The following is a 72,089-nucleotide window of genomic DNA, read 5'->3' on the forward strand; positions in this document are numbered from 1 at the left end:
ACCATTGACAGGCATATTGTCGACCTTTTGGTTAGAGTAAGTAACAAGCCTCTGATGGTTTCCTATAAAAAATCTATCCAAGGGATATTACATCAGCAGGATGTTGTTGATCTCTTGCTTAGAGTAAGGAACAAACCTACGGTGGTTTCCTAAAAATACATAACAAAAAAACAAAAAATAAAAATAAAAATCTATCCAAGGGATAGTACATCCGTAAGAATAGTGCCAATCTCTTGCTTAAATAAGAAAACGATTTTACCACGATACAACAACATTCAGATAGATAGAGGATAGAAAAGCAAAGGAATTCACATTAAAGAAAAAAAAATCCATATCATTTGTACAAAAACCAATTCTCAAAATTTCACACTAAAAACAAAATGGAAGAGAAAAAGCTAATTTCTTTAGTTGGTAGTAAGGGGATCATCTCTGCCAGTGTCAGCACTTTTTGGGTTCTCCAAGGCCTCAGGACGGGGTTAGGGAATGGTATTCATCCGCTCGGGTCCCTCTGGAAACTTAGCAGCCCAAAGAGCAGTCATCTATCCATCCTAAAAAAGAATGTTCTCCAACTTGACAAACTACTGCCCATAACTGGTTGTGGCCTTACTATACCCTTTTCATTTGCAGCTTTAATAGCTGCCTTATGACTGGCCTTGAATGTGTCAAAAACAGTGGAAAGCTACTGTCTTTCTTCTTTTAAGGCGGCAATCTCTTCGGCAGAGGACTTCAACACGGTATCCATCGTTTGAAGTTTTTTCTCTGCCTCCACTACCCTATCTTCAGAAGCTGATAGCCTTAGCTCTATCTCCTTTACCTTTTTTTCCTGTCTTTATTTGGAGGATTTGAGCTTATTAGCAACTCGGATGAGTTGACGGCGCATGGCCTTATGAGAAAAATAAAAACCCTGTAAAAATAAAGTATTAGCAATGCAACAAGTTAAAAAAAAAAAGAATGAAAAAAAAAAACAAAGAACAAAACACTTACCAACAAAGAAAAGTACAAGGCATGAGAGAAGATGGCCACATCGGACTGATCACGTAGTTGACCATCGTCTATTGGGAGGATGAGATTGCGGACCACGACATCAGCTAGTTCGGCATCGCTTATCGCAGAGTCGGTGCTGACTAGCGATCGATCCTTCAAAGCAGGCGTTAGAATAACAGGGGAACTGACAAAAGCTATCTCTTGAGAAGATACAACAACATGAGCGAGAGAAAGGTCAGCTCTGTACTTCTTATGTCCCTCAGTCAATTGTTTGGCTGGATGTTTACTAGAGCTTATTTGGGAGGAGGAAGGTCGGGACTGGCAGGGCAAGAGGGGCATCCTCAACAACTATTATTGGTGATTGTTTAGAAGTAGTCGATGTTGACACCCTCTTTTTGACGCTTCCAATGAGCAAGGATGTCCAGAAAATTCTTTGGTGGCATAACTTCAGAGATGGTAGCTTTAGAATCTGATGGATCGTCTCGGATTTGTTCTTCCTCCACAGCAGGGACCTCTTCAACCTTTAGCTCCTTTTCAAGATGAGGAAGCAGGTAGAAATCAATCCCACCATTGGCTTTAAGGGAGATGCCTTCAATGGCAACAATCGTGCCGTAATAAGGCATGTAACAGAGGAGGATATGAGCCATCTGACCTTGGCCTTTTTGCTCAAGAGGGCCTTTGTAATCCTAGGCTTGCTGAAGGAGTAAGATGTTAACCTGGCCTTCCCACTCACTGTGATAAGCAAAAACTGTAGGATCTGCAGAACAAAAAATGAATAACAAGTTATTATGGAAAATCCACAAGGAAAGATATTATCACTGTCGAAATCTGCCAAACAAAAACAAAAGAAAAACAGATTGTAACCTAGTCGGTCGAAGACCTTGGGTATGTGCCATACCCTATCAGCACCAAGGGGAAACTTCCAGTTTCCCTCAACGATCACAATAATGTTATGTTTATCCTTGCCAGAGTTAAGAAGTATCTAAACTAACTAGTGTTTCTTGTTTCTGGTCTTGATATAAAACTTTAACCTTTCCTTGGAGGTTGGGACAAAGTTATAGCAATATCTAATCTCCGAGAGCCCTAGGTGTATCTCCAGAATTTCATTCAAAGTGACTACCCCTATCACTTCCTAAAAAAATTGGGGACAAGCTGAGTAGAGGCAACACCATAAAAGCAAAGCACCTCCCTCAAAATGGGGGTGGAGGGGAAAATAAACATCCCATTCAACAATGTCAATAAGTGGTAAAGGTATCCGTACCTTAGACCCCTCAACAACGTTGTTGTCATCATCAGTAAGCAAACGAACGACGACGTCATCTGGAATACGATAGAGAGTTCTAAACTCATGGAGGTTCTCTTCAAAATCAAATAAATTTTTATGGTGATTCATTTTTTTGAAAAAGAAAAAAGAAAAATAACAACAAAAATCGACAGAGGAACAACGAAGATGACATGAGACTTATATGAAATAAGGGCAAGAGCTTTAAACGATTGAAATATGAATAAGCGCGCTAAAGAGTCTTTGAAAGGAGTGCAAGCAAATGATGTAAAGGAAGAGTCACCTCCCCATTTAATGTGTCAGAAGAGAAATGGTGCAAAAAGAGACGGTTGTCATCGTTATGACCCCACTAGCGCAGGAAGGGAAGAGACGCTTGTCAGAAGACTTGGGAATCCTACATGCGGTATGTTGGAAATATTTGATCGGTATTGTAATAACCCCAACCCATGATTAATGGATCATCCATGATTAAGTATGCCTAATAAGTAATTGAGATGAAATTCTGAATTAATTGCATGTGTGTTGCATTATTTGTGTTCATATCTGTCTATCTTAGAAAGATCTGTTCATGTTTCTATTTTGTTCTGCGAATTGAAGGTCTTATTGACATTCGATCACGAAAGTGACTAGATTTTTATGTTATTTGGGATTTTAAGACTTTTATGGTGGGTTTAATTGAAATTCGATTTAGAACGATTAAATTAGAATAATTAATGTCCATTTGATTAGCTTTAATTAAACTCTCTAATCAAACTTATTTAAGGCTTCTATGTGCCTCAACTCATCTCTTTTCTTCATCACATCTTTAAGCCTACACAAACAAGCAAATGTGAGAGAGAGGAAGAAGAGACCAAGAGGGGTGTGAGATCAAACTTGAGATTGGAACGAATTTGCTAGAGAATTAAGGGCATTGGCTTGGAAGCTTAAAGATATAGCAAGCTAGAGCCTAAATCAAGAGTGAGGTAAGGATTTGAGCCTTTACTTGTGTAATTGAGACATAATACATGAATTCAAGAGGAATTCAAAACAAGAATTAAGCTAGGGAAGGAGAATTAAGAAGATTACCACACATGCATGCAAATTCTCTTGCATTTCGAGTTGGATTTTCAAGAATTCTCACATGCATGCATTGATCATAGCTTGGTTTTGGAAATTCATCAAGTTTCATACCATTTTACCTTGTTTCATCATGTTTTGAAAGCTTTGAAGTCAAGAAATTATTCGCATGTTATGTTTCCAACATTTCAACTTTAAGTGTGCACAATTGGCAAGCTTTTGAGCCTTGATTTCATGAAATGATGTTTAATTCTTAATGTTTTACAAGTTTATACATGTTTTCTTAAGCTTTTGGTCCAAAAAGATGTGTTTTGTAGCTTTGAATTTGGGTTTTGAACTTAAAAGAGCAATCTGGAAATTCCAGATTCTGCCTCTCTGCTCGAGTGATAGAACCTACGCTTAAGCGACCATGCACATTTTTGTACTTTCGCTCGAGCGACCAAAAGTTGGCTCGAGTATAAATTGCATGCTTTCAAAAGTTTACATGTTTTGCATACCGTTCGAGTGACAAGAGTTGCACTTGAGCGAGGACTTCAATCTCACGCTCGAGCGACTGTTGACCGATCGTTGAGCGGAAAAATCAAGCAACCAGTACTTTGGCAAAGTTTATAGACCGCTTGAGCGACCACTCATACGTTTGGACATCCCTCGAGTGAAGGAAGTTGCGCTCGAGCGAGACCTCTGTTTCCAGCATATTTTTAAGCTCCGTTTGGGAAGATAATTTTGAGGCTTTTTTGGCTAAAATAGCCACAAAAAACAAAATAGGCTTTTTAGCTTAATAAGACAAAACATCACATCCAACCTATGGTCATTGCATTCTTTTTCTCACAAAAAAGCCAAAAAAGTCAAAAAAGCCCAAAGCCCTTCCCAAACCAGGCTTTTTAGCCCCAGGCTAAAATAGCCAAAAAAACTAAAAAGCCAAAAAGCCAACTCACTTCCTAAACAACACCTAAGTGTTTTCAAATGTATTTTAGCATCCTCATTGCATCCTAAGCATTCCTGAGCCAAGATTAAGACATAATAGTGAGGATAAGACTTAGAAACACACTAAGAACAAAACGTAATGAGTTAAGTATATTATGAGCGTGTGTTTCAATGTGTATCTATTATGTGTTGTGTAGGTCAGGCGCCATAGACTATCCGAATCACTCACTTTCTCTATTTTGCTATCAAAGCCATCAGTGAGTAATAACTCCATAAAGTTATGTTTGACTTTAATTATTTTTTGATGATATGAAATGATCAGTTTTCTGAAATGCTATGTTTTGTATGAATGAATGATTGTCTAAGTTTCTTAAATATATTCATGGCATCCTTAGCATCATATGATATGCGTCCCTTAATGGGTCATCAAAAACGTCTTTGTGCACATAAGTCATCGGAATGCCTTATAGCTGTCCCTTTATGGATCATCAGAATGCCTTTACTACCGTCCCTTCATGGGTCATCAGATTTATTAACGCTAATGGATGTACCACGTACTATCATGCGAAATGTATGAACTGTGAAAACGAATATGATTATGTATACGAATCTATTTCTGCTTTGACATCTGATTACGTACAAAACTTTGTTTCTCTATGGACATCATTCAGTAAAACCTTTACTCTGTTAGTATTCACTAGGCTTCTGCTCACTATTTATATTTTGTATGTAGGTGAGTAGTGACCAGGCCTAAGCTGCTGCCTGGTGTCTCTGTTTGTCAGCCAGCTGTTGTAACCCCCGAGGAGGTTCCCTTTTGTAATCAAGTCAAGTTTATGTGATACATTATGAACAAGTTTCTTTTGATTATTGTATCTGTATTTTGGGCTAGTCCCCTTTGACTTCATTTGTGTACATAAGTGACGGAAGGCTACCATATCTATGACGTCATAGGTGTATATATAAGTTTTATTTTGAAAATTTCTATCCCTCATGTGTCAACACAGCTCTATAGACTATGAATGTTTGCTATATTGCTTTTGCAGCCCCATATTGAATGTTAATATGTTCGGAGGCCTTATGTAATCCAAGGATTATTGGCCGGTTACGACGCTAAACCTATAGGGGGCGGGTTTAAGTCATGACAGGTATAAATGCTTCTGCAACCTCCCAAGATCGGCCACCAAATGGGGCAATTGTGGAAGGAAAAAAATATAAGCCCAGTCCCTAGCCTAGTCCCGACAGCCTAAGCCGAAAATGAAAAGCCTAAACGCATCCCTTGAAGTGCACAAAGGACAGCTAACAACAACTTGCTAGCTAATTAAGGCGCGTGGGAGACAAAGTTATTATAAAATCTAGCCTTCTAGAAGACCAAACCTACTAAGTAAAGGAGGGGCGTAGGATAAACTTTCATCTAAGGATGTGGAGCATAGAACATATAAGACTAGAATGTAGGCTGGGCCTAATGAGAAACGAAATCATTCGATCAGTTTAATCCTATGGACGTGACGCTTGGCAAGTTGGCCATTGACATTCGATATCATCTAAACCATCTATACACTAATGATCCAACGATCATAGGCAAAGCATACTTGGCAAGTTGCCAGACCAAAGCCAAGTTTGGACAGAACCCTTCGATCAAAGCAAGATCCAACGGATGAGGTTTGAGCTAAAATAGCTATAAAAGGGTAGGCAAATAAGACATAAGAGACAAGTAAGTGGGTCCTATTTAACCCAATTAAAACACAATCAAAACCTATACTAGAAATATTTTCTTTTTATACTATATACCATGGTCGATCATTGTACTAATTTGATTATCGGAGGGTCCTCCCAACCAACCTTGGTCGAGAGTGATCATTGACATTTGGTTTCTCTTTGCAGAGTGCAAAGGATCGGGCGCATCATCTCGCTTTTCCTGTGGATGTAATTTCACCTTCCACATGTATATTTAATATTTTTAAATTTCTATATATGTATAACTCGAGTTTCAAATTGTTTGATGTCTTTGTACAAGTCTATCTAAATTTAATTCAGACTTTTAAATTTTTGTCCTAGCTCGTACCAAATTCAAAAATATCTTATCCAAATCCTAAAAAAATTTGAATTGGACTTGAGTTGTTCAAATTGAACCTTACATTTTAGTAGTCTTTGCTGGACAATTGCTCCGTTTCTATTGGCCATTTTTTCGGCGGTTTGCTCATGTGAGGCTTTCTGGTGTTCATCTCGAGTTTTAGTATGTTGGTGTTCTATTGCTTTGGTTAGTTGCAGAAGTCTTGAATTAAGTGCGTAGGTGTGGTTTTGGGTGTATTCATTTTGTTTTAGTAGTGTTTGTTTGACTTGGCTTGGAATTCTCTCTTGATTTGCTTGGAGCTTAATCTAATTTTGTTAGATTGTGCTTCTTAAGCAATTATGTTTTGAGAAAGTTTGCTAACCCGACTTATTCATCTAGAATTTTTTGGGTGGGTGATTGTGTGGTGGAGGTTAATTTGTATAGTGTGGGGTTTATATGGGGTTTATGTAAGGTGTGGTGGAGATTAATTTTTAGGTAGATAAGGGTGGATTTATAATATTAGGTGGAGTTTGGTAAAATTGAAAATTGAAAAACTGAAGACTGGAAATTAAGTACTAAAAATTGAATGGTGAATTTTTTAAACTAAAGAGTTATTTGATAAAAATTTAAGTGCTGAACTAGAAATAAGTTATTTGATATGTATAAGATCAAATTTAAAATTTATTATTTTCAAATTGTATATTTCAATTTTTATATTGTGATGGTGGTGGTGGTGGTAGTGGCGGTAGTGGTAGCGGTGGCAGTGGTGGTAGCGATGGTAGTATTAGGGAAATGATGGTGGTACTTATGACAATAATGACAATAGTGATGAAGGTGGTGGTGGTTGTGATGGTAGTAGCTGTAGGGGTAGCGGTAACAGTATTAGTGGTGGTGGTAATGGTAGTGGTAGCAAAATGGTGGTTGTTGTGATGGTGGTAGTAGTAGTGTTAGCGGTGGTGGTGGTAGTGGCATGGTGGTGGTGGTAATAGTGATAGCGGTGGTAGTGATAATGGTAGGAATGGTATGATGGTAGTGGTTGTGGTGGTAGTAGTGAGTTTATAATAGTATAAATCGATATTTATATTCAGTATTTATAAATTTAGTCAAAACTAAGTAGTTTCATAAGGTTTAAAATTTTCTTAAGTGTTAGCCTACATTTTAAGAGGGATTTCAATTTTTAAGTGATATCAATTATGATTATCAAATGAGTTTAATTGATTATCACTTAATGCATTAAGTTTAAAGTGCTGATTCAGATTATCAAACACCCCCTTTACTCTTATGTTTTTCTCAAACTGCTCAATGTAATTTGTTGTACAGCTTGTATTACTTATTTCATCATAAATTTTATTTTGCCGATAAAAAAAAAAAAACAAAACTCCATGATGATCATATCAATCATCGTGTTCTTAAGATTGAGATGAAACCACGGCTAATTAATTAATTAATTAAAATCTTTGTATTGTATTTTTTAATTTTGATGTAGATTGGATATACAAAAAAATGTCATTCATTATTTATATTCAATTTCTACTATTGAGAATGTATAATTATTATTTTTATTTTTTTTCTTTTTTGTGTTTTTTGTTTTTTTTGTTGTTGTTGTATCTATATTAAAACCATGGGACAGATCATACCAAGGAAAGAGCAATCGTATGGCAATCATAATTTAGTATAGACAATAATTTAAGGAATAAAAATGAAATTAATCATTCACAATATAATATTGACGCAAACTCTTACATAAGAAGTTACAAATCCAAACTTTAAGAGTTGATCAATAATTAAAAGGGTGATGATTGAGACTCCTCCAATCACCACCCTTCTAATCATCACCCTCATCACTCCTCACACACACGTGGCAAGTGGTGATTGGAGGAGAATGGAGAAATGAAAAAAGAAAAAGAAAAAATAATCAATCATGAAAAGAGGGGGTCAAGGAGGAGGTGAGAAAAAAAGGGAGTCCAAGTCATTATTATAATTAAAATTTCATTATCTATTTTCTCTTCATTGTCTAATGTCATTTAAGACTCAGACGCAATTATTACTGCAACTGCAAAGTTGTCAGGCAAATGGTAAAAGTATATAGAAAAGTGTTCTTTTATTTTATCTAAATAATTTAGTTGTAATCGTATTCTTTATTTTAGTTAATTAACTAAATTAACTAAATTAAATTTTTAAAAGAAAAATATTATAAACATAAATATATATATATATATATATTTTACAACGTGTTCAAGTAATGCTGACGTGATTACTGATGTGGTATTTATAAATATTTTTTTAAATATTGTTAAATTATTTTTTAAAATAATATTTTTACATGACTATATTTTTAAACGATCATTTCATCTCCTTCCTTGGAGTTGCATGTTACTTATTGGAGTTGCATGTTACTTAGGGTTGGTTTGAGATGTTCTAAAAAAGTATACTTTTTGACTTATTGACTTATATAGGTTGGATTTAAGTTGAGTTTGATGTGATGTGTTAGAGAGGTGATGTGATTTAAATAGGATAATAACTTTTTAACTTTTTGTATTATTTTATGCCAAAGCAACCCTTATGAGACAAAAAGATTAGTCACGACAAAGCCTGAACAACTCGTGAGGAAAAAACCCATATAATATGAATTAATAAAAGTTATTCAAAAGAAATCAAAGAATCGCAAAATATATTTTGAATTAATCTAGGACACTTGGGCCAAATGTTAAATTTTTGAAAAATACTAATGGTCTCAAATTTTCTATTAAATTTCTACTAAATATTCTTATAAGTGTGGGTCTCACATGAATGTGAGTATCGCATCTATGTAAATGTTTGGTATAAAATTTTGTATTTTTTACATTGCTTTAAATTTTTAGATTTCTTAGAGACAATAGTACAGGCATTAGACTTTCACGTCAAAATGACACATTTCTACAGAGATTTTTTTTATTTTTTTTTATGACTGGATGTCCGAGCCAACTTACATGCATCTCTACCAAATCCTAAACCCTTTGAGAACTTTAAAATACAATAATTTGAGTTTTATAAATTCATTTTTAATATAATTGATATTTTGAATTAATTTTTTTCTAGATATTTCAAATAAAATTTATGTTGAATATGAAATTCAAAAATATATTCTATTCGTGCAAATTTAAATTTAAAAACGAGACAAATATGTATATCCATGGACTAGGAACATATATACTTTTAAATTAAAAATAGAGACAAATATGTGCACTTTGAATCCTTTTGTATATAAATTGGGAATATATGTCTATTTAAGCATAAAAAAATTAGACAAATAGCTATATATATCCCCTTTCAAATCACCTTTAAATAATAAAAAATTGAGACAGTGTTACATATAGATATATCGATGTACTTTTAAATATTTTTACATCAAAAAAAGAGATAAATATATGGAAAAACTGCAAATAAGTGATGCATTTACAAAATATTTACTAATTCAAGGAAAAACTTATAAGTTTAATTATTAAAATTGATAATTTATTTTACCTATTTATAAATATTAGTGCAATTTTCCCTAAATATATAATCATAAATTTAACACATAATACACTTAAAAATGAAAAGATGCCATAAATTTTCCTTGCCATAGCATGTGTTTCTGCTTATAACCAAGAAAGCTCAATTCTTAAACCTCCGCCCCAAAACAATCTAGAATATGGATTTTTCACAAAAATTTCCATAATTTGCTGAAACCCTTCACATCCTACACAATTTTTTTTTTTGTTTTTTTTAATTTTTTTTTATGTGATATGATAAGTTTGATGGGTCCTACCCGAATTGTGATCATTTTCATTGCATATTTATAATAGAAAGATTTTATTACATTATTCAATAATAAGTGTAATGATTTTTTAAATTTAAAACAATTATAAATTTACATTCCTATTTCATAGCTATTAAATATGTAATGAAAATCTTCTTTTATATACATAAAATGAAGATGATCAAGTCCATCCTACTCATACAGATTAAATTAATAAGCTACATATAAATACAATGTTATGATGAATAGAATATTTCTATATATATATATATATAAAACAGCATACTGATTATTTATTACAGTACATGGGAAATAATAAATAAGTGTCAACGTCGATAACAATAAAATAAAAACACCAAATGAGCACATATCACTCTCTATAAGATTGAGTTTATATTATATTGATAACAAGTAGATTCATTGATTTATTAATTGAGGAGGATAAGGATGAGGAACTAAGGGCACTTGGGTTTGTGGCCGTGGGTTTTGAGGGAGGCATAACAGGGACAAGCATTCTTGTTGCCGTAGGTACCAGGTGGGACGCAATGACATCTCATGCAACACGTTTTGCATGCCCTGTTGCACACCTTCTTTCTCGACGCCTCTCTGCATCTCCTCGAGCATGCATAATTGCAATCTGTTTCATTCAATCATCATCATCATCATCATCATCATTCATTCAAATCCACGTCCAAGTTTTAATTTTTACAATCAAACAACAAATGTGAACAAGCTACTAGTAATAATTATCTCAGAATATTTGTGTAGATTGTAGAGCAGAGAATAAGGGACTGATATTGGTGACTGGCAAGAGTGGTGATAGGATAAAGGGGAAAAGGGAGATAAGTGTGGGATGCAATTCGGAGATGACTATGGGTCATGGCATTTTGTTCCTGGGAAAGATACTGTTTGTCTCAATGCTTTAAATAGTATTTCTCGCATTTTATACATAAAGTGGGCATTTGGGAAGAGACTATTTTAGAGGTTTTTTGATTTTTTTGACTATTTTAATAGACTATTTTAGTTTTTTTGTTTGGAAAGATAAGATGAATTTTTATTTAAGTTGTTGTATTGAAAAATGTATTTGAAATGATGTTTGAGGTTGAAATGACAAATTTGTCCCTAACCTCACTTTTTTCAAAATTGGCCTATAGGGGCAAAAGTGTCATTTTAGCCCGTAGGACTAGACTGGCCCTACCCTTTGCCTACCCTCTGCCCACTGCTTTGGTTTTTGTTTTTTGTTTTGTTTTTTTATTTTTATAAATATAAATTATTAGTTTAGGGTATTATTTGAAGCTTTGGTTTTTTTTTTTTTTTTTTTTGAGGCTATTTTAGCCTCAATTTTGGGTTCCCAAACACCAGCAAAATGGTCCGTCTAATATATCTTATTCTCTTTTTATTTTGTATAAAAAACTTTCGGGAGATTGACCAATAAGTCCCATATTTGAAGTTGTGATCTATATAATCTTATATTTTTTCTTATAATTCATTTAGTTATTTTAGATGTGTAATAACTCATTAGCCTACCACATTAGAGTATTGTGAAAGCCGAATATTGTGGGGGCAATAAAGCCGAGTAACGGTATGAGGACAGTCAATGACAGAATTTGTATTCGGCTTCATCCTAGACGATCACAGAGCCAAATAGTCTAATCGACATTCCAGCCAGCCGAACAAAAGCCGAATAAATAAACATGCAATGGATTAAGGGTGGACCCGACCCTGAGGCCCAAAGGAAAAATATAAATAGAGAAATAACACCCAAAGAAAGGTATGTGAGAACAAGTTTAACTTGAGATATAAGCAACCAAGAGAGTATACACTGACTTATCCGTCGGAGTGCTAATTTCGGCACCCCCGACCGGAGTGTTCATTCCTTTTCGGGTGACTAGCTGAGGATCAAGAGCGTCCCACAGGATCTAGAGAGTATTTCCAAACCACTTCTCCACAATTGCCGCCGTCTGTGGGAATACTCCAGCACATCCATGGCGGGTGTGACGGAAGATCCTCTGGTAGTCGTTGACGACCTTACACCATGAGATGATACCACTCAAAGCAACATGCTTGGGCCAAAGAACATTGCCGCACGAAGGGTCTTGAACTTCGACTCAGTTGCCTAGACCTCACCCTCAACATCAGCACATGAGACAATGTAAGCAATTATGGATCAGGCAAAGCAAAATGAACAGAGGTTGGAAAACATGATGGCTGAGAACGAGCGCCTTCAACAGGATTTGGCCTTGGAGGTGGCAAAATCCCAACAAGCCGCGCGCCAAGATCCGGGACGACCTTTGAGAAAGGATGGTCGACGACCTCGAATTTGGAGACATGATAGTGGCCGTGATTTTGACTCATCATCCCCATAATCCAAAAGGAAAGGACGAGTTGAAGTCTCCAGTTCTTCCAAAGGAAGTCCGCGTGTACGGAATAAGCGAAGACGAAATGATTCAGACGAAGAGGATCAGTATGACCCATTTGTGTGACGGATCACAAGGGCAGTGCTACCCAAAAGTTTAAAGCTCCATCGTTCACCTTATACGATGGAAAATCGAACCCCACTGATCACATTCGTCATTATAAGCAAGCCATGACGCTTGATGTAGATGACGAGGCCCTCATGTGTCGAATATTTCCGAGCAGTTTGGGACCATTGGCAGTCAGATGGTATTATAAATTGGAACTAGCATCGATTAAGAGCTTTCATCAACTCCAAAAATCCTTCAGGGTAAGGTTCATCACTAATGAAGTCTAGCCGAAGCAGGCCGATTCTCTCTGGCAATGCAAATTCAACTAGGGGAAACCCTACGTGCGTATTCGACGCACTATTGGGAATTCTTTAATTTAGTAGATGATGCCTGCAATGACTCCATGGCTATCACAGCCTTTAAAATAGGATTGCATCTTGATAGTGCCCTCTGTAGCTCCTTGACCAGAAGGCCCCCCAAAACAGTTTGGTCATTGATGAAGAAAGTCGAGGAACACTGCAAAGTGGAGGATGATGCCCTGCGGGTCAAAGCCGAGCACAAGGCCAACAAGAGGGCCCCATCTGAAATCGTTCAGCCGATAAATTCTGCACCATCACAGAGTCCTGAACCATGGAATTGGGCTAAACGAGACAAAAGACGAGATTCGCGCCGATCAAATGACCAATGTTCACACCGAGCTAATGAACAACTTCAAGTGGATAGCAGGCGCGTAAGGCGCACGAACAAGAAATATACGAAGTTATCGGAGCTGATCAGCACGGTTATGTCCTAAGTTCAACATCTTCCGTTCTTCAAATGGCCACCCAAGATGGTGGGACCTCCCGACACGAGAAGATGGGATAGGCGGTGCGAATATCACAAAGACCACGGTCATGATACCGACAGTTGCTATGCGTTGAAAGATCACCTTGAGGAGTTGGTACAAGACTGTCATCTTAAGCAACACATCCGAAAGAACAACTCAACCAAAATAGTTGCTTTACGGCAGGATTCACCTTTACTCGGCGTAATTCATATGATATACAACTTGCCGATGAAATCCGCGGTACATACAATTCAGTCGCATCCCAACCCCCAAAAGCAAATCACATCAGTGAAACGGCCCCATGAAGCTACGAGTATTACTTTCAATGATTATGACTTGACCGGCGTAACGCTCCCCCACATTGATCCCTTAGTCATCGAACTACGCGTAAACCGATTCGCCGTTGAACGTGTTCTCATTGACCAGGAGAGCACTTCGAAATTTATGTACTACAAGACCTTTCTCAAACTCGGCTTCACTGAGTTGGACTTGTCTCCAGCTTATTACCCGTTATTCGGCTTCAACGCTAATCCGGAATATCCGTTGGGCAAAATCGCACTACCAGTTCGGGCGGGCTCCTGGTCAGTGGATGTAGAATTTTTGGTTGTCAAGCTTCCTTCGCCGTATAATCTCATCATGGGACGAACTTGGCTGCATACTATGTAGGCCGTGCCAAGCACCTATCATCAACTACTTCGCTTTCCGACTGAACGCGGCATTGAGCAAATTCGAGGTTCCCAGAAGTCGGCGCAGACATGTTATTTTCTTGCCACAAAGACACCAAGAGAGCTGGAAGTGAATTCAATTGAGGTGCCGGATTGAGAGAGCCTCGACGACGTTGGACGGCTCCCAAGTGAAAAGGCAACCGGAGCCCTGGATCGGGTTGAAATTGATGGGAATCCTGACAAATTCTTCATGGTCGGCACCTCCTTGAACAAAGTCGACAAGCAAGAGCTAATTTCTTTCTTACTCGGCAACCTTGATGTATTTGTATGGTCGCCATATGAGATGCCGGGGGTGGATCCATCTGTGTCTCAGCACCGCTTAAACGTTGATCCCAGATGTAAGCTGATTATTCAAAAAAGCCGGCGGTCAGCCGCGGAACACACTGCTGCCGTTGTTGAAGAAGTTGACCAGTTGCTAGATGCCGGGCAATCCGCGAAGTAACCTATCCTACATGGCTGTCGAATACTGTGGTTGTAAAGAAGAAAAATGAAACTTGGTGTGTTTGTGTGGATTTCACGGACTTAAACAAAGCTTGTTCTAAGGATTGCTTTCCCCTCCCCAGAATAGACTAACTCATCGATGCAACGGCACATCATCAACGTATGAGCTTCTTGGATGCATACAGAGGCTACCATCAAATTGCCATGCATCTGGAGGACCAAGACAAAATTGCATTCCTTACCCTAAAAGGAACCTATTGCTATAAGGTTATGCCTTTAAAACTGAAGAATGCGGAGGCAACCTACCAAAGACTAGTCACTGCCATGTTCAAGGAGCAACTCGGCCGTACTATGGAAGTATATATCGATGATATGGTGGTTAAGTCCAGAGAAGAGCAAACACATCTAGCTAATCTAAAAGAAACATTCGGCATTCTTCACAAATACAAAATGAAGCTGAATGCTTCCAAATGTGCCTTCGGCATTGGATCCGGCAAATTCCTTGGCTACATTGTTAACCACTGCGGAATCGAAGCCAACCCGAGACAAATCACAGCAATTCTAGAACTCGGCTTTCCTCGGTTGGTCAAAGAGGTTCAGAAGCTGATGGGAATGGCAGCCGCACTCAACAGATTCATTAGTTGTTCCACGGATCACTGCTGACAATTTTTTCATACTCTTTGGCAGGGTAAAGCTTTTGAATGGACCACCGAGTGCGAAGCCGCTTTGGACAGTTTGAAGACTTACCTCCGATCAGCCCGACTCTTGACAACACCTTCGGCAGGTGATTCACTCATTTTATATCTGGCAGTTTCCGATCGGGCTGTTAGCGTCGTATTGTTAAAGGAAGAACTAGGGGAGCAGCGACCAGTTTATTATGTGAGCAAATCAATGGTTGATGTCGAAACACGTTACCTTCTGTTGGAAAAATTTGTCCTTGCTCTCATCATGGCAGCGAGAAAACTGATGCATTACTTTCAGGGGCATACCATTAGGGTACTAACGGACTACCCCATTCACTCAGTACTCTGTAGTACAGAAGCTTCAGGGCGCGTTTCAAAGTGGGCTCTCGAACTCGGCTAGTATGATATTCAATTTCTGCCCAGAATCTCAATAAAGGGGCAAGTGCTCGCTAACTTTGTGGCCGAATTCACCGGATGTCTCGCCGGCTTTAAGTTTGATCAAATTCAACCTAAGCTGAACTGGAGAATTTATGTTGGGGACATTTGGCAGTTGTATTGTGACGGCTCATCCAACCAACGCGGCAGTGGGGCGGGTGTAGTGATCATGGCTCCCGATGGGGCAATAATCGAGCAGGCTATCAAACTGGGCTTCGATGCATAGAACAATGAGGCTGAATACGAAGCATTGTTAACCAGCTTACGGAACACACATCTCCTTGGTGCACGGCGTCTGCTTGTCTTCTGCGACTCAAAGCTAGTTATCAACAAATTAAAGGGAGAACACGCAGCCAAAAATGACCGTATGGCAACTTACATGAAAACGACGAATTCTTTGTTGGCAAAATTTGACCATCATGAATTAAATCAAATAACCTGGAATCAGAACACACATGCAGACGCCCTGGCCTACCTAGCCTCCGCCATCAACTCAGAAATTAAGCGCACAATTGAAGTAGGATTCATCCCTGAGCCGGGCATTGCCTCCTCAGAGTCAATTCAAATCAATATCGTAGAATCAGGTCTAAGTTGGATGGACCCCATCACTGCATTTGTATCTTCTGAACAGCTCCTGATGGACAAGAAAGAAGCACACAAATTGCGAAACAAAGCCCTGCGATATTATTTAGATTCGCAGGGAAAGCTCTACAAAAAATCCTTTTATGGTCTATACCTAGAATGTGTTCACCCGGATAAAGACGAAGAACTCTTAACTGAAATACATGAAGGTAGTTGCGGTGCCCATTCTGGTGGGCGTTCTTTGGCTCATCGAGCTGTAACATAGGGGTACTACTGGCTGACCATGAGAGCTGATGTCGAGTGTTATGTCAAGAAATGTGAACAGTGCCAAAGGTTTTCCCTTTTATCCCATTTGCCTGCTGAGGAGTTGAGCTCAATCACCAGTCCTTGGCCGTTTGCTCAATGGGGGCTTGATATTATCTGGCCATTGCCACAGGCCCCAGGAAACAAGCGATTCTTGATTGTCGCGACAAATTACTTCACAAAATGGATCGAAGCGAAGGCACTAACACACATTCGAGATACTGATATAAGATGTTTTGTGTAGAAGAATATCATAACACGATTCGGCATTCCAAGAACATTTTAGACAACGACAACCAGTTTAATTGTGGCGTCTATCGAGAATTATGCAGTACCTATAGTATTCGGCCTTATTTCTCCACCCCGGCTTATCTACAGAGCAATGGTTAAGCCAAAGCCTCCAACAAAGCCATCTTGGACGGCATCAAGAAGAGGCAGGAGAAAGCTAAAGGCAGATGGGTCGAAGAATTGTCGAGTGTATTGTGGGCTCATCGCACTACTCTGAAACGATCCACTGGGAAAACGCCGTTTGCTTTATGCTTCGGAACCCAGGCAATCATCCTCCTGGAGATTGGCGTCCCAACCTTGAAATTAAAAGTTTTGATATGGGTAGAAATGAAATGATGTTGGCCTTGGATTTGACTCAAATTGAAGAATAACGAGACCGTGCCCTTGCATCCATGGCACGGTACCAGCAACAGCTTGCTAAGTCGTATAATCAATGTGTTCAGCTACGCCGTTATACACCAGGAGAATTGGTCCTCAAGAAAGTACTTCCAGCTGCCAGGAATCCGGCTGACAAAAAACTGGGTCCTAACTGGGACAGCCTCTATCAGATCGATTTAATCGCGGGAACAAGGGCCTACCGGCTCAAAGACATGTCTAGGAGAAGTCTGCCACCTTCTTGGAATTCCATGCATTTGCGTAAATTTTATCATTAACCCGACTTGTGGGGCATGATAACTTGTTTTGAATGTTTACCGTGTACAACTTTCACTTTTATAATGCAAGACCTCTTATCTCACTATATGAAATTTTAGTTCGAAGATAAAAGCCATTGAATTCGGAGCGCCCTTCGTGGAATTCATGATTGGCCAAGTTAAAAGCCTCCGAATTCGAAGCCCCATCAGTGAATGATACTTTTGGGTTGAGTAAGCCTTCGGATTCAGAACGCCCTTTGTGGAATTCATGATTGGCCAAGTTAAAAGTCTCTGAATTCAGAGCCCCATCAGTGAATGACACTTTTGGGCTGAGTAAGCTTTCAGATTCGGAGCGCTCTTCATGGAATTCACGATTAGCCAAGCTAAAAGCCTCCGAATTCGGAGTCCCATCCATGCAAGACACGTTTGGGCCGAGTAATCCTCCGAATTTGGAGCCCCATCAGTGCAAGGCGCTTTTCATTAATATTATGATTGATAAGCATAAACGCAGTTGATGAAAAATGAAAGATGATCATAACTGAATTTATAAACATAAATTGAAACATGCAAACATTCAAGATAATATGTTTCATTGAATTAATCGATAATACATAAATCGCTTCCAATCTACATTAGGGCGGTACAATATGTTCAGTTTTATTCGGCATCCCCCTCGTCATCGCTCTTCTCGTCTTCGAAAGCCGTTAAGGGAAAATGATGACTCTGATATAACATAACGGCGGCGCCGAATCAACGTCTGCTACCTGGAGAGCCTTGACCCCCCCGTGCTTAAATCCACAGTTCGTGCACCGGCAGACCTCCCCGGCGAGCTTTTCCTTAGTCCTCTATAACCTAACTTTTCGGCCATCATGGAAGCCTTGTTCATAAGACCTGGTCTTTGTGGCCTCTATTGCAAACATGCTTGCAGTATCACGATCGGAAATCACATGACTTATAAGCTATTGGGTCACCCTTTCTTCCACAATCGGGTTAGCTTGGTCGGCCGATTGTGTCTCGGCAGTTTTGACCTTCCTCAATTTGTGCTCAGCCTTCTCCGTGTGAGCTTCTAAGCTTCGAATGCGTTCATCCTTCTGCTCTATCTCCCGCCGCGCGGCACGAAGACGCATGCTGATTTCATAGGCAGTATACAACCCATTCACCGCTCCATGGATGCCTCCCGAAACACTTCGAAATCAGGACGATTGACCATCGACTGCTGGACTTCTGGTGGGAAAATTTGTTGAGCAAACTTGACTGCCACATTTGGTCGTGCACAACTGAATCCGCTTCCGTCATCAGTTTGCTCCCCACAAAAACCGCAAAACTTAACGAGCGCGGTGTCGCACTGGTTTCTCCTCTCGAGCGTGGTTGAGGGGAGCTGCCCCCAGCTATTTTTCCCTTCTGGGTGACCTACTTCGACGATGCGGGGACTAGCGTTTTTCCCGTTCCCTCGACGTCCTGCTCCCCGTGCGCGTAGGCTCGCCACCTCGATTCATCTCTGCGTCCAACTCCGCGAGTGTCCTCCCTTCTCCTCTGCTGTTGAAGAATAATCTTCTTGCTATCCATAAATTGTCCACACTGTTCTTTCCCTCCTTTAATTTATTGACTCTGAACGTAACAATGGCCCCTCCGCGCACCCACCACCCGCCCCATTTATACCTTACAGGTGTAGCACCCCCGAGGCGATCTCATCAATGTTAAATTTCAAAACCTGATGCCGATCATCCCATATGCCCCAGCCGCTCCATGAGCTAATTTCATTTGGCGTTCCAGTTCATGCACCAGCTGGGGCAAGGGCATATTCATTAATCTAATCGGCCAAATGTCCAGGCTTGGTGCTGATCATCTCATGTGCTCCAGCCGCTCCATGAGTTAATTTCATTCAGCGTTCCAGTTCATGCACCATCTGGGGCAAGGGCAGATTCATTAATCTAATCGGCCAAATGTTCAGGCCTGGTACCGATCATCTCATGTGCCCCAGCTGCTCCACGAGTTAATTTCATTCGGCGTTCCAGTTTATGCACCAGTTGGGACAAGGGCAGATTCATTAATCTAATCGGCCAAATGTCCAGGCCTGGTGTCGATCATCTCATGTGCCCCAGCTGCTCCATGAGCTAATTTCATCGGCGTTCCAGTTCATGCACCAGCTGGGGCAAGAGTAAATTCATTAATCTAATCAGCCAAATGTCCAGGCCTGGTGCCGATCATCTCATGTGCCCCAGCTGCTCCATGAGCTAATTTCATTCGGCATTCCAGTTCATGCACCAGCTGGGGCAAGGGTAGATTCATTAATCTAATCGGCCAAAGGTCCACGCCTGGTGTCGATCATCTCATGTGCCCCAACCGCTCCAGGAGCTAATTTCATTCGGTGTTCCAGTTCATGCACATGTCGCTCCATGAGCTAATTTCCTTCGGCGTTCCAGTTCATGCACCAGCTAGGGCAAGGGCAGATTCATTAATCTAATCAGCCAGAGGGCGAGCCCTTGCGCCGATCGGGTTGAGTGCCCCAGCCGCTCCATGAACTAATAGCATTCGGCGATTGAGTTCGTGTAGCTGTGGCAGATTCATTAATCTAATTGGCCAGACGTCGCGGCCTTGAGCCGTTTTACGCGTTAGTTTATCGAATAGTCATGCCTTTCCAAATTGTTAACTGCCGATTCGTTCAGTTATTCGGCTGAATAGCAAAGAGGCAGAGGATGTTTAATTGATTCGGTTAATTTATCGGATATTTAATTTATTCATATGTAGCAAACAGAAAAGCATAAGGAATTGTCATTAATAAATTGAAGACAAATAGTATATGCAGTAAAATGGAAAGTATAGAAAATTTTCATTAATAAATTGAGCACAAATAGCAGTCATTTTACACATGAAAATTACCTTACATTTAAATTTCCAGTAGAAGTAAAGAAATGAAAATCTACTAACAAAAACCTACAAAAACTATGCCTCTACGATGCCTACCAAAAACCAAAATATCCCCTAATCAATCTTTAGGGTCAAACGCCAGCGGCTCAACGTCCACCTACTCGTATGGAATCGGCTGCGCCAATGTCACATTCGTGGCAGTGAGGGCTTTGAGCCAGCCGTGTTTGAAGCCCCAATTTTCGAACTTAGGCACTTCTTCCACGTAGTTTTCCAAGGCGGTGTCCTTCCCAGCTTGGAATGCTTTGGAAATCTCGGAGTCGGCTATTTCCTTTGCCTTCCTCGATTCTTCCAAGTTGGCTTCCAGCTTGGCGATTACCTCCTTGGCTAACTTGAGCACATCTTCGCTCACTTTTGCCCTCTCTTCGGTGGCCAGCCTTAGTTGGTCGGAATTCCTTGCTCGCTCAGCCTCAGAGTCGGCTCTTGCACATTCCTCCGCCGCTTGCAATGCCTCGGAATCAACCCTTTGAGAGACTACCACAGCCTTGCTCTTTTCATTGTCAATTTCGGCTTTCAAGAAGCCAATCCGTTCTATAACGTCATGTTGACGGCGCCGATTTCGGCTATCCTGCCCACCGTCTGCAAAACAAGAAAATAGAGTTACAAAAAACAAATAATAAGAAATATATATATATATATATATGTATCTAGGTGGAAGACTGCAGATAAGGCAAGTAATGTACCAATAAGGCTGATTGAGCGGCTAATGCAATTAACATTAGATCTGGCTCCGCCTGAAATGTGGCTCGGTCAACCGGTAGGGAGATTGAAGAGGCCATGCTCAATGCCACCGCCGGGTCCTTCAAAGCCAACGCATCAGAGGCAATCGACATATTCCTTATCCTTGGTTGAACGGTGAACGGAACAACCAAGTCCGATTCCTCAATGCGCGGCCGTTTATCGGTTTGGTCCTCATCAGGGATGGCTTCTCGCTCGGCGATGTGCTTTTCCCCCCCTTTGCACAGCCTCTTGATCCCCCTGTTCTACCTGCTCCGTCTACGCCGTTTCAGTCTGAGCCATTTCTTCTGTAATAACAGGCAGAGAGGACTCAGCGATGGCGGCGGGTGGAGTTTCCAATCGGGCGGCCTCGACTTTCCTCAGGGCGACCATCTTTTCGGCGTTTTTCCTTCTGGCCAGTTGCGTGAGCGATTCCCCAGCCATATTCTTAGGATAAGCGCTGGGAAGGTCTCCTAAGTCTGTAAAAATGTCTTCAAAGGAGACATCCCCTTGGCTTGAGGTGTATGGAGGGTTGGATGAATTGAGTCTAGTTTCCTCAAAGGCCAAGTTTAGAGCCTCGTTTACTTCAGCTTCCGACTGGTTCGGCTCCTCAGTGACTGCTTCGGCTACTTGTTCTTCCACCTGCTCCGAATCAGAGGCTTCTAAACCAATCTGCCTTAGGTTTTTTAAGTTAGGGAAGATAAGGGTTGTAAGATGCTTTTCGCCTCTCGGAATTAGAATGTTGTCTGCCGCCGAAAACGTTGCGTAAGTCGGCTCGTATCGCAGGAGAATGTGGGCCGCCCTCTCTTGTTTCTGACGGCTTGGACAGCCAAAGAACTGTAGTGCAATTTTAATTTCCGCAAGTACAGCGTCGTCGGCTGAAACCAACACTTTCTTCAAATTGTTGCCTGCATAAACAAAACGGTAAGTACATAGAAGGAAAGCCGAATACATATATGATAATAAAAAAACAAAAATGAGCTATATGGCCACCTAGTTTGCCTTTCTGCCTTGGCACGGGATCTAGGCGATCTTCACCCTTGCCGAATTCTCAGTTGCCTTGGACAACGACCATTACATCATCAACACGCTTGCCAGAGCTGGCAAGCATAGTTACTAAGTGATGATCGGTATCCTTGGCCCTGAGAAAATAGCGTCCCAGCTGGCCAGTAGACTTGGCTAAGGCATAACAATGCCGAATTACAGATATGCCAAGGTTAATCCTAAGGCATCGGTTCAACTCTATAATCCCCATTATGATTCGGAAAAAATTTACGTTAGGTTAGGAAGGGATTAGACCCCAGTGTCGAAGGACGACCCTTAAAAACGGGTGAAGGGGAAAACGGACTCCGCTCTCAACAATCGATAGGAGAGGAAAGATGATTGTACTTTCATCAGTCCTCTCCATATCAGTGGTGCTGTTTGCCACGAGTGACAGATGGACGTCGTCGGGGATGGAATAATGGCGTCAGAAATCAGAAATTTGATCTGCAGAAAGGAGTTCTTTCAAATGTTTTGCCATCCTAGCTAGCCTAAGGATTATGCAAAACTAAAAATAAACAAGGAAATGAGATTCGAAGTGAAGGAGAAGAAAACTTACAAGAAGTAAAAGAGACAATGAGAAACAGGAGGAAGTTGCAGAAGTCGCGAAATAAAGGTATATCAAAAGGCAAACCAGAAGTTTTGAGTATTAAAAAAGAACTTACATTTGAAAGGATAACATAGTTTCAAATCGCATTAAATGAAGACAGCGTACGAAGAGGCGGGAAGATGTAATGGTGCCTAAAAAGCGTGTGTTCTGACATACGTTGAAATGAGGTTACCCGCCGTTCTTTCCTTGACTTTTCAAAACCGAAACCAAACATGCCATTCAAAACCAAATATGTCAACTAACTGGCGTTAATAGGATGTTTCGGGGGCAATTGTGGGAGCCGAATATTGTGGGGGCAATAAAGCCGAATAACGGTATGAGGACAGTCAAGGACGGAATTTGTATTCGGCTTCATCCTAGACGATCACGGAGCCAAATAGTCTAATCGGCATTCCAGCCAGTCGAACAAAAGCCGAATAAATAAACGTGCAATGGATTAAGGGTGGGCCCGACCCTGAGGCCCAAAGGAAAAATATAAATAGAAGAGCATCAGCCAAAGAAAGGTAGGCGAGAACAAGTTTAACTTGAGATATAAGCAACCAAGAGAGAATACACTGACTTATCCGTCGGATTGCTAATTCTGGCACCCCCGACCGAAGTGTTCATTCCTTTTCAGGTAACTAGCTAAGGATCAAGAGCGTCCTACAAGATCCAGAGAGTATTTTCAAACAACTTCTCCACAAGTATCACATTTGAAAAAAGTATATTAAAGAGTTTTTTAGTGTCACATCATACCTGCCACGTTAGAGTATCACATTTGGAAAAAGTACATTAAAGAGTTTTTAATTTTTTTGGAGTATTATATCATACTCGTTATGTTGGAGTGTCACATGTCACGTTTGGGAAAAGTACATTAATGAATTTTTAATTTTTTTTGAAGTGTTACATCATAACTGTTACATTGTCACATTTGGAAAAAGTACACTAAGTAGGCTTTTTTTTAGGAAAAGTACACTAAGGAGTTTTATTATACCCGTTACGTTGGAGTGTCACATGTCATGTTTGGGAAAAGTATACTAAGGAGTTTTTAGTATTTTTAGAGTGTCACATCATACCCGTCACGTTGTCACGTTTGAGAAAAGTACACTAAGAAATTTTTATTTTTTTTAAGTGTTACATTATACTCGACACGTTGTCACATTTGGAAAAAGTACATTACGAAGTTTTAATTTTTTTGGAGTAAAAGTTTTGGAATGTCACATTATATCCGTCACATTGTCATATTTAGGAAAAATACACTAAAGGGTTTTTAATTTTTTTTTGAGTGTCACATCGTTGAAATGTCACATTAATACCTGTCACATTGGAGTATCACATCATACCTATCACATTAATAAAATGGTATAGTTGTCTATCAAAACACTACCAAAATAAAAAATAAGACCACATGGAAAGAAACTCTACACTAATAGGACTTAACAAATCAATAGAAAAAATTTGGAACTAATTAAAGTACTTGTTTGTGAGATAAAATTTAGTGGTAAATATCCCAAAAACTTCTCCATCAAATTAAAAATTATTTTCATGGTGTTCATTTTTTTCTCCCTATATAACTTCCACATATATCATATTGTGTACACATGTATACTTGTGTATATGGTGACAAAGTTTTATTCAAATTTTGATTTTTTCTAATGATGAAATTTTAATTCCGAACAAGTGAGAAGAAGATGGCAATGGTAGTGGGCGGTAGGTGGGGAGTGGAAGGGTGTAGCTATTTTAGGATTAAAAGGGTTTGCATATTTTTTAGAATTTGTATGGGGTACTTAGAAGTGGGTGTGGCTAGAAAGTGTATGCGTGCAATTAGAAATTCCCCCATTTTTCACATCATTCTAGCATACCATAGGTATTGGTGTGAGAATCTCATTCTTGGATTGATTATTATTGCGTATCAATAGAATGAGAATTGTTATTTCTGCCCCATTTTATTTCAATCCATTTCAATTTCAATTAATTCTGTTCAAAATCACTAAAACTCTCCTAAAATTTTATTTAAAATTTTTGTGACAAATATTTATATGACATAGAAGTAAACAGAGAAAGGGGCGGTGATGATTTGCGGCGGTGGCCGTAGTGATGTGCTCCATAAGGTGGGCTGTGGACAGGTGCTTTTCTGTGTTTGGTGGTGAAGGATAGTCTTTGTGAGAGGTTCGAACTTCCTTGTTGTCTAACAAAGAAAGGGGTGGGAGCCAATAAATGAATTTCCTCTCTTTTTTATTTTATTTTATTTTTTTAATACCCTTAGCGACTAAATTTAGTTTTTGTCGGAAAATGCATATCTATGATGACTATTAAGTTTTATAGCCAAATCTAAATCAATGGCGACTAAAATATTTGTCGCCAAAAGTTTTAATTTGGCCACTAATAAATATTTTGGTCGGAAAAAGTAATATAATCACAATTAATTTTATTTTGTCACCAAAACTTAATATTTGACGACTGATTTGTTTGGTCACCAAAGAGATATCATAATAATACGCCTGTTTTTCACGGCTAATTTTTTTTTTTGTAGGGAAAATGTATTATATGACGACCAAAAACAGATTTAGTAGCCTAAAATGTACAATAATGGCGACTAATAAACTTTTTAGTCACTAGAAGTTAAATTTTTAGTGACTAAATTTTTTTTCAGTCACTAATATGTAATATATAAGGTTTTAAAAAGCGGCCGCAACCGTTACGTAATGCCGTTACGTAACGGTTGTGGTGGTTACCGCCACCCGTTACGACCGCTTTTGCAGTGTGATTGAGATTCACTAGTGTGTCGGCTGTAGCCGTTGACGTAGCCGTCGTAATGGTGTCATAACAGCCGTAACGGCCTGTTACGCACCGTTACGTAACGGTTTCGAACTGCTTCTTTCAAAAAAACACATAAAAAAAAAATTTGAAAATGGGGGAAGAGGGATAGAGAGAAGAGGGAAGATAAAGAGAAAAGATGGAGGAGCAAGAGATAGAGAGAAAGAAGAGGGAAGATAAAGAACATGTTATTGTTTTGTTGAAGCTGTAAGACTTATGCTATTCTATTTAGTTACTATCACTCAACCATTTTATTTGTGTGTTTATCTATATATTGTTTAAAAATAATAATAACAATAAGTGTGATCATTATCTATTTGGCTTTATTAAAATATGTGTATATACGTATATATATTTAGGCTCATATTTATTCTCTTTCTTTTGTCATTATTTATCTTATATATAATAGTTAGTGATTGATTTTTTGTATGATATAAAGTCATTAATTATTAAAATAAAATGTAAAAACTCAGTTTATAGTGATTTAAAAATATGAAATATATTGGATCATACTTGAAAATTTATAAAAATTGATCAATATTTATTTTAAACCTAATAAATATGATCATGAAAAAAATATTCGTATCGGTAAGTTTTTCAAATTGTGTGAAAAATAAATAAATTCACGGTTTCGGTACACTACAAGAAAAAGCACCTTTGGTGACTAAATTTTTAGTCGCCAAAAGTCCATTTTTAGTTGCCAAAAGTCAACTTTTTAGTTTTCCCGACTAAATTTTTTAGTCACCGGTTTTGTTGCGAAAACACGGTCGGGGAAGGTATTGGCGACTAAAAAGGTTTTAGTCGGCAAAAAACAGGTCTTTAGCAACCAAAATTTTGGTCGCCAATAGTAAATTACACTTTTTGAAATTATACATTTACCGACTAATCTTTTAGTCGCCAATAGTCAAGAAATCGCCGACCAAACCTTTTAGTCGCCAAAAGCAACACTTTTGGCAACCAATAATTTTAGTCGCCAAAAATCGTTCCGTGAAAAAAAAAAATACTAACTTTTCTTCCGCTGAGATTCAAACCACCAACCTCCCACATTCTAAACCTTAAACAACACACTATCTCCATTATGCCTCTACAACACCACATGATTATATATGCAACATATATTATTTATATAGTATATTGACCCATATTAATATAAAACTATATATATAAACATAATTATTTTTATTCAATATAATTTATGTAAAAAATAAATTATTTACTAAAAAAAAAGGAGATCATTTTTGGCGACTAAATCTATTTTTTAGTCGCCAATTCTATACTTTTGGCTACTAATTATATTTTAGTCGCTAAAAAAATTAATTCCCGCCTAAAAATAACCACTTTTGGCGACTAAACTTATTTTTAGTCGCCAAAAACCTCCACTTTTGGCAATTGTAGACTTTTAGCTACTAAATTTTTTTTAGTAGCCAAAAAGCTTCAGTTTTGGCTACAAAATTTATTTTTGTCGGTAAAACACGTATAATCGGCGACCAAACTATTTTTTAGTCGCCAAAGCCTATACTTTTGGCTACTAAATGTTTTTAGCCGCAAAAAACCTTCACTTTTGGCTACTAAAATTTTTTTGGTCGCTAAAACCCATATAATCGGCGACCAAACTGATTTTTAGTCGCAAATACGTATACATTTGGCTACTAAATTGTTTTAGTCGGCAAAAGTCTTCACTTTTGGCTACTAATTCCATTTTAGTCGCCGAAAATGCTACTTTCAGCGACGAAAGGGGATTTTTTAGTTGCCAATTCTGCTTTTTCTTGTAGTGGTAACCGCAGCCGTTACGCTACGGCCTTTACACCTTGCAACCGCAACCGTACCACCGCCACTGTTACGGCGACCACAACTGCTTTCAGAATCTTTGTAATATATGCCAACTAAAACATTTTAGTAGCTATCCCCTAAACCAACGCTGACTGAAAAAGTTTTTAGTTGCAAAATGTGACATTTTTGGCTAGTAAATTCCTTTTGGTCGCCAAATTTAGTCGCCAAAAGTGTAAATTGTTGTAGTGATACAAAACTTATAAGCAAAACCAAAGTGATAACTTACTGATCTTCTTGGGATGATATTTTTTGTAAACAGCTACTCCAACACTGTTTTCATCTTTCTGTATTCAAAAGGAAATAAGGAAAGAGAATTACGAGTGGAAAGCATAAATAAGAATTTTAATTGAAGGACTTGATGAGAAATTTGTAGACAGAAAGGGAAAAACAAGAAAAAATGAATTACAAAATTTTGATCTCTAAAGACAGTCTTGGGAACCAAACCAACTTGATAAATAAATCTAATACCATGAATTCCAGCATTATTGAATGATACTCACACTAGCAAGGGAATCCACAGCATTGTTAAATGCTAAAACTTCAGCAAAAGCCTGATAAAAATATAAAATAAAATAAAATTATGCATCAATAGAATTGAAATCTGGTCAAAGAAATACTTACTGTATGTATGTTTGGATAGCTAGAAAATTTGTTGTTTGGGTGCAAAACAAGCTAGAAAATGTTTAATGCAAGTAGTACCTGGAAGAGTAGGATGGTGATGATGAAAATGGAGAAAAGCTTCTGCATATTTTGTGTTTGTGAAAATGGCTGAATTATATGAATGAGGAGAAGAATTGGGAGGACTTCTGATGGAAAATGGTTGCTGGGTTGATGGAGAAGGGAAGCCTTTTATTTATAGTTTTTTGATTGCGTTGTAGTGTGTGAATATTTTCAGACTCACATGCAAACAAATATAGTCACAGGCTTTGAGTTGAGTGCACTGGAAAATATTTTGAGGAAAAAGACTACGAGTCTTTTTTGGAAGCTACTTTCACTTTAGTTTTTATTGCTTTTGCAGTGGTGTGTGTGTCACAGAGTGAGTGTGCACAGCTGTTGATTCTTTGGCTGGTGGTTGAGTATGGAGAAAGAAAGAAATGGTCCCCTTACCAGCTGGTTGTGATGTCTCATGCGTACCTCCATTAGAGTTTGTGAATATGTGAGACAAAGAGACTGATGCACGTTGTTTTGTCACAGAGTTTTTGAAATTTATGAATAAGTAGGGTAAATGCAAAAGACACTAGTAGACACAAGATGGCACGGGTTTGGAATGTTAAAATTTAATCGAGACATGAAAAACATCATAATGATGATCAAGACCCATTGTTTTGCCATGGTTTATGATGGATTTTGGGTGAATTCTAACATTTAGGCCGTCAATTTCACGATTTTGCCATTTTTACAAATATTTGATTCACCTGTACTTAGTTTAGATGAATCAAATTTTGTTTAATTTTTTTCAGTACGCTTATTTCTTATTATAGGATTTGATTTTGAGCCTAACTCAAATATTTTCATATTTGGGAAATTCTTATTTTATTTGATTTCAGCTTGATTAACAAGTAATTAGTCTAGGATTTGGTATTCCTCTTTGCTTTAGGTTTCTCAAGTATAAATTAACATGTACATCTTAAGACAAACCAGTTAAATTTAAAGAATTAATAATATTATGAGAGAGAATCTTTTTATCAAATTCGTGCTTGTTTTTTTGGGTTCAAGTGTTCATCCCTGTGGTCAAGCAAAGGAGAGACAGAGGTGCACGGAGCAATAGTTCATTGAAGGGCTTGTTTACTGTATTTGTGGATAACCTACCAAACTCAGTGGAGCCTAAAGGTGTGTTCAAACTCTTCACTAAGTTTGGAATAGCAAAGGATGTCTTTATCCCACAAAAGAGGAGGAAAGCCACACGCACAAGGTTCGGATTTGTGAGATTCGACTGCTCGGTTGCAGCAAGCATTGCAGTTCAGAAAGCAAATGGGTTATGGGTGGATGACAAGGCACTTGAAGTCAAATATGCTGAGTATGCTAGAGATCAGAACATTAGCAAACCTCAACCCATCCCCACCAGAAGAAATCCTGCTGTTGTTGAAAGAAAAGGAGTCTACATCCAGCGTAAATCCTTTGCTAATGCCTTAAAATCAAACATAGGCATTCCACAAGGTAAAGCTTATTCTACCATTACAGTGAATGAAGATGGTCATGGGTGGTTGTATGAAAGTGTAATAGTAAGACTCAAAGAAGAGTACACCTTATCCAGCATCAAGCAAGCGCTAAAGGATAAAAAGATGGGCAATATTCTTGTCAGAAATGGAGGAGGGAAGGATGTTGTCCTAACATTCAAGTCCAAAGAAGAGATGAAATCTAATTTCACACTAGTTAATGAATGGCTAAAGGAGTGGTGCGAATTTGCTACAGAATGGAAGCCAGATATGCACCTTGAGTAGGAGAGATGTTTATGGCTAAGATGTTATGGAGTCCCACTAAACCTTTGGAACAGAGACACGTTTACCAAACTAGGAGGAATATGGGGAAAGGTCCTAAACCTTGATAGTAATGCTTGCCAACCAGTGTCCTTTTGTTATGGCAGAGTTAGGATTGCAACTAAATGTATAGAATGTATTAACAAAGAAATACATCTGGAATGCAAGGGCAAAATCTTTCCAGTCTTAGTTTATGAAGAACAAACTAATATTGAGAAAGATTATATTTCATCCATTGATTCTGCAGAAGACTGCAGCTCCAATATGATAGCCAGACAAGAGCATGAAGATCCCATAAGGATTGAGGAAGATAAGGTGACCTGGCAAAGAGAATGGAGATAAATGATACTGAGCTGGCATCTTTTAATGATGTGGATCCTATTCAGAGGGTAGAGCAGACCTATAGCAGAGCTGAGGTGGACAAGGTAGTTGAAGAATCTAAAGTGGAACATCACTGTGACAGAGAGGAAGGGGATACGGCAGTTACAGAGACAAAAAATGGCATGGGGAGCAGCTTTGAAGATGATGCACGCATGGCAGACCCACAAAAAAAAGGCTGCTGAACTCAGATCACTAACCAATAATGACAATCAGAGGTTAGAAGGCCATTTGTACACACCTGGTTTTATTAGGAGCCTCAGTGCATCTGCACGGCTTAGACCTGGCATAGACTTGGAGATTGATTTGGACCATATCCTTAATGAACCTGGCCCATCAGTTTCAAACCTTAACAGAGTTATTAATCTTAGCTCTGCTAATGGTGGATCACTTGGGCCGTCAAGGACCAAATCGATTTCAGACACACCACATTATAAAAGGGCTCAATCTGGGAAGTGTAAACCCAAATCTAAAGTCAAGCTGAAAGGAAACAAAAAAGTAAGTCTAAGGTACTCACTCAGTCTGAAATCATCTCCAGTTTCGTCAAGTTTCATAGGCTTAAAAGGGCTTCCTCTAGTAAGCCTTCACCAAAAAGGGCCATATTCAGAGCTGCTGTTGCAGCTATGTCACTTTCAGCTTCATTTGAGAATGGTGATAGAAGGGAAGGGAAGATATATCCTAAATGAAGCTCAAGCTACAATGCAGATAGGGATAGTTCTAGGGCTCAACTTCAAAGGTAAGAATTCTGATACTCTCCACAAAATTGTTGAATTAGAACTCAAAGATAAAGAAAGAAATGGAGGAGAGGAGAAAGATGGGCAGTAAACAGCTTTAGCCTAGGTGATTTTGGTGTTCAATTTTGTTAATTAATGAAGCTACTGTCATGGAATGCTAGAGGATTGGGAAAAGCTGAGAAAAAGGAAGAAAGAAATTGCTTAGGGAAAAACAAGTGGAAATAACACTCTTTCAAGAAACAAAAAAATCCTTTATGGCCAAGAAATAGTATGGAATTTATGTTAGTTGATTTAGAGGGATCTGCTGGAGGCCTGTTATGCATTTGGGATCCAGAGATCTTCAAGTTACATAGCTGCTGCAGTAATAGGAGATTCATCATACTCTCAGGTGCACTCCATAATTTTTTTTGAATGTATACTGTTAAATGTATATGCCCCAAATAATGCTAGCAGTAGAAGCAAATTGTGGGATTGTCTTATTAACCTCAAAAGAATCTTCCCTAACCCATGGTGTATGAGTGGAGATCTCAATGAGATTAGAAATATTGAAGAAAGGATTGGATGCTCTAGAAGGGACAAAGGGATGAAAGAGTAATGAATTTATTGATAGAAGTGAGCTAACTGATTTACCTTTGCTTGGAAGGAAATACACTTGGTGTAATGCACAAGAAAATGAGAAATGGAGTAGGATTGATAAAATTATGCTTAGCCCCGAATGGTTTACCAAATTCAAATTGAAGTTATGGGGCTGCCTAGACTTCTCTCTGATCACTGTCCTCTCTTGATAAGGGAGGATGAGAGGGATTGGGGCCCAAAACCCTTCAGGTTTATTAATGCCTGGACCTTGCACCCCTCCTTTCCCTCTTTCTTGGAAAGCATCTGGAAGGAAACTTCTGTCAATGGAGGACCTGGGTATAGTCTTTTGCAGAAGCTAAAGTTGTTGAAGCTTGTTCTCAAGAAGTGGAACTGTGGTGTCTTTGATAACATTTCCTCTAAATTGAAAGTAGCTGAGGAAGAGTTGCATATATTGGATCTCATTGCTAAAGACAGACCACTGATAGATTCAGAAAGAGAAAGTAGGAGAGCGATGATAGGTGAAATATGGAATCTTAGCAGAATGTTGGAATGGATGTGGCAGCAGAAATTCAGAGTTAACTGGACACTTAAAAGGGACAAAAATACTAGGTTCTTCCATGTAATGGCCAGTTGTAGACAAAACAGAAACGCCATCAATTCCATCTCTGTTAATGGTGTTACTCATGTAGATCCTGTCAAAATCAAACATGAGGCCCTTCTACATTTTAAGAAATAGTTCACAGAAGATTGGGCTAATAGGCCATCTTTAGGAGGTGTGTTCAAATCAGTTGCAGAGAGTCACTCTTTCCAAGAGTTAGAAAGTGAGTTCTCTGAAGCTGAAATTAAGGCAACTGTTAAAGAATGCAATGGCAATAAAGCTCCAGGCCTAGATGGCTTCAATCTGTTATGTTTGCAGAAATTTTGGAAGGTTATGAAAAAGGAGGTTCTCATGTTCATCGAAGATTTCCACACCTACGGCAGACTTGCTTATGGCCTTAATAGTTCCTTCATCACACTTATCCCCAAAAATGAAAATCCTGCAGGATTGGGGGACTATAGACCTATTAGTTTGGTGGGCTCCGTTTACAAGATTATCTCAAAAGTCCTAGCACATAGACTGAAAAGAGTTCTTCCTGAAGTAATTGGAGTTACTCAATCTGCTTCTCTTAGAGGAAGGAATATTGATGGTGTTCTTATTGCCAATGTAGTTGTGGATAGTTGGAAAAAATCCAAAGAGAAAGGTATCATCATTAAACTAGACTTTGAAAAAGCTTTTGATTCAGTTAATGGGGAGTTTCTTCTTTCTATGCTCTCTAATTTTGGTTTTGGTCCAAAATGGGTTGCTTGGATGAGAGAATGTATCTCCACAGTAAGGCTTTATGTTCTAATTAATGGATCACCAACTGCAGAATTCTCTCCACAAAGAGGGTTAAGGCAAGGCGATCCCCTCTCCCCTTTTCTGTTCAACTTACTAGTAGAAGGTCTCAACATCCTTAGGACTAGAGCTCATAAGCAGAATCTTATTAAGGGAGTAAAAATTGGGAGGAAGGAAGTAGTTATTTCTCATTTACAATTTGCTGATGATTCAATCATCTTCTGTGAAGCAGATATGGAGCAATTAGTAAGCATTAAAAGGGTGCTTTGATGTTTTGAGCTACTCTCTGGGCTGAAAATAAACTATCACAAAAGTGTTTTATGTGGATATGGTGTTGGTAATGAAGTCTTATCAGCCATGGCTGACCTCCTCAATTGCAAAGTACAAGGCCTGCCTCTGAAGTTCATAGGTTTGCCCCAAGGTGCTAACCCTGGGAAAAAGTCCACTTGGAAACCTATCATAGAAAAAGCCAAATCAAGATTAGCAGGCTGGAAGAGAAAGCTGCTGTCTTTTGTAGGAAGACTCACTTTAATCAAATCAGTGGTATCCAACCTTCCTCTTTATTACCTGTCCCTATTCAGAATGCCTTTGGGGGTGGCCAAAGAGCTAGAGAAAATTGAAGCTTTCTTCCTATGGGGAGGTACTGAATTGAAGAAGAAAATTCATATGGTGAAGTGGACAGAAGTAACAAAAAGTGCAAGTCTTGGAGGCCTAGGAATATGAAGAATTATTAATGTCAATACTAGCCTCTTGTTAAAATGGTGGTGGAAGTTTGGATATGAGCCTAAAGCTCTTTGGAGAAAGGTTCTCTGTAGTAAGTACTTGATTGATAAAGATAGGTGGCAGCCAATCTTAAGGCCTTCCTGCAAATACTCTAGGGTGTGGAGTGACATCATATCTATTGCTATCCATAACCAGCCCCTCTGCAAATTCTTTTTGGACAACTTTCTAATTAAGGTTGGTGATGGAAAGAGAGTCAAATTCTGGTTTGATAAATGGTGTGGAAACATTTGTCTCAAAGATGAATTCCCAAGTCTCTTCAGATTATCTGCTAATAAGGAAGACACTCTACCCTTGTTCTATGATAAAAGATCATCTTCAGGGAATTGGAACTTATCTTTCAGAAGAACACCTTATGAGTGGGAATTGGTGAAAATTACTAGACTGTACAGTGCATTATCTACTACCCCAACCCTCAGGATTGGAGAGGCTGACAGACCTGTTTGGCTTGGCTCATCTTCAGGTTCTTTTAAAGCAGCTGATGTGTATAATTTTAGCAATGCCTCCCTTGGTCCCAGTTATAATATCTGTAAGTTCATTTGGAATAAAGATATCCCTCCCAAAATTCAATTCTTCAGCTGGTTGGCTTGGAAAGACCGAATCAAATCTGCTGTTTTCCTTCAAAAGATTGGGGTTCTCAATGTTAATGCTGCTACACTGTGTATCTTCTGCAAATCTGAATCTGAATCAGCCAGCCATGTGCTATTATTTTGCCCATTTTCTTGATCTGTTTGGTCCAAAATGCTGTAGTGGTGGGAGTTTCAATGGGTGACACCAAGCTCAGTTGAAAGTCTCTTTCATTGGTGAAAGGGAGGTAAATTTAAAAGCTTGGAAAAAAGGATATGGAGAGCTCTACCATTAATCACCCTCTGGTCACTCTGGAAGCTGAGGAATGAGTGCATTTTCAATGGAGTGCAGCCCAATTGCTTTGAGTTGAGTGAGCTTATAAAGGTAAGACTTGCATTATGGATCAAAGCTTCAATACAAGACTTCCACTACTCAGTGAACGACTTAATATTCAATCTAAGTCAGGTGAGGCTTTGCCTCTGAGTGTGTCAAGGTGCTTGACTAATAGGTTGCTTGGGCTGCCTTCAAGGTGGTTGGCTGTTAGGCTGCTTGGGCTGATATGCTGATAGACTCTGCCTCTGCCTCTGCTGTATGCTGTATGCTGTGTATGCTGTTTGGGGTTTGCTATGTATGCTGTTTGGGGTTTGCTGTATATGCTGTTTCTCGCTATTCTGTTTAGAGGAGTAGTTTTTTTGCTATTACTTCAGAGTGCTGCTGTTCGGTTCTGGTCTGCTTCTGTCTGTGGTTGTTCCAGTCTGTGTAGGTTCTATGGGGTGATAAAAAGGAAACTCAATGGTTCGGAGCTGGTGTAGAATGGTGTTCTTGTTTGTTGTTGTTTTGTTTGATGGGTTTTTGTTTGTTTTGATTGGTTTCTCGCCAATCTTGGGTTAGTGCTTGCATATGATTGTGTTTCCTTTGTGGTGCCAACCTAGTTGGGATTGTAAAGGTTAGCTATGATGCTTGTGCACTTTCCTGATTTGTTGATGTATCTTTGCATGTATCTTGCTCTTTCATCAATAAATCTTTTATTTTGCTGATCAAAAAAAAAAAAAAAGTGTTCATCCCATTCCCCTTCCATGCATGAGAGAGAGAGAGACATTACCAGCTGGTTGATTTCTGATGACCTCATTTTGAGCTTGTGAATGAGGGAACAGATGGAAAATGAAAAGGGAAACAAGCCATAAGCGTCCCGTATCTACCAAAGCAGAAGAACACAAAGTAGTGCATTATTGCATTGCATTGCATAGACCATCTTTGCTGTTAGTTCTGGTCAGGTTGTCCCTCATTTTTTTTTTTTGTTGTTGTATGATTCCGTTTATTTCTAGTCCACTTGCTATGTGGATTGAACCGGTTTAGTTCTAACTCGTAAATTCATCATGAGTTCTATTTTAATAATTTGATTAGTTGATTTTTAAATCTCAATATTTAAATTATCCACACACAAAAATCAAATTGATTTTGATAATTGTAACTCATGATTTAATCATGTGTTTAAAAATATGAATGATAACTATAATTTTGAAATTAAAACATTCAATTTTTTAAAAACAAATATGACAAAAATAAGTGGTTACAATTGTCCAAGAACTTTATTTTTTTAAATAACAATCTATAAAAAATTAATGAATTGATAATTATCAAAATGAGGCTCGCAGTGGACCATAAGTCCAAATAGAACCGTCCAACCCTTTTAGAGGAGTAGACAAAAGCCAAATTCTTTTTATATTTTCTCTCGTTCTCGTAGGAAATGAATAATTTAGAGTAATTGATATGCCCCTTGGTGGTGCCGATTTCGAGTTCACCTTCATGATCTAAATAATTTATCTTATAGAGTCGAATAAGAACATCCTTAATATACAAAAATTCAGTTGGCCAGCTACTAATAATCACATGATTTATATTATATTTATCTTAAAAAAGTAAATGTCTTTTTCTAAAGTCGACCCTGTTTCGATAAATCGAATCGTTCATTTTGTTGGGCATTTCATGTATTTCATTCATAAAAGAAATTAGATTAATTCAATAACTACTACTTGTTCAATTTATTGTTTTTGTCATAAAAAATTGTATGACACATTTTTTAAAAACACAATAGTCCATTTTTTTTAGTGAAAAACATGATAAATTGAACAAGTTACAGTTATCTGATTGACCTAATTTTTTTGTGAATGAAATACATGAAGTACCTAACAAATTGTATAGTTCGGATTATTGAAACGGAATCCGTGATGAGCTTCACTGGCTCAAACAGTCCCCTCTAGTCCAGATTTTGGACTGGAGAGAATCGTTCTTATATATATATATATATGGGTTTTGATTTTTTTAAGTTTTTTTACAATCAGACGTTTGAACTAGTTTATGCGCACCTTGATTTATCTCGGGACTCACACAAAGCACTCTCTCCACATGGATTCTCTCAAGTTGGCCATCCAACCAACTTGAGAGAACAGTTTAGATTTGATGGGCTCATTTTAGGACCGACTTAGATAATTTAAATTATTCATTTTTTAAGATTCATTGAGGAGAATATTTATGTAAAACATCAAGATGATCAAACATGAGTAATTATATGTTTAAAACATATTTCTATTATAAAAAATAAATAGTTATTCTTGAAATTATATTTGTCATCCATTTTTTATGACAAATATAATTCAAATATATAGTTATCAATATTCAATTTTCAAACAACGACTAATTGATTATCTTGATTTTTTATATCAATATTACATACTTAAATGAGTCATAAAAAATGAACGATTTGACTCGCAAAGATTGACCTCAAAACGAACCCATTAAACCCAACTATTTTTTCAAGTTGGATAGCCGAAAATCCAACCCTATATATATGAATCCGAATTTGCTACATCTCAACTTCATGGTAAAGTTAACCTATTACTAGACTAATTTGAACTTATTTAGATAATTCAAATTGTTCATCTTATATAACTAATTAAGAAAATTATCCACATAAAAAATTAAGTTGAATCTATATCGATTATCATACTATTAAATCATTTTTATCTATATGACCTACATATTTTTAAGAATAGATTATCTATCTGTTATAATATATATATGATTTGATCATGTAATTATTTATGTCTAATCAATCTAATTTTTTACATGTATACTCTTCTTAATTTATCATACGAAATGAACAATTTAAATCATTAATACGAGTAGAAATTAGTCACACAATACATCAAGTTCACTTGCAAAGTGGAGATCTTTTAACCTAAACCAATCTCAACTCCATGTGTATATATGCTCCTTATCTACTCTACTATTATATGAGGGCGAGTTTGAGTTGCTACAGTACTTTTATGGCCCTCTTTTTCTTTTGTTCTTTGTGTCCTTTTTGCATTTTTACTGGAGCACTATATCGTGTTGGGCTTACTAGTAAATCGCTATTACATCTTGGACTCTTTCATAAATTGACACCCAAATACATTGTCGGTTTGTTATTTATTTATTTATTTACTTGTACTGTCTATTCACTTCAGTTGTGGAGGAGTTTCGCAGGTCTTCGAGTTATGTTTGTTCACCGATAAAGGGACTGTATGTTACTGTTATCTTAACGTGCAAGTTTGTGTTAGATTGTTTGATGTAATTGTTAGTTATAATTTATTAGGTAGAAATAACTTAAATAAGTTAAAAAAAGTTAATTATTTGAAATTAAGATAAGAGTGCTTTTAGTTTATATTTTCTGATTATTAACTTTTAACTTCAAAAAACTCTACCAAACAGGGCCAAAGAGATGGTGCTCTAAACTGAGAGTTCGGTTCCCTTCATTGACAATTCTCCTTCACTTCCTACGTGCAACGACTCTGATCACTATAATAAAATTGAATTTTTATGGCTTGCAATGCATGCCGTAAAAACTCTTTCACGACATGCACACAAATGCCGTTATATGACATGTCGTGGAAAGTTGAGCGTCATTTACGACATACAGGTAAAGTTGTAACAAGTAATAAATTAAACATTAATGACATACTTTGTATGTCGTACATAAATTTTACGACATTTTTGTCATGCCATAAATTATCATACTTGCCATGGCATAATTTTGCATGCCGTAGAAGGTTATTTTTAATATATTTATGACATATTATGTATGCCATATATGATTTTTTACGACATTTTCTTGTATGTTATAAATCATTACACTTTTTACGACCTAATTTTGTATGCTGTAAAAAGGTTATTTTTAATATATTTCTGGCATATTTTGTATGCCGTATATAATCTTTTACAACATTTTCTTGTATGTCATAAATTATTACACTTTTCATGACATAATTTTGTATGCCGTAGAAGGTTATTTTTAGGGGTGGTTCAAGATGATCTAAATAAATATATTTTTTGACTTTTTATGAAATATAGGTTGAGTTTGACGTGACGTGGTAGAGATGTGATATGACTTAAATAAGATGATGTGACTTTTTGGAAATGTGAAGGAAGATCAAGTTAAAACCCTACGACGAAGAGATTGAGGGAGAATCAGAGCAGATCTGCGATGAATTGTTCGTCATCTCGTCGTTGTTCGTCGACTTCTTCTTAATCAATGCCAATCCCAAGATTGAATCAATGTCTCAATCAAAAAAAGACAAACAATAGCTCAATCAACGCAAAGACAATTCTGCAGAGCTAGGGTATGAACCCTTCAAATTCAAACTTTACGAAAAATTAAAATCAAATACAAATGTCAATCAGACCAAAAAAAAAAAAAAATCAAATACAAATGCAAATCATATCAAAAATGAAAATTAGATTCAGATCTTAGATAGAGAGGGCACCGCTTGTGCGATAGAGATAGAGATGGCACACCTTTTGAGACACAACTCCCGAGAGAAAAAGCTCCCGAAAGAGAAGTCATCTGTGATGGCTTCATCATCCATCTTCAACGCAATATGAGAGACGGGGATAGCCATGGAATTTCAGAGAGCTCGGCAAGAAAGATTGAGAGCAATAGCTAGGGCTTTTGTTTTCAACAAAGAAGATCGGGACTCTCATGTCCTTTTAACTAAATAAATAAATACCTAGCAAATATGAAGAGTGGAAAATAAGAAACAATTATGAGTTAAAATGACAAGTATTTTGAGTTACAAGGGATTGTTTGGGAATTGTCAATTTTTGATTTTTTATAAAAAAAAAAATGTAAAATGTTTGTTGAGATTAAAGTGATGTGATAAAAAAATAATGTGTTCCAAATAAAATAATGTGTTAAAATAACACATGCCAAACAACACCAGAAAATACCTTATCATTTTGAATAAATACTAATAGCTTGTTTGGTTTGTGTTTGTAGAGTAGTTTTTGAGATAAAAAGTACGAAAACTTGTTTGGTTTGCCTTTTTTCAGAAATAGTTTTGGGAAATTGTTTTGGAGAGAGAGTTTTAAAAAAAGTAATTGATTTGATGTGTATGAGAGAGAGAGTGATTTTGGAAAGAAGCAAACCAAACAAAATTTTGAGATTTTTTTTGAAAAAATTTGTTTGGTTCGATTCCTCTTGAAAATTTATTTGTAGAGAATTTTTTCCAAAATTTTTTTCCAAAAACAAACCAAACAAAATTTTTTAATTTACCTATAACTCAGTTTGGTTTTGAAATTCAAAAATTGTTGAGTTTTTTTTTTTTTTTTTTTTTTTTTTTTTTTTTTTTCTCTTATGTTTTAGTAAATGTTTTCTTATTTAAATTAATTTTTTTTTGTACTTTCTAAATTTACTTAATATACATCAATTTAAAAAGTAAAATATTTTTGATGAAATCTATTTTTTTAAACTAAAACAAATATTATTTGTTCTTTTTCATATTTAGCGATTTTTTTTTTGGTGCAAAAAAAGTATTTTTTTTTTTATTTTTCATATTTAGTGAATTTTTTTAGATTTTTTAAAAAATATTTTTACTTTTTAAGTATATTTAAAAATTAAAGAAATAATTAAAATAAAAAATATCAATATAGATAAAAAAAAATAAAAAAGCAAAAAATTGAAAAATATTTTTTTCGAGTTTCAGGATACTCCATTTTGCAAAAGCAAGTTGTAATATTTACTAAATTATTATTCGGCGTTATATGTTATTTTGGTGTTAAATTTAAATTTTATTAGTAGAAGTTTTCATGACATGCTAACGTATGCCGTATAAAGTTATGATATATTATGACATAAAATGCATGTCGTCATAAGTGTAAATATTTCAAGACAAATTTTTGCAAGTCATAAAAATATAATTTTTTTTATGGCATATTTTGAATGGCGTAAATATACAAATTAACGACTTACATGGTATGTATGTCGTTTTTGACGAAATATTAACGACTTACATAAAAAAAAAAGTCATAAAATACGTTAATTACGACATGCATTTAATGCATGTCATAAACATAAAGCCATAGAAGAATGTGATGAGCTCATAAATTATGACATGCATTTTCTGCACTTTTTGTATGTCATGAAAATATATATTTTTTATGGCATACTCTTGCATGCCATAAAAAACTTAGATTGCATTTTTTTTTTTAAAGTTGTTATATTTTACAACATAAAATGTATGTCATCTTAAGTATAAATATTTTACGACATATTTTTGTAAGTTGTAAAAATATACATTTTTTACGGCATACTTTTGCATGCCATAAATATATGAATTAACAACTTACATGGTATGTATGCCGTTATTGACAAAATATTAACGGCTTGCAAAAAAAAAAATGTCGTAGAATGTACTAATTACAACATGCATTTAATGCGTAAATATGATGCCGCAAATAGTTAGTTTTGTTGTAGTGGATGCCCCAATCCAGATCCAATGGTCCAAATCTTGGATGAAAAAAATAAAATAAAATTAAAACAAACTGGAACTGACATTTTCTTGTCCAAAGCTATACAGGTTATACACATTTTGTTTTGGAACTCACTCTCACTCAGCCTCACACTCACCCTTTCTCCTCTACCGAACCCACTCTCACCGACGACTCACTCTCGACGGCGACCCACTCCTGAAACCCAACCAGAGCCCTCACGCTCTTCTCCTCCACCTCATCGAACCCGTCTCACCGGCGACCCTCACGATGGCGACCCATTCCCCAAACCTAACCCATTGCTTTGCCCTTATTCTCTCTACCCTCACTTTGCGAACCAGAGTTCCCTTGTGAGCAAACTAGTCTTTGTAGCTTCAAACACCCGAAGTTTGAGTTCGACGTCAATCATCCACTGGTTAGTCTTCATTGTCTATGTAATTGATTATTTCATCTTCATGTTTAAGGATGGAATTGTTTTGTTTTGTTTTTTTGTTTTGATTTTCAGCAACAGATTTGGTGAATGATGGATTATTTAAGTTATTTATTTATTTATTTCAGATAAAAAATCTGCTACTGTGTGTTTAAGCTTTTCTTACAATGATAAAGGATGGAATTGTTTTTTGTTTTGGTTTTTTTGATTTTCAGCAGCAGATTTGGTGAAGGATGGATTATTTAAGTTTTTGATTTTAGCTTAAAAATATAGTACTATGTGTTTAAACTTTTCTCACAATGATTAAGGATGGAACTGTTTTGTTTTGTTTTTTTTTTTTGATTTTCAGTAGCAGATTTGATGCTGTGTGTTTTTAAGGATGGATTATTTTTAGTTTTTGATTTGAGCTTCACAATCTGCTGCTGCGTGTTTAAGCTTCTCTCACATGATTAAGGATAGAATTGTTTTGTTTTGTTTTGTTTTTATTTTAATTCTTTTTTTTTCTGTAGCAGATATAACTTATATGACTTATCTATAACTAAGATTTGATTTATATGGCTTTTCAGTTTCATTTTGATATGGATATGGAACTTGAGAATGATTGTGCTTGGAAGCCAAAACAGGGAATGACATTTGATTCAGAACAAGGTGTGTATGATTTTTATAATGCATATGGAGGAAGAATGAGCTTTAGCATAAGAAGAGATTATTCTAGGACGAACAAGTTCACTAATCAACTTATTGCTAGACTTTTGGTTTACAACAATGAGGGATTTCGGAAGGTTGACAAGCGAGACCCATTGACAAAGAGCTCAAACTAGGACTGGTTGTGAGGCTCAACTTTATGTTAAATTAGATGGGAGTATTGAGAAATTTGTTATGACTGATTTCAAAGAAAAACACAACCATGAACTTGTATCACCGGAGTGTGTCCACATGTTGCCGTCATAAAGAAAAATATCGACTACCCAAGCAATTGAGTTAGATTTGGCTACACAATTTGGTCTTCGTTTAGGCCAATCTTTTGAACTCATGGGAAGGGAAGCTGATGGAAGTCAATGTCTTAGGTTTACCAAATTAGACCAAAAAAATTATTTGAGAACCAAAAGACAGCAAACTTTAGCATATGGGGAAGTAGGCAATGTATTGCAATACTTTAAAGAAAAATCTTTACAGAATCCTTCTTTTTTTATTTTTATTTTTATGCTTTCTAGTTAGATAATGAGAAGCAAATAACGAATATGTTTTGGGCCAATGCATAAATGATCATGGATTATGCCCAATTTGGTGATGTAGTTAAATTTGATACGACTTACAAGTTAAACAAAGAACATAGACCCTTTGCATCTTTTATGGGATTCAACTATCATAGGGAAACAATTATATTTGGTGCAACCTTGTTATATGATGAGACCACCGAATCGTTTATATGGTTATTTGAAACTTTTTTAGAGGCTATGTCAAGAAAGACACCAAAAACTTTGTTCACCGATCAAGATGCTGTAATGGATAAAGCCATACCCATTGTTATGCTTGACACGAGTCACCGATTGTGTACTTGGCATTTGATGCAAAAATGCATGTTAATTGTCTTTTCCAAGATAAGGGGGTAAAGGGTGTACTAAATAAATTCATGTTTCACATTGAAGATGAAAATGAATAGAAGTTAGAGTGGGCTGAAAAGCTTGATAAATATGATGCTCATGATAACCATTGGTTGAAATTGACTTTTGCGGTGAAAGAAAAATAAGGCTGACCATATGTTAGATCGACATGGGCTGAGGGAATGAGTACCACATAACTTAGTGAATCTTTTAATGCTTTTTTGAAGGATTACATTCGTTTTGATTTTAATTTAAATGAATTCTTCATGCATTTTGAAAGGGTACTTTATGAGAAGGGATACAAGGAGTTAGAAGCAGGATATGTTTTGTGCCAAAGGTTGCCAAATGTGAAAGTGACAATAATAATGTTAATTCAAATGGGTAATATGTACACAAAAAAGATTTTTGAGGAGTTCCAAATTGAGTATTTTCATTCCATTGAATCGAATATAGAAGCAATTGAATAAGACAAGGCTTGTACCATATACACAATTGTTGATGTTGCCGGGAAACATGCAAGGAAAGTGAAGATGGAGAGAGATGGCTCTTTGGGTTGTAATTGTACAAAGTTTGAAAGGGAAGGAATTTTGTGTTGTCACTCTTTGAAGGATATTAGAGACATTGAAGATAAAAGAGGTTCTTTCATAATACATTCTAAAGAAGTGGACCAAACAAGCAAGAGTCGAAACTGTGAAGGACATTAAGGGGAATAACATTCAAGTAGATGTGAAATTCCAACAAGCCTCGCGGTATAAGACATTGATGACTGCATTTAGAGCAATAACATGTAGAGCTGCTGAAACTGAAGAAACTTATGATTTTTCAATTGCACAACTCGCTATATTAGGTGCAATTGTTGAAAGCAAGTGCTCATTTTGTTGTTGACAATGAAGTAAGTAATCATGATGAAACCCAAAGCTTTGAAGTGGATTGCGAAGATGACAATCATGTTGTGTAACCAAAAGGATTGAAAAAAAAGGTGGCAACTAGTAAGGGCAAAAAGAGGGTGAAAGGTGGATTCGAAACGGCGTTGGTAGCGAACTCTAAAAAAAAAATGCCGTGCTAACAACTGGCTTCTTCAAAATCTATTGCAAGTCCAACAGTCAGACTTTCTTCATTATTTGTTGAAGGAGATATCTATGTTTATCAACATGTTCCTCCTCTTCAACGTCTTCCTCCTCTTCATCCTCTTCTTCCATCTTTTGCCATGGGTGGTAATTCAATTCCTCATCCATTGATGTATCCCATATATCATGTGAGTGTTAGTTTAACATTCTATTTTTTTTTGTGTGTGTGAGTGTGTGTGTGGGTATAATATGTCACTCAAACCATGATTGCGAAGCCTAATATATGACATTGTTGTAGGCAAACAATTTGAGGGAGATGTATGTAGTGCCAAATTTTGTGCCAAATTCAACGCCTCTGCGCTATTCTACTCAACCAACATTCCAGTCACTACTGTAAGGTTCATGTGGATATGACATTAGGTTTCGATATTCTGAAGAATCAAATAGTCCAATGTGTAGTCAGGTTCTTCCTTTAACTTTGACAATTGTTATTACATTTTATGTACATTCAGTTTGCTCCTTTGTTGTGTCCATTGTGTGTTTTTTTATAATTTTTTTCTTTTTGAAAAATTCAGTTTACCTCATTGCTTTAGTTGCTGAATTTACTGCTATGTTTTTTTAATTTTTTTTCCCCATTTTAGGCTATCGATAAGCATAAAGAGGTGGAACGCACTAGAAATTTCACTCATAGCAGCTCATAAACGAAAGTTTCTTCCTTAATGTTGCTAAAAAAGTTTCTGAAAAATTTGCTAAAACTATTGCTCAAACTGTTGTTGTTCATGTTGCTGAAAAATGTTACTGAAATTGTTCATGTTGTTATGGCTTGTATTTAAAACTGGTTTTGATGTTGATGTTGTGTTGGATCATTGTTGTGCATTCAAAACTTGATGTTGCATCATTGCTTGAGAACCAAACCAATCTGCACAGACTTATCTATTTTTGGGGATGGCACAAATTACTACTACTAATACAACCCCATTTTGTATGGAGGATTTCTACATTCAACTTGAAATACAGTTGTGCTAAGTTCCTTAGGACAAGATATGAAGGTATGGACTTAACATGAATGAAGATATGGACTTAACATGAAGTGTGCAGAAAGTGAAGCCTTAGAGGCAGAAGCTACTTAGAATGGGATAGTGGCCTGCTATTTGTTGATCCTCTGGTGATGGGTAAACCTGATGCATCATAAAGTTAGAACAGCGAATGTAGGCAGCAGCCCATACCATTATTTTATAGAGTCAGTTGGCAGTTTGTGTAACGCCCTCAAAATTATCCCATTATATATCATTGACATGCATTATTTAAAGAAGACAATTTATTAATTCATTCATCAGAGTATTACTAAATAAAGCATTACATGTAACATCGAATAAAATGCCCTACAGGCTTACATCTTTCCAAGCCAACACTTGGATCCAAAAATATGAGTTCTAATCTCAATACAAGAAAAGCCCTAGGCTTGAATGTTTACATGTACTAATAAATAAAAACTATTAACTAAAGGTAGTCTTCTTCAATCCAGAAGCCAAACTCTCCCAAGCTAAGTCCTTGGAGGTAGTTTATCACCTGAACCTGAAAATGATGTTCCCATAAAGGGTGAGCCACAGCCCAGTAGAAATATACTAAACCACATATAAGCAATGAATAAAGCAATAGCATTCAACAGATGGTTAACCAAAATAATCAATTACTTCATTTTACAGTCTCATGACACTATTGCCAAAGATACGTTTTAATTTCCAATTTTATCAACATGGCTCAGAACCTGGCCAAACTTACAACAGTGAATTACATATATCATATTCACATCCTTCCAATATCAACAAACAAATGAGACTCAAGCTCAAATCAAACACTTCATACTTCCAGATTGATACACATTTTAGTGCTGTATCAATAAAACACTTCTATATAAATAAGCACACATAAAAGTGATGCTAATGGAGTCCATCCCCTATCTCCTCCCAAACAAAATCCGGTTTAGAGGTCCATCCCCTATCTTCCCCTAAACCGTGGAGTACATCCCCTATCTCCTCCCACACAAAACAAAGTATGTAAACACATAACATACACACCACACAATCAATACACATTATGTCTGTATTAATTCAACAATCAAAATTAATGATTCAATAAATGTGATTAGTTTCAGTTATACCTAATTCACATGCAATGTCTACAACAACCACGACTATCCTCCACCGATAGCCCAAAACAGTTATTTCTAAACTGAAAATAACCATGCCAACAATTCAATAGACAAATGATTCAAATGATCCAACTACGCCATTTAATCAATGATTTCCCCAATTCCATGAATTAATTATACAATCTAATTTAATAATAAAACTAGGGTTTTTCCCAAATTTACCAAAGTATCCCCAACATGTTAAAATACCAAAACTTAGAACAAAACCTATAAAATGGAGTAGGAAATCCCTACCTCGAAGAAAACAACCCAAATGGTGAAGACAGAGATGAGTGCCCAAATACCAATGTGCTCCAAACAACCAACAATTCAGATTAAAACGAAGCCCTCGACTCACACACTCTTTTTAATGAAGGATCTAGGGTAGAAACACACCCTAAGTAGATCAATCCTAAGAGAGAAGGTGTGTAGGGGAAGAGAGAACTCGTAACTAGGGTTTTGGAATATGAAAGTGTATGAAAAATAGATCTGAAACATGCTGCTGCCTATTTAAACCTGACAGGCTCGCTCGAGCGAAGACTTGGTCGCTCGAGCGACCAGACACAGAAAACTACGCTCGAGCCAAGGAAGCCTTGCTCGAGCCAGCAACCCAAAAGCTCGCTCGAGCGGAAGAAAACTCGATCGAGCGAAGAACTCAAACCCTCAGGTCTGAACCCAGACACACGCTCGAGCGAAGGAACTATAGCTCGAGCGAAGGACAAACTAACTCGCTCGAGCGAAGAAAAGCTCGCTCGAGCCAAGAATGCACAGCTACAGGTCCAAATCAGACGCAACCTCTCGCTCGAGCGAACAACTCCTCGCTCGAGCGAAGAACCAAAAACCTGGACAGCAACACTTGGTTTCTAAAACCAACCAACCTAAAACAAACCTGCCCAACACATCCTATAATTCCAAATGAGAAAATAAGGGACAACAACAACAATTATACAATGATAGAATCTACAGAACCTAAGTCCGGATACAATAATCAAATGGGAAAAGACTGGGGTCGCTATAGTTTGATATTCCAAAAATTGGTAAAATGGTGTGTAATGTATAATAAATTTAACTGTATTTATGAATGTGTGTACAAAATACAAAATGATATTATAAAATGGTGTGTAAAGTATAAAAAGTAAAAAATGATATTCCAAAAAATTGGGTAAAATGGTGTGTAATGTATAACATTCGTCAAATTTTCCCGAAGCCAACCAATCAATAAGTTACATCATAAAGTACAAAATGATTGAAGATACAACGAAATACACCACTGCCTTCAAATGATTTTCAATCCTTTCAAGCCTTCGACCATAGTCATCATTTTCATTTTCCATCATTTCAAGTCTTCGACCATATTCATCATTTTCATTTTCTATCTCGTGAAGCCTCGTCCTTAGATCGGTAAAGTCTTCTATTGTTATAGCATTAGAAGCTCTAGTGTTGGAACGGATTGTGGACGATCATCTTCATCCACGAACTTGAAGTAATTGTAATGGGCAGTGTTACTCTATAATGCATGACAATCAATTAGTTGAATAAGACAAATTAATTTGTAACTACTAAAGGATTAATTTTTCAATACACATATTTTGATGGGTATACAAGGAACAAACGCCCTTGATTTCCATGCTCATTGGTTCTTACAATATATATGGTAGCTGTTCTTCCACAATTGCACAATCTCGGTTTTAATCTTATGTTGCTATTGTCAGTAGAAGAAGAAGCTATTTTTTTAATCTGCGTACACAATACAAACAATATCACAACTAAGGATCACAACCCTATTTTTCAAAAATTGATAAAGACATCTATAGCATATCACACACATCCTCACATTATAGCATATGATTCTTTTTTACCTTTTGTAGGTCATTTATAGGTGCTATAAGCTTTCTTGTTTTATTGTTTAGTATTTAGTTTCTTTCCAAAGATTGTCACGTAGTTGATTTGATGTGTCTTTTGCACTATGGAAGTGTCCAATGCATCCCAAAAAGATGTTTCATACTATTTGAAGAGTTCTTCGAAGTAGGCAATGAGATTCTTTCTTCTGATATTTTCTTACAAATTATATTGGAATGATATGTATATGTCATCCTATCATACTATCTTACTGCATATAGAACAAGTATTATAAATTCTTTGTTTAGAAAAGGAATTAAAAATAATGCCAAGACTTTGAGAATATATGAAGCACTGGCACTTTAAAAAGGGTGCGTGTCTGTGTTGCTTGTGAAAGTTTTAAGTTTTTTTTTTTTGTTGTGTCCATGTCAATGCTCTTTTTAGATGAAAGTGAATTGTAGATTTGAAAGTTAAGTTGCTTCTGAAACTTGTAAGTTTTTGTTATGAATTAGGAACTGTGCTATAGAATTCATCATATTTAGATTTTTATTCTCTACCTCTCTGTATTCAAGGTTTAATGATGTAATTGAACTATTATGTTAGATTACTAATAGAAAAATTAAAAAAATAGAACTGTCATGTTAAATTGTTGGATTTACCTATTAGTCTTGCTATATGTAGACTTGGTAAATGTCCTTTCCTTCTTTCCCTGTGTAGAATCACCTTTTTTCTTCATGTTAAAAAAATTTGATGAGTAATGGTGTGAAAAATATTTTAAGAGTGAAACCCAAGACTGTTATCTATCTCTTGGCCTCAACAGTTCATAACTGTTATTTGTTATATATCTCTTTTCTAATATAGCACTACAAATATCACAACAAAATTATAATCAAAATCAAGTCAAGAAATTTTAGAATTTTATAGCACTACAAATATTAAGTCAAGAAAACCCAAATCAAAGCCCTAATTTTGAAATTTCAAATCTATTTTCTCAATCACAACCCTAACTTTTTAATCTGGATTTAACATTAGATTTCAGAGTTTCAAGGACGAACCTGGTTCATCTATGGCCTGAGAACCCACGTTCTCCTCAACGAATTTCTTCGCTCCAACCGATGGTGGTCGCGGTGGATAACACCTTTTGTCTCTCTTGGAGTTTACTCTCTACTTCGTCGATTGTGTATTGGTGATATGGGTTCACTGAGGTGGATGAGAAGATGAGGTGAGGTAGAGGAGAAGATGAGGTGAGGTGGACAGTGGGCTATGGTTGCGAAGCGGACAAAATGAGGGTTGGACTGGTGGAGGAGAAGGGGTTGGAGCAGTGTATTCGGTGAAATGGGTTCAGAGTGGGTCGCCGTCAGGAGTGGGTCACCGGTAAGGGTGGGTTTGGTGGAGAAGAAGTGTTGGACAATCTTCACTATATTTAAAAAGATTAAATTCTGTTGTGTACAAAACAACAACAAGAATATAAAGAAATAAAGAAAAGGAGAGAATTTGTTTGATTACAAAAATCAAACTCGAAATAATAAATAAATAAATAAAAACAGATTTTATTTTGTTACAAAAACAAAATTAAAATCTGATTTAAATAAATAACAATAACGTAAAAAATTAATTAAATAACTTACTTGATTTAATTTCTTCGAATTATAATCTGATCAAGTCCAGTGTTTGACACTGTGTCCTTAAGACAGATTCGTCCTCTCTACGGTGCTTTCAGAATTTGGACGTCTATCTCCCAAGATGAAATGATCTTACCACAAACAATAGCAGCACTACAAATTGTTTGCCTTACGAACACACTAAGTGTTTACACTCTTTCTTTCAGAAATAAAATGCAGCAAAATGCAGAGATTTAAAGCAGAGGATGGAGTACGAAAATTGGAGTGAAATCCAAATGGGAGGCTAGTCTATTTATAGATGTAAAGGTGACTCTTGGTTTTGAATTAAACAGGTATGAAACCTGTTAGTTTCAAATTTAAACAGATTTGAATCTGTTGGGTTAATAAATCAAACAGATAAAAAACGGGAAGGGCTTTGTTTGGATGAGCAATAAATCCAAACTAGTTTAATTATGTTTGAAAACGGGAAGGGCCCTGTTTGGATGTACAGAAAATCCAAATCAGTTTAATTTGAATTCTGGATTTTATTTTACCAAAAAATAAAATTAAATTCAAATGTTTTTGGCCCAAATAGATTAGAAGCCCAACCACACACCACGCACCCGCGCTCAAGCCCAGGCCCAGCCCAGCCCGCCCGACCGGACGGACGGCAGCGGCGACGCGCGCGCGCGTGTGTGGTGATTTTTGGGTCCAATGGGTCTAGCCCATTTTGCCCATAACCTCTCCCTCTAAAACACTTGGGTACCCCTTAGGGCACACCCCAAGTATCTCACCCTAAGCCTTATAAACCCTTTCAAAACTTCCCACCAAATCAATGTGGGACAAGCCAATTTACAACCTTAAGGACTTTCCACCATAACTCCATTTCCATGGAGCACACTTTGGCTTCAATTTCCCATTCACTCGGTAATGGTTTTGAGCAACTAAATATACCACGTGAATCACAACGCGGCATAGAACGCGTTACCACTTTGACCCGAGTAAATCGATGCTCGGGGCCCACCTAAAAAATAGACCAAACTTGAGAAAAAATTCTGGTTTTACCCAGAATTTTTCTACCATTTCCAACAATCCCCCACATGAATGGAATTTGATGACAACGGAAATGCAACAATATGCAGATTTTTACGAAAGAGTATAAGTCGAAAATATCTTGCATCAGGATAGGTAGTTTTCGGCCTTGAACCTTCCCTAGTGATAACCTATCGGACTTACTGGCTAACCAATGGACGCGATGCCTTGAATTGTTCAGCCGTTTGTGTAAGCCAAGACAATAGATTTCACACAAAATATCTTCTAACACATCGTGGTTCTCACTGTTGTGTTCATTTTGGCCTTGAACGCGCCTGGTTTTCATAAGTGTTTCTAGAGAATTTAGCCTCTTCATTCTCATAGAACCGGCCCCAGTTCGACACTCATATAGGTGATTCTTATTGTGAGTATCTCCTTATACTCGTCTTGATTTTATACCTTAATCAAGATATAAGTAATCATTAAAAGCAAAGCTTATCCTTATACCCCTGCATACAACATATGTTGCAGATATCACTCTCACCATAGGAATGGGTAGGGAATTTTTAATCCCTTGGTGATTTCTGGTGAGCCATACATAACTTAGTTGTCCCTTTGAACTTAGTTCTTGGGATCTCCAGTCATATAAGTAGGGTTACCATTATGACGACTCTTATGTAATAGGCTTTAATCCCATCCCCTTCGATGAACTATACACTAGCTCTTTTGTCAAACCTTTTGTTAACGGATCCGCAATATTCTCTTTAGATTTTATATAATCTATTGAGATTATTCCGTTTGACAATAATTGCCTTACGGTATTATGTCGACGACGAATATGTCGTGACTTACTGTTATACATGTGATTCTGTGCCCTGCCTATTGCAGATTGACTATCACAATGAATGCAAATAGCTGGCACAGGTTTTGGCCACATTGGAATGTCTTCTAAGAAGTGACGAAGCCATTCTGCTTCTTCTCCTACTTTGTCCAAAGCAATGAACTCGGATTCCATTATGGATCGTGTGATGCATGTTTGTTTGGTGGATTTCCAAGAAACAGCAGCGCCTCCTAAAGTAAAGACATATCCACTTGTGGATTTTGAATCTTTAGTATCCGATATCCAATTTGCATCACAATAACCTTCAAGTACTGCTGGATATCGAGTAAAGTTCAAACCATAATCACGGGTGAATCTTAGATATCTAAGAACCCGAATGATCGCTTTTCAATGGTCTTCTTCGGGGTTACTAGTGTACCTACTCAATTTACTGATAGCATAAGCTATATCAGGACGAGTACAATTCATTAGGTACATTAGGCTTCCAATGATTTGGGAGTATTTTAACTGAGACGCTGCATCACCTTTATTTTTCGATAAATAAAGACTGATGTCTACAGGTGTTCTAGCTAAATTCAAATCATCCTTGATAAATTTATCAAGAATTTTCTCAATATAATGAGATTGAGATAATGCATATCCGTCAGATGTTTTAGTAATTTTCATTCCTAATATAACATCTGCGACCCCCATATCTTTCATATCAAATCTTTTGTTAAGCATTTGCTTAGTTGATTTGATCATGTTTTGACTGCTTCCAATGATAAGCATGTCATCCACATAAAGACAAACTATGACATATCCTTGGTCAGTGTTTTTAACATAGACGCATTTGTCACATTCGTTTATCTTAAACCCATTAGTAAGCATTGCATGATCAAATTTTTCATGTCATTGCTTAGGTGCTTGTTTTAATCCATAAAGGGATTTTACAAGTCGACAAACTTTCTTTTCTTGTCCTGATACTACAAACCCTTCGGGTTGTTCCATATAGATCTCTTCATTTAGATCACCGTTTAAGAAAGCTGTCTTAACATCCATTTGATGTATTTCTAAATTAAACAACGCTGCTATAGAAATAAGCATGCGAATGGATGTTATTCTTGTCACATGAGAATATGTGTCAAAATAGTCCAGACCTTCCTTTTGTCTGTAACCTTTAACAACAAGTCTTGCTTTATACTGTCAATTGAACCATCTGCTTTCATTTTTCTCTTGAATATCCATTTATATCCAAGAGGTTTAGAACCTGGTGGAAGATCCACCAATTCCCAAGTATGATTTTGCATAATGGATTCAATTTCATTATTAACAACCTCTTTCCACAAAGGTGCTTCAGGACCTGTCATTGCTGCCTTAAAGCTTTGAGGTTCATTTTTCTAACAAGTATGTCAGAAAATCAGGACCAAAGGATTTTGATGTTCTCGCTCTCTTACTTCGTCTTGGTTCATCATTAGTTAAATCCTGTTGGTCGAGACTATTACTAGTCTCTTGTGTTTGATTGTCATTAGTCTCTTGACTTTGTGTACAATCATAAGTTCTTTTCTGTGAACTTAATTCCTGTCCTTTCTTATAAGGAAAGACATGTTCAAAAAACACAGCATTCCTTGACTCTATAATAGTGTTCACATTTATATCAGGTATTTCTGATTTATAAGTCAGAAACCGATATGCACTACTATTCTGAGCATAGCCAATAAACACACAGTCTACTGTTTTTGGTCCAATCTTAGTCTTTTTAGGAACAGGAACTTCAACTTTTGCCAAACACCCCCACACTTTTAAGTATTTGTAGGAAGGTGGTCGACTTTTCCACAATTCATAAGGAGTGCTGTTGGTTTTCTTGTGGGGTATTCTATTAAGAACATAATTAGCAGATAATATTGCTTCCCCCCACAAGTTCTGTGGTAAACCTGAACTTAGTAACATGGCATTCATCATTTCTTTGAGGGTTCTATTCTTCCTTTCAGCAATTCCATTTTGCTGTGGAGAATAAGGGGCTGTAGTTTGGTGAATAATGTCATGTTGTGCACAAAATTCATTTAATGGTGCATCATATTCACCACCCCTATCACTTCTAATATAAATCAATGAATTTTAAAACAAATTCAAGAAAAAACCAAAATAATTATGACTACTCCAGACAAAATTAATGTTTTGACAAAATCATATCCTCATAAAAAATTTTGCCTAAGAATCAAACAATTCAAAAACCCATTTGATTGTATACATTCTTACAACTTAATAACAAATAAATGTCACTGTCATAAAAATATTTGTGACAGAAGAAAATTAAATTATCTCAACTAATGCAAGAGATACACCCCCATATTAATAAAATGGTTCATGGTTTAACAAATTCTACTACGCAAGTAAAATAATTATTAATGACATCTCATGTCACATAATTCAATAATCAACATAAAAGATTTCTTAAATTACTTCACAATTAAACAGACCGATATAATTACATACATCTTCATGTTTAAATTTCTCTGGTGTTTAAACACCCATTCAAAATTGATTAGAAATATTCAAATTAACCTGCTTATGTCCAAAGTCGACATAACAATTTATCATTCCAAATCACTTGAAATTATTGTTAAGAAATAACTTGAGTTGATATCATACATGCATATCAAACGCATCAACTAAAAAAAAATGAATTAACAAAATAAATTAATCATGCATGATCCCATCACTTGCATCATGAAATAAAAGGATTCTCAACTCATAAATAAAATCCAACGCATTTAAACTTTAAACTTCAAAATGACAAACATACCTTCATTTAATAAGTTTGATTTGTACATAAATAAACAAATTAAATATGCATTAAAATGTTCTTGTGAATATATATATATATATATATATTTTCCAACTCAAGTGCAGATATAATTCAAGACTATGAATCCACATTGTAATAAAAATAAAATTAGTTTGTAAAACTAATATTTTACTCTAGAAACAAATTCTTCCATGTATACTCACGATGAACTATGATAAAGTCAAAATAATTAATACCTTTTCACAAAGGGTTCAAAAATAAGTGGTCTACCAAACGAAACCATAAGTTACTTACAAAATTAACAGATTGTGACCGAGTCACAAAGTTACATGATTGATTAACAAAATTAATTTTCTAGTTACTAAAACCAGAAAATAAATTAGAATACAAAATAATTTTATTTTCCTTATTACTAAAACTAGTAAAATAAAATACCGAAATAATATCTGATTACAAAAATCAGAAAACCAAACCACAAATTAATTTTCTAGTTACTTAAACCAGGAAATAAATTATAACACAAAATCATTTTATTTTTCTTGTTACTAAAACTAGAAAATACTGTAATTTTATTTTCCTTGTTACTGAAACTAGAAAATAAAATACTACAAAACTATCTGATTACAAAAATCAGAACAAACACAAAATAATTTTCTAGTTACCAAAATCAGAAAATAAATTAAAACACAAAATAATTTTATTTTCTTTGTTACTAAAACTAGAAAATAATATAATTTTATTTTCCTTGTTACTAAAACTAGAAAAATAAAATACCAAAATAATTTTCTGTAACACCAAATAATATTCTGCAATTGTTAATGACACCAGTATATTACTACTAGTTGTCAAAGAAAAGAGACAGTATATTACTACTATCTGTCAAATAGCATAAATCACTATTTGTTTTTCCAACCAGAATATTAGTTTGAAAACACAGAAAATTAAATACAATGAAGATACCAAAAAGGAGTCTGTCTTAAGATTGTTGGACAATCTTCACTGTATTTAAAAAGATTAAATTCTGTTGTGTACAAAATAACAACAAGAATATAAAGAAATAAAGAAAATGAGAGAATTTGTTTGATTACAAAAATCAAACTCGAAATAATAAATAAATAAATAAAAACAGATTTTATTTTGTTACAAAAACAAAATTAAAATATGATTTAAATAAATAACAATAACGTAAAAAATTAATTAAATAACTTACTTGATTTAATTTCTTCGAATTATAATCTGATCAAGTCCAGTGTTTGACACTGTGTCCTTAAGACAGATTCGTCCTCTCCACGGTGCTTTCAGAATTTGGACGTCTATCTCCCAGGATGAAATGATCTTACCACAAACAATAGCAGCACTACAAATTGTTTGCCTTACGAACACACTAAGTGTTTACACTCTTTCTTTCAGAAATAAAATGCAGCAAAATGCAGAGATTTAAAGCAGAGGATGGAGTACGAAAATTGGAGTGAAATCCAAATGGGAGGCTAGTCTATTTATAGATGTAAAGGTGACTCTTGGTTTTGAATTGAATAGGCATGAAACCTGCTAGTTTCAAATTTAAACAGATTTGAATCTGTTGGGTTAATAAATCAAACAGATAAAAAACGGGAAGGGCTTTGTTTGGATGAGCAATAAATCCAAACTAGTTTAATTTGAATTCTGGATTTTATTTTACCAAAAAATAAAATAAAATTCAAATGTTTTTGGCCCAAAAAGATTAGAAGCCCAACCCAACCATGCACCCGCGCCCAGGCCAGCCCGGACGGCGGCGGTGCGCGCGTGTGTGGTGATTTTTGAGTCCAATGGGTCTAGCTCATTTTGCCCATAACCTCTCCCTCTAAAACACTTGGGTACCCCTTGGGGCACACCCCAAGTATCTCACCCTAAGCCTTATAAACCCTTTCAAAACTTCCCACCAAATCAATGTGGGACAAGCCAATTTACAACCTTAAGGACTTTCCACCATAACTCCATTTCCATGGAGCACACTTTGGCTTCAATTTCCCATTCACTCGGTAATGGTTTTGAGCAACCAAATATACCACGTGAATCACAACGCGGCATAGAACGCGTTACCACTTTGACCCGAGTAAATCGATGCTCGGGCCCACCTAAAAAATAGACCAAACTTGAAAAAAAATTCTGATTTTACCTAGAATTTTTCTACCATTTCCAACAATAAGGAGTGAGTGTGTGGCTGAGTGAGAGTGAGTTCCAAAACAAAATGTGTATAACCTGTATAGCTTTGGGTGGGAAAATTTCAGTTTTTTTTTTCTTCTTCAAGATTTGGACCGTTGAATTTGGGTTGGGGCATCAGAGCCGTTGCACGTAGGAAGTGAAGGAGAGAAGTGAAGGAGGGAATCCGGACTCCTGAACTGAACCTTGGGACTTGCTGCTAGACTATAACAAAAAATACAAAATAAATCTTGCACATATCTTTTATAACATTATCGTTTGGTTGTTTGTCTTCTTGGTTGCTCTTCCGATTTCGTTTTCTAGGTTTCTTCCTCAGCTTCAAGTTTTTTCAGGTTTGTTTTTGTGCTCTTTTGTTGCTATCTTTCATTGATTTTAGGTATGAACGACCTATTTTGTGTGTCGTCTCTATTCTTCTTCAATCAGGAATGAGGAAGACGTTTTCGCATTAATTTTATGTATACTTAAGTTTGGATTTGTTATTTCTTCTGCAAATTTATCTAAAAATCAGCCTAAATTTAAATTGTGTTTTTTTTCCCCGATATATGTTTCTTCTTCTTCTGCTGTTGCTATTGTTGTTGTTTAATTTTTCCACTAATTGGGTGTTTTTGCTTCATTCATTCGATCAAATGTTGTTGTATACATGAAATGGGTGTGCCACTATGGAAAAATTTCTAACTTTTCTTTCTAGTAAAATGAAGCAAGATTTGGTGAAACTGTTTAAGTTATTGAGTCTATTATTGTGTGGGTATCTATATACAACTACTTATATATGTACGCATGCATGCATATAAATTGATTGTTCGGTTGACATCTTGGAATTTTTGAAACATGTTAAACGGATTTTCTTTCATAAAGAGCACTACTTTTTTTTTTCCTGCTATTTTACTTTTGTGTAATAAATTCTGTGGTTATTTGAATGGATATCAATAATTTTTTTTTCCTTTAACAAAATTATTTCAAATAACACAAATCAAACATGGAGTGTTAATCTAAATGTATTGAATATTTGTAAATGAATAGAACAAATTACAAAAGAAAATTATTCGGTGCCAAATTAATTCGGTGCATAAATTTTAATTTCCACAAACCTTAATTTTCTTTTAAATTTTTTAAATTATGTTTTAGGTTGTCAATCCTTACCATAGTTAATTAGTTTTGTAATTCAATAACAATTAGTTTTGTAATCCAATATTTTAGGCTGACAATGCTTAATGATTTTTTTTAATCCGATAACAATAAGTTCTGTAATTCATAATTTTGGTTCCTCTCGTCTCATTATTTTCATTAATTTGTAAAAACTGTTGATAGTTTTACAATAATTTCAAATTTTCTTTTTATGTTAGACTCAGTTTATTTGTCTTTCTAACATAAATAAAAATTAAACCTATATCTTCTTTATGTGTCTATGTTGGCTACTACACATATATGCCTGTGTTATTGTTCCCTATATAATTTTGTTACCTTACATCTTTTTAGTTTTTACTTTTGCATTGTGTTGCGCTCACTCTTTGAAATTCTAAATGTGTACTTGACCTATCCTTTTAGTAGGCTTTTAAAATGGAGCTCGAGTTGCGGTTTTATTTTTCGATGATGCTATCTTGAAAGATATAGTGTGAGTTATTTCTTTTTAAAATTTTAGGTTTCAAATACTTATCTGCTTAGCTAATAATGTGTTGCAATGTTTATTGCTAACTGTTCAGAATGAATTAATTAAATTGCCAAGTTGCATAATCCAGTAGAGCTATGTTGTTCTCATCATTAATCTGCAAATTTCTTACTGTGCAAATGTGGCAGTGTTAAGGATATGTAGACCATATTTTTGAGTTTCCATCTTGATCCTAATTTCATCTATCTTGGTTGGCTCACACATAGTTAAAGTTGATAGCTACATTGGTCTTCTTCATAGCTGCATAGTTCAATGTTTCAACAAACTATTCATATAGAATTATGATGCCACTTTGTAATCCATTTTTTTTTTTAATTTCAATTTTTTTTGGGCTCACAATTGAGATGGTAATGTTGTTTTTATGTTGTTATTGGACAAAACACATTTATTGGATTGAATTGTTGAACTTTTAATTGAGATTCATATTAGTTCTCATATCTCGTTTGGAACTACCATGGTATATAATCTGGGATTGTTTGGGCTTTATTGGGCAGAATTTAATCTAGTGTTGTTTTACATGTTAATCTCTCGAAGTTGTTTGATTTTTTAGTCTTTTTTCAAGATTCAAGATTGACTGTGTATTTAAAAAAAAGAAAAGAAATTTACTACCTACATATTCAAGGCCTAAAGTGTTAGTGTTATTTGTATAATATAGCAATAATGTAATATTAGTGTGCAATATCTAGCTGTCCAGCTGTCCCACTAATGATAATGTTTCTGCTTTCGGTGTTAGTTAGTTAGTATCCTATGTGTACCACCTTTCCTCTCTTTATAAATGAGAGTGTTGTAAAACACTGAATATATCAATATAACATTCATATACACATTCTCTCTCTCTCTATACATCTATACATTAAATCTAACATGGTATCAGAGCTATAGGTTAAGCTCTTGGTGTTCTTCGCCTTCCGGTGGACGGCAACCTTGCCTTGACTGCCCGCTGGACCTCTATACATATCTTCACTCCGCTGCCACAAACCCACCAATTGGCAACCATCAGCAGCCCAACACATAGCACACATACACAGAGACTAACATCCCTATCATGAAGGTAGATAAAGGAATTTTGCAACGTTTGGGTGCTGCACCTAAGGCTTCATATTGGCCTGTGGGTGTTGATGGTAATCACCTGCCAACCAAGATTCCTGTTCCAATTCCACCTCTTCATTCAACAAAGAGTGATGAGTCATTGAGTAGACCACAACAGCTAAATCAACAAGGCCGTATTCTTGAGGCGGCTATTGAAGCAGCAACAAGTGCTTTAGCTCTCTTGACATCGCCTGTGAAAACTCCTTGTCAGCTTTCTCTTCTCCGGTGTTAGAATCGTCTCAAGAGTCAGAGCCAACGCGCAACCACGCGCCGTCCATGGCGCGGGCTCCTCAGCAGCCCGCCGTCGTCGCTCATTATCGTTTGCTGAAGCAGCTCCTGCAGCACCGCAGCAGTGGCTTCATGCGCCCTTGCCCGAGTCTGCCACGCTTGCGCCTCCGCGAAGATCGCTCGGCAGATCCCTTCCAACCTCTTCGAGCCCACCCCATGCTCGTGGCCTAGCGTCATCTGCGACTCCGGTCGCGTCACCGAGCTCTCCGTCCCCAGCATGGGACTCTCCGGCCAAGTCCCATCCAAAGCCATTGACAACCAGATCCGATTCCACACACACTCTCACTCTATTTTCAAACTCATTTTACTTTTCTTCTTTTATTTCTTTATTTTTTCTTTTCACCCCTTTTACATCACCAACCCCATTGATTCCGGTTAGCTTTTACAACGGTCCAGCATGACCCCATAAACTGTCCTGACATTGATTCCGGTTAGCTCCTACAACGGTCCGGCATGACCCCATAAACTGTCCCGACATTGATTCCGGTTAGCTTCTACAACGGTCCGGCATGACCCCGTAAACTATCCCGACATTGATTCCGGTTAACTTCTACAACGGTTCGACACGACCATACAGTGTCTTCACTAACGGTCTGACACGACCATACAGTGCCTCCTATCCACTTTTATTTGTCAGTTTATTTTCTTGTTTTGTTACTCTCTCCAAACTCAAGTTGGTTAGTGCCTATCCTCCTTGAGTTTGAGGAGGGTTGTTAGTGTTATTAGTATAATATAGCAATAATGTAATATTAGTGTGCAATATCTAGCTGTCCAGCTGTCCCATTAATGATAATATTTTTGCTATCGATGTTACTTAGTTAGTATCCTATGTGTACCACTTTTTCTCTCTCTATAAATGAGAGTGTTGTAAAACACTGAATATATCAATATAACATTCATATACACATTCTCTCTCTCTATGCATCTATACATTAAATCTAACATAAAGTGTTACCATTTTTTAAGTCATTGTCATTGCATATGCTTTTCTGATTCTTAAGAGTTGCAATATCACTTTATTTTTTGATTATTTACACGAAGACCTCCTAAATTATTGAGGCGAATCACTTTGACCCCTTAGACTATAAAAGCATACACATAGACTGCCTAAACTATTGAGAAATATCACTTTGCCCCCCCAAACTATAAAAGTGTACAAATTGATCAAAGTAATGGTCAATGTTAGTACTCCAATTTTAATTCATATGTTTAATGTTGTTTTCTATTTTAAGAATGTTGAAGAAGAAAATGATCCCTAAAGCAAGTTAAGAAGAAAAATCATCAAATCTCACTCCTGCTTGATTATTTGGACGTTTTGTTCGACTCTATAAAGTTGCATTGCTAATTTTTTATTTATGTTTTATTGCTCATAAAATGATGGGTAAAGAAAGAACCTAAAATGTGTTTTACATAAAGTCGTATCCATTGAAATGTGTTTTACTTATATATTCGTAGCGTGGATTTTAGCATAAGCTCGCATGTAATTATGCATGTGTTAGTCATAGATAGATTACTTGTGCTTATACATTTCTTTGTATTATTTGTTTTACAGAACATGATAAATTGAGGAATGATACATGGATGGAGGAAACATAATTGGTTTTCTTTCATAAAGGAAAGTTTTTAGCTAAAAGTGCAATCAAAATAAAGCACAAGTTTATAAAATTTCCACCATGATTCTTTTTTTTGAAAATTCCTATTTCCTTAAGCTTATAGATTGAATTCAGTTCACCTCATTATTGATTTAGAAGATTTTATATTGAGAATAGACTTCACGCTTTTGCATTTTATCATTGGCGTTGTTTGGGAACCGGAAGAAGAGGCTATTGTAGCCTTATTTTTGAAAATAGCCCAAAAGCCTCTGGTTGGTGAGACATTGTACATCTGGATTGCATTGGAAGGTGAAATGACCATTTTACCCTTTGAACTATAGAAACTGGTCATAAGTCCTATACCCAACTCAGGAGTCCGGATCCTTTCCGGCCCCTCTCTCCAGCAGTTCCTCCGGCCAAGGATTGAGATAATGCCACGTCGCCTACATGTCAGTGTGTGTAAGTGGGTGTGTATTTTCTTTTTTTTAAAGAAAGAAATCTGAGCCGTATATTTTCTTGTAGGCAACGTGGCTTTATCTGAACCCTTGTCCGGATCCTCTCTAGCCCCTCTCTCCATCCGTTCCTCCGGCCAAGGGTTCAGATAAAGCCACGTTGCCTACAAGAAAATATACGGCTCAGATTTCTTTCTTTAAAAAAAAGAAAATACACACCCACTTACACACACTGACTGTACATACGGCTCAAATTTCTCACTGACACACGCACACTCAGCACACACTCACTCTACTCTTCTTTCTCTCCCCCCCTCTCTCTCTCTCTATATATATATATATATATATCACATTTCTAACCAAAAAAAAAAATTAAAATCACACTCTCTCTATCACATTTCTAATAAAAAATAAAAAAATATATTTTAATTTTTTCCATTTTATTTTCATAATATTTATATATATAATTTTTAATATAAAATTTTAATTTTTATAAAGTAATATTGTTGAAAATATACTTTTAAAATAAGACTAATATTAAATATATTTAATAAAAATTTAAAATAAATAAAAAGTAATTACTATGTTTAGTTATGCTTTCAAAGTATTACTTTTAAAATATAAAATTATTTTGATGAAAATAAATACATAAAAATCATATATTTTTGAAATTCTCAAAAATAATCTTCATTTCAAAAAAAAAAAATATGAAAATAATTCAATCTGTGTATAGATGTAAATTTTTTATTTTCTTCTAAACATAAATTCAATTAATGTTATAAAATTAAAATTTTATATTAAAAATTATATATATATATATATTATGAAAAAGATTAAAATAATTTTTTAATTTTTTATTAAAAATGAGAGAGGGAGAGGATGTGATGTGACCGTGTGCTGCAGTGACGTGAGGGAGAGAGAGGAGTGTCAGAGAAAAGGAAATGGTTTAGTGTGGGTGTGTTTTGAAAGTTTTTGTTTAAAGAAATAAATCTGAATCATTTATTTTCTTGTAGGCGACGTGGCTTTATCTCAACCCTTGGCCGGAGGAACTGCTGGAGAGAGGGTCCGGAGAGGATCCGGACTCTAACTCAGAACCCATTTCATTCCATCTTTCATCATCTCTCACATCTCTTAGTTACAAACTGAAGATAGACGACTGTCTCTCACGGATCTGTCTTCGGCAGACCTCTCCCTTCAAGACCACGCAACCGGCGATTAACTCCAACAAATAAATGAACTAATCTATTTCCAGCTTTTGCCGACTCGGTTTTGTTGGGTTTCCATTCCAATCTTCAAGATCCTGCTGTGTTTTGCCCAGTCGTGATGGTATTTAGTGGTAGAAATGCCGATCTGTTCCTCATCTTTTTTCCCCAATTTATTTTTTCCTCTGCGACAGGTAATTTTTTTTTCTTTACCAAAACACCCTCGCAGAACACGAACTTCTCCGCCAAACTTCTGGTCATGCTTTTTTTTTTTTTTTCTTGTTGTTGAGAATGTTGTCACTTGTTTTTCTTCATACGTTGTTACTTGTGGTATGTATTTTTCCTTTTGTCCCAGAATTTGTTCATGACAATTTGTAAGAAATAAGATTAGGTCGGTTCTACCAAATTTAATAATTTTGTTTGGAGTTGAAAAAATAAATTAACATTTTTGAAAACTATTAAATTTCAACATCTAGTTTTGCATTCTGCAAATAATTTATTTCTTTTGGTTTTGTATTTCGAAATTTTCCTTTTCATTCTCGAAATGTTTGCCAAGCTTTTTTTTTTTCATTTGTTGGTGCATCATGTTAGTGGTTATTCTTTGTTTGAAAATATGTTCTTCTTAATCTCTTCTTCATATTTGGATGCTTCTGCCCTTTTTCTTTTTGTTGTTTTCTTTTTCCTTTTTTTTTCATTTTGGCAAAATTTGTTCATCCATCAAATGTTTCTGGTTAGTCATTTCTGTTAAAAAATCTGAATGAGAAACTGTTTTGGTAAAAGATCCCTGCTGCGTATCAGATTATTGTAGACAGTTTTGGTGTCAAGACTGGAATAGAAATTAACTTTGGGGTTCAATATAGTTCTTCTTGAAGTTTCTGCCCAGATTTTTGTTTTCTACACTATGGTATTTATTGACAAAAATTCAATTGTGAATAATAAATCTGCTATTTATACTTCCTTACAAATGCTTCATGTATGAGAAACCATGACATATCTTGATAAATTTGCATACGCTTCTGTTGTTTGACATGTTATTGGTTTAATTACTTGTCTCATTTTGTACATCAATTTCATTTCAACTCACTTTTCAAATGGAATACCCACACACACAACTTGAATTTATGCAAAACTGAATTCCTAAATTATTTAGAATCCTCCTAACCAAACAAACGACCCAAACTAGAAGACCAAGCTCTTTAAAAACTCATAATCAATGTAAAAACTTCATTTTTTAACTCATTATTTACAAATTTTAGTGGGTTTTTTTAAAATTAGTTGGATTCAATTTGTAAAATTATTTCACAATTTTTTTTAAAATTTAATGTTCCCATGACTATTGACACGAACAAGATGGGGATTTTTGTAAACAAGTTTTCATATCTTCATTGCCATTTTTTTCCTCCGGTTTGCTACCATGTTCAGAAACAATGGATGGCTTCCTCTATGTCCACTAGCATGTCAACATAGCCACAACGAATATGTGCTTGTAGCTATGGCCATTGTTTTGTTAAGGTATGCAGATCCCGTAAAAATTCTGGTCATGCATATTATGTTTGCCCCTGGCCCGTGGTGAGTTGTGTCAAATATGCTATTTCTAACTCCATTGAATGGCAAAATTGAAATTCCAAAACTAACCAATGTTACGTTTCTTACTCATTAGCAATGTGTAAATTGGATTGGTTGGTGTAATGAATAAGGGAAATGGACCCTTGACCATGACGCATTCCCAAGCGAAGCCATGCAATTACGGGTTGATGTCGTGCAAATTTGGAATACCTTGTGTGTCATGAAAACAATTATTTCTATGTTGTGCATAACGGTTATCATATTATTACTGCGTATGTGAAACCTCGTAACCACATCTACATTCGATGTTTGTTTAAGTATTACATGAAGTGACAAAATTGGACTATTGTAAATGCTACTTGCTGTTAGTTATTATGTATGAGTTTTTGGTCAACGTTTTAGTTTGGTTTTGCATATCACATTTGTTTGTGAGATGTTGTCAATCTTTCCGTTTCTAATTTATGTAACATGTGTAAAATACCTTGTACCATAATTAGTGCAATGGTTGCAACACGTTCGTTCCCTCAAACTCCGTCCAAAAATAAAGGGGTTGGACACCTGGCCAGTGAAGGGTTTGTTGATTACATCGATCATTCACATAAAGCAACTTGGGACAATGCACAAAATCTTTTTAGAGTGTGGGCGGGAGGAATTTTTAGGGGAACGTAGGCTAGGTACAACTATCACGGTTGCAGGGTCCAAAGAAATTGCTGTGAAATTCGCTTAGCGCACGGGTAGACGTCATGACATGAAACAACTCAAGAACAAGTACCTTGCTTTGAAAAAGGAATGGCAGGCTTAGAATAACTAGACAGCAATAAGGATGTCACCAGCATTGGGTTTGACAGGGCCACTGGCTTGTTCACTACGTCAAAAGAGTGGTGGGAAAATCTAAAATTAGTATGTAACATGTTACATTTACTTGTATGTTAACAGTTATTACCATAGATGTCCTTCAATTACAATTGTAACTATGCATTGTTGATTGCTTCATTCTATTTGTAACTACTAATTGATTGTTTTGTATTCCCTATATGTCCATTTTTTTTTCTTGTTTTAAGTTATCCTTTTAATCAATTATTTGCGTCTTTCAATTAAAACCTCAGTTGTGTATTGTTCATTGCTTTTTCCTAATTTAGTTGGTTGTTTGTTTTTTGTTTTTATTTTGTCTTTGTTGTAGTCATTCAATTGTGTCTTTCAATAAAAAAATTAAATTCGCGATGTTAAGTGTTTCAAAAAATGAATTACTATTTTACTGGTTTATTTTCTTTTTTACAATTTTTATTCTTTTCATTTGTAGACAAACAAGCTAGCGTACAAGTTCAAAAGCAAACCATTGGAGCATGAAGATTTGATGTGCTAAGTTTTCATAGGTGCAATCGCAATTAGGAAATATCATTGGACCTCCAGCGAGCAGGTTGCGGACATTGCTGACAGTGAATCTGATTTAGTTGTCTCCCCTGGTTTGCAACCATTTACTAAGCCATATCGACCGGTGGTTGACTCATCTTTACACTCCCCCATCGACCAGCTGGATGATGTAGAGCAGGGGTTAAAGAGGAAGAAGGAGCGTAGTACAAGTGGCAAGTCGAAGAAGATCTCTAGTGGTGTATCAGTGCTTATGGACAGTTTCAACCATCTCTCAGTGGTGGTTCGTTCATAGAAGCACCTCACGATCAGGCATAGAACTGGTGCATCTCAGAAGTATGGATTGAGGCATACATGCAGAGGATTATGGCTATACCCGACTTTATCAGTACGCCCCTTTTTCATTTTGCCTGCATTGCACTGGAGAAAGAAGATTACCGTGAGATACTAATGTACATGCCTGATGATGGTAATGTGGTCGGCTAGCTTGCGGCATTGAAGGCTTCAATAGGGCTGTGAGTCCTGGGGTTTGATGTTTTTAGGGGAAATAGGAAACTGTGTGGTGTTTGTGGACGTTAATTGTGTTGTTATGTTTATTTATTTTTCGTTTTTCCTAGCTTCGCTTATCAGTATTGTTGGTAAAATTTTATGTTTTAGGTCAATGGATGCGAAGACTACGTGTTAAACATTTTATGCAATTACGTATCTAGTAATGCTTTATGGAAACATGGTTTGGGGATTACTTTTGCTGAATTGACAAGTAGAATTAATATTGTTCATGGAATGGATTACTCTTTTTGGTTGGTATACTTATGTGGATGTATGCATGGGTGTAAAGATTTTTTGGTTTTTGGCATATGTTTAAAATATGATAAGTTTACATGTTCGAAATAATGAATTGTGTGTTGTGTGCATTGTAGGGTTCATGAATTCAGAATTGTGGAATGGTGCATGTAGCAATTTGTATCAAAATTATGATGATGACATAATTAAACATGCAGAAGAATAGGAAGACCAACAGAACAATGTAATCATTGAGGCAGCGCGGCATGCAATGGATTATTATGTGAAGTACATGGAGAAGACCCAATGTCGAACTTCTATTTTGATTGGTCGTGCGTGGATTCAAGAATTATTTGATGGGAACTTAGGCAGGTGCGAAGATAATTTTCATATGCCGCTGTATGTGTTTCAAGCGTGATGTGATACATTACGAATGAACTTCGGTTTACGGGTACTTAAAAGACTGTATAGATTACACATTGAAGAAAGTGTTGCCATATTTATCCATACCTTGGCCGGTTGCAATAACCGAAATATTCAAGAGCAGTTTCAACACTTGGGAGAAACGGTGTTTCGACATTTTCATGCAGTGTTAGATGCAATGAAATTGTTCACTGAATGGCATTGCAAGCCAACAATAGATCAAAATAGTTAGCATCCCTACTTGCAGTTAAGAGGCAAATACGTACCGTTCAAGGTGAGCATTCAGTAATTGCCATTAACAACAGTTATTTCTAATGCGGTGTCCAATGAAATAGTTCTGATGTATTGAATTATGCAGAATTGTATAGGTGCATTGAATGGAACTCATGTACAAGTTGTGTTGCTTGCTCGTGATGCTGGCACATATTATGGCCGCAAAGGGTATCCAACTCAGAATATACTAGCAGTATGCGACTTTGACATGTGCTTCATTTTTATCTCTTGTGGCTGGGATGGAAGCATGCATGATAGTCCCATCTTTAAGGAAATAATTAAAAATGAGCATGCGCCATTCCCGCACCCACATGAAGGTCACAAATTTACAATTCGGTACTACTTGGGGTTTATGTCACGTGTATATCATTGTTTCGTTTATAAAATGTAGGTAAACACTACCTTGTGGATACGTGATATCCAAACAAGAAGGGGTACCGGCACCATTCAAAGGGTCTCGGTATCACCAAGCACAATTCCGGGAACATGGACGACCTAATAACCCAATAGAATTGTTTAACGAAGCGCATGTGTCACTGAGGAGTGTGGTGGAAAGGACTTTTGGAGTGTGGAAATCGCGGTGGAAGTTCCTACAAAACATACCGGACTATGATTTTGTGACGGTGCAGCTGCCATTGGTTGGTGCATCAATGGCGCGACACAATTTCATTCATAGACATGAGCTAGTTGCCAATGGGCACGACAAACATTATGTGTTTCATTAGTGCCAGATGACATGCCGGACATTGATGACGTTGGAAGAAATCTCGACGATGGGCTTATGGTTGGGGATACGGATGTGGATATGGGAAGAATTCGAGTTCGCGTTCGCATCCGCGACCATTTGTTTTATGTACGTTGTCAGGGACTATTGTGATAATAGGCTATTTTGGATTTGGAAATTTGTTGTGCGATGTGACCCACGTAGCATGACTTGGACTTATGGAACTGTTTGTAATGCATAATGTTCATAACGTCAGCTTCGTAGACGTTTGTAATGTACTCATAAATTTTATGTTCTTATGTTTGAACTGTGTTGAAAATTGAACATTTTGTAATGTACTCATAAAAGTTTCTGACAAATTTAATAATTTTACAATTCGTAATTTGTAAACGTTAATAGGCTTATTTCATACAAACTATAAAGGGTACCAATTCGTAATTGCTATAAACGTAATTAATTTCAACTCGTTATTAATTTCAATTAAACGTAACAGCTCTAGGCATATTGATTCATAATTTAGGAAAAGTTTGTAATTGTATGGATATTAAAATTTTCAAATTAAAATTCCAATGGTGCCAAAAATTGTAATAATCTTGATTTTAGAATTGATAGAAGTAAAAGTTAAATTTGTAAGAAGTTTGTCAATTTTTTTCCATTCGTATTTATGATTACAAGTCAACCATGAAACAAATAAATAATGGTATATTTTCCAATTGGTATATTGTAGTGTACTAATAGATGATTACTAATAATTGTTACTGTGGTGAAGTAGTTTGGAAATACTCCAGAATCTAGTTAGACGTCGTTGATCCTCTGATTGCTACTTGAAAAAGGGATGAACACTCTGGTCCGGGGTGCTAGAATTAGCACTCCGACGAACAAGTCAATATTCTCTCTAATTTCTTCTATCCCAAGTTATTGTCTATACTCACACATACTTCTCTTTCGCTGATCTTCTCCTTTTTATATTGCTCTCCTGGGGCCCACCCTTTCATTATCATATTTGGGACCCCTAGGTATGTCAGAAATTATTCGATATATTCGACCCATGGGCTAGATTTTACTCGGCCTTATTCTTGTTCAATAAGTTTGATCAGCATCAAATTATCCTTACCATCATTCTTGGAGCTCTGTTTGAACCTCTTGAGCACGTAATTATTCAGCTTCCATGATTGCCCCCCAAACACCCAAATAAAATATTTACTCGACGTGTTTGGTTGCTTGGCCAATCAAAGCAAGAGCTCTCGAAAGACAGACACGGCAGTCGCACTCCTTTTTGTACTGATTCGTCAAAGCCGTTAGAGCAGACGCGCTACTTGAATCATTACAGCTTCTCACCCCTTCGTAGTTGACATTCATTTAATGCGTTTTGAAATCTGTACCTCTGTATACTTTTGAATCAAAAAGCCATTGACATTTTTTACACCCGTATACTCTTGAATTGGAAAGTTACTGTTAACCTTCGAGCATCCCTCATATCAACCTCCTTCTAGACCTCTGTAACCTTGCCTCTTACTGTTCATCTCATTTCTTATCCTATAAGTCCCCTCTCTCTTCTCATTTTGTTCCTTATTCCAATTTCCTTGAGAATTTTTTCTTTTTTTTTTGTACACGCTATTTTCGTTTCGTCTCGAATGGTGAGGCATTTAAAGCCCTTCTTTTTGAGGATCGAGTTGCAACCTTCCGTCGTCATTTTTCCATTCCAGACGACGTTCACTTATCCCTCGTTCCAGATAACGTAGTGGACATGGAGAGGCTGACACTTGCACCATTAATTTTCTCTTTTGGCCATCGTAGAGGGTGGAGTTCGATTCCCCCTCCATCCTCTTCTTAGGAAAGTTTTACGTTATTGGGGATTAATTCCCTCCCAGCCAAATGTGAACTTTTATCGTATTGTTATGGGCATAGTGGAATTAAATCGCCAACTGGGTCTTAACCTAGGAATCCCAGCTATTCGGCACTGCTATGTTATGGCAAAATCGACTGGTCAGCAAGGCCGTTACTTTTTAAGTGCCAAGGACATTGACCATCATTTGGTAACTATGTTCGCCAGCTCTGGCAAAAGGGTTGATGATGTCATGGTCACCATCTGAGGTAATTGGGAATTTGGTGAGGGAGATGATCGCCAAGATCCAATTCCTAGGAAAAAGGGCAAACCAGGTTGCTAGCTAGAATTGCCAACACATCTTAAAATAAATGGTTTATTCAGCTTTAATATTGTTCTGATCATTTGTCTTTTGCAGGCAATGATTTGAAACAAGCATTGTCGTCCGCCGACGAAGCCGTTTTGGACTAAGTGAATACGGTCCTTAATCACAAAGGTCATGCAAACCTCCAAGGACAAGGGCGTGCAACCCATGTCTTGCTGAGATATGACCTAACTCACTCCACTTTTTCAGCAGTAGATAACATTCTTGTGCCGACATACTAACAGCAGCTTACTACGCTCATCTTCCCTAGCTACAAAAGTCTCAGGGACATTGGCATCTAAGGTTCTGATGCCGATGGGGAGGCTGGTGAAGACGCACAATTTGAGGGCCACGTGGGGGACCAGAAGTTGAATAGAGAAATTTAATTGGCGTTCAACCTTCTCTCTACTTCTGACCGAGTAGATTTAGTTACTTTAGAGGATGATATCTTCACCGGTTTAGAGAATTTTCCAGGAGCCAAATCCGAAGCCAAAGAGATGAGCTCAGAGTTGATTGCCTAGTTTGCTAGCCGACGAAATATGGAGAGGATGGTGGCTAGGAGACAGGCCGGCGGGTCGGGGGGGAACCAAATAATGCCAACTAGCGAAGTGCGTCAGGAAGAAACGGCCCGGAAAACAACATTGGCCGAGTTAATTCCTAAACAAAATCAAGTTGAAGTCTTGAAAGTCGATCTCACAGGGTAGAAGCGTCCTGCCGACGCTGTGATCAATTTGCAAAAGGCGCCGATTGAAAAACGGACGAGGGTGGATATGCCACCCAAAGATGAGTTGGTCAAGGCATTCGTTATCCAACCAAGGATGAAGAATGCGCCGGTGCTCGCCAGTGGCTCGATGATCAAAGATCCCGCTGTGGCCTTGAGTGTAGCTTTGGTCCTTTCTTTGCCTTCGGACCGAGTGACTTTTTGTGCTGAGCCGGACGTAATCTCAATTGCTCTGGCCGCTCAGTCGACCATCTTGGTAAGTTGAAAACATTGAATTTCCAAAATGCTTAAATTCGTATTCCTGTCCAAACTAATTTGATTGCTTTTCTAAACAACGGGAAGGCTCACAGAGATTCACCGTCATCTTTACGACGTTGTGGAGCGATTCAATGTCCTTGAGCATCAGCTGGAGGAAGAGAAAGGCAAGGTCACTGCAGCCCTCGCTAATCTGTCTGCAGCGACTACAAAAGCCGAAGAAGAGTAGGCGAGGGCAGTGGTTGCTCAACAGAAAGCTGAACACACCAATTTGCTTCATAAGGCCACCGAAGAAAGAATAAACTTGATAGACGGCTCTCTCAAGTCGGCTCAAGAAGAAGTCTCAGGCACTGAAGGCCAAACTTGAGTCTGAGAAAAAGGCGAAGGAGCGCGCTAAGGTGGATGTGGCCAAAGCCTTCGAAGCCGGCCTGCTGAAGGCCAAGGAGCTTTATGTTGATAAAGCCTTGAAGTTCGAGAATCAAGGCTTCAAGCATGGGTGGCTGAAGGCTTTGGCGGCTGCTAAGGTGACTATGGATCAGGCAATTCCTTATGAACAACAGGAAGTCAAACCATTGGAATCGAATCCAGAGGTTCTGGACCCTTGATCGACAGTTTCATAATAGATAGCCGTTATTTGTTTTTTGTTAGCTTTTATTAGTTTATTTCTGATGTTGGACATTTTCGTGTATAAAGTGGATGTAAACAGCTTATTAATGAAAATGTCTATTTTGTTATTGAATGTTATCATTAAATGTTGAAAAACAAAAGTATGTCATTTCAACTAAGATCATGACCTGTACATCTTAATTCGGCAAAATGACAAGTGTATAAATTGGATG

General features: G+C 36.7%; 1 protein-coding gene across 1 annotated transcript; it reads right to left on the reverse strand.

Annotated features, from left to right (window-relative positions):
- Positions 1 to 10,399: 10,399 nt before the first annotated feature.
- LOC114274822 (Gibberellin-regulated family protein) lies at positions 10,400 to 28,339 on the reverse strand. Its single transcript, XM_028216799.2, has 4 exons — positions 28,076 to 28,339; positions 27,877 to 27,927; positions 27,603 to 27,660; positions 10,400 to 10,714 (listed from the first exon to the last, which is right to left on the reverse strand). Exons 1-4 carry the CDS (start codon positions 28,121 to 28,123, stop codon positions 10,533 to 10,535), a joined length of 339 nt encoding a protein of 112 aa, XP_028072600.2. The 5' UTR covers positions 28,124 to 28,339; the 3' UTR covers positions 10,400 to 10,532.
- Positions 28,340 to 72,089: the final 43,750 nt, after the last annotated feature.

This window comes from Camellia sinensis, chromosome 3 (genome assembly GCF_055761805.1).
Source record: "Camellia sinensis isolate YWXY chromosome 3, ASM5576180v1, whole genome shotgun sequence".
Taxonomy (NCBI): Eukaryota; Viridiplantae; Streptophyta; class Magnoliopsida; order Ericales; family Theaceae; genus Camellia; species Camellia sinensis.

Bases quoted from the DNA above. Each gene is read 5' to 3' on its own strand.
- LOC114274822 (XM_028216799.2), bottom strand. From the start codon at position 28,123: ATGCAGAAGCTTTTCTCCATTTTCATCATCACCATCCTACTCTTCCAG. The intron at 27,928-28,075 runs GTACTACTTGCA...TATTTTTATCAG, and splicing joins TCACCATCCTACTCTTCCAG to GCTTTTGCTGAAGTTTTAGC. The intron at 10,715-27,602 runs GTAAGTTATCAC...TGAATGAAACAG, and splicing joins ATATCATCCCAAGAAGATCA to ATTGCAATTATGCATGCTCG.